Source organism: Lepidochelys kempii, chromosome 13 (assembly GCF_965140285.1).
Source record: "Lepidochelys kempii isolate rLepKem1 chromosome 13, rLepKem1.hap1, whole genome shotgun sequence".
Lineage (NCBI taxonomy): Eukaryota > Metazoa > Chordata > Testudines > Cheloniidae > Lepidochelys > Lepidochelys kempii.
In genome coordinates, this window is record NC_136392.1 from 6,326,243 (window position 1) to 6,387,190 (window position 60,948).

Consider the following 60,948-nt stretch of genomic DNA (forward strand, 5'->3'; position numbering starts at 1 on the left):
CTCTCACCACTGGCTCGCTGTGCCACATTAAATTAACACTTCATTTATTTCGAAATATTTAATCATCTGAAAAAAATATCTGAGGGTGACAAAACTTCAGTGCCACTGGAGGCCTTGAGCCTCCGTGGCCCTGGCATGAAATGTCTGAGGCAAGATGTGGCAGGAGGAAAATGCCAGGAGAGCTCAGTTCTGTCTCTCCCACACATAGACAAGTGGCTGCTTTGCAACAGATTAGGCCAAAGTTCTGAAATGAGACCAAGTGGCTGTGTGTGTCCAGTAAAACCAGCCTTTTGCTATAGGATGGCTCCCTTAGGAGATGTTTAAGTGAGGCTACATAGCTTAACAAAAAGCAGGTGAAGGGATGACTTGATTGGAGTCTAAGTATCTATACAAGGGACAAATATTTAAGAACAGGTTCTTCAGTCTAGCACAGAAAGATCTAACACGATCCAATGGGTGGAAGTTGAAACTGGACAAATTCAGACAGGAAAGAAGGTATAAATTTGTAACAGTGGGAGTAATGAACCAGTGGAGCAGTTTACAAAGAGGCATGGTAGATTCTCCATCACTGACAGTTTTTAAAACGAGATTGGATGTTTTTTCTAAAAGCTCTGCCCTAGGAATTATTTTGGGGCAGATTTATGGGCTGTGTTATACAGGAGGTCAGACCAGATGACCACAATGGTCCCTTCTGGCATTAGAATCTCTGAACACCCGGTGGGTGCAATAGATTGTAAAAGGCATTCCCTACCCTCATTGGCTGTGTAGCAGATGGGTGCGATTTGAGGCAGGCTGGAAAGTTAAACAAAGTATCTTTTAGGGTTGGTGGTGAAGAGCTGTATGGGAGGTAAGTGCTGCTGTGTGTCATCTCTGGCTGCCTCCTGCCTTCAGTTAACCCTCATGTGGCCATACATTGTTGTAACTGTTTATTTGTGGTAGCACCCCTTATGGGCCAGGTGCTTTCCGAACACTCAGGAAGGAGGATCCTTGCTACACAATCAAGGGACAAATAGATACACAATTAAGCAGATTTTGGGGGGAAAGGAACAGGAACACTCAACACCAGAAGCTCAGGATTAAGCTCCTCCCACTGCACCACCCAATCATTAACTGCCCTCCTTTTGAGAAAAATGTATTTGTATATCTCACTGATCAACTCATATCCCTAAAGGAAGTGGAGCATTTAAAGACCATCGCACCCCTTCATATATTCACTGACCAACTCTGGATAAGATGGTTCTCTCTCAAGGTCGCTGTTGTGGACTGAGTTGCTGGCACTCAGACTGATTCCATTGCCATCCGAATTAGCTGCTCTTGTTGCTGAGATGGCACAAACCAGTCTGTCCCGTGCAGGGTGGTGCTGGCTTTTTCCTTGTTGTATGGTGTACTCGTAAGCACTGGTTCATCTTCCTGTACCCACGGACTCCCTCCTGTAAACGGTGACTTGATCTTGGTACATACCATTCTCAACTCTTCCCTTCCCGGCTTGCTTTTTCCCCTTCACGCTGATCAGAGTGTGAGAGAGAAAATATGAAACAGGCTGCTGTGCTGATAGCACAGATAAAAGTGGCTTAATGTCATCAGGGTCTGATGAAGTGAGCTGTAGCTCACGAAAGCTTATGCTCAAATAAATTGGTTGGTCTCCAAGGTGCCACTAGTACCCCTTTTCTTTTTGCGAATACAGACTAACACGGCTGCTACTCTGAAACCTTTAACCAGGAAACTCACCTTCCCTATTCTCACTTGCCGTATATTCCTTTATTTCAAAAGGACTCCAGCCCCTTTGCAGTGTGAGGCCTCAGGGTCATTTAAATGGATAAATAAAGAGAAAAGTGTAGAAGTATGAGCCAAGCATTCTATCTATGCCATGCAGCACAAGTTAGCTTCAGATGTTCAGCTAACCTCCACTGCTGCATCTACAAAATGTGTGGCTGGTTAAGTTTTGCACCCCTGCACCTATTTGACAATGCAAAAAGTTCTGTGCATGAACATTGGATTGTTAGATGAATAATTACCCAACTCTCATGTGCATATATCCATTGGTCTGTATAAAAACATGGTTGTGTATACAAACAGGTGTGCCCAGATATTGTAGGGCCTGTTTTAGCAATGGATTTAGGCACATGCTTCACTCCATCCCTGGGCCCAGATCCTGTGAAGACTTATTCATGTGCTTCACTTTATGCACTGTGGGTCCATTGAGCCAATGGGAGTTTTGCCATTGATTTCAAGGGCACTGGGATTTGAGCATTTGAGTAGCTCCATTGAGATCAGTAGCGTTACTCACAGTATGTAAAGTTAGGCACATGCGTAAATCTTTGCACAATCATGGCTCTATTCAGCAAATCATTTAATCTCTTGCTTAACTTTAATCATGCACTAAGATCTCCGTGACCTCACAGTCAATGCTTGAATGCGTTGCTGAATGGGGGCCTGGAAGCACAGCCCACAGCATTGCTAGGCTCTGTTGTAGCCTTTATTGTTGCCTTTTTATCCTGCACAAAATTATAATCAATTTCTCTGCTTTCAGGCAACTCTGTTAATCAACTTTTTATGATGATGATATTTTACGTGTTTTCATTATGCCATCATTTATTTATTGTTTGGCTGCTTTAGCTTGCTACCCCTGCACGGGCAGAGTTTTACATCCACAGAACTTGTATCCACATATATCAATTGCAGGAACGGATATAGCTACATCTTGTCTAGCTGGCTGATTTATTTTTTTCTTTCCTCCTGTAATACAACCTTGACCAAGAAGATTTTCGACTTGCAAATTCTCGATGGTGAGCAGTTTCCAAATAGACAGCAGGGATTATTGATCTTGCTCAACATAAACTGTACAGTTTGCTGCAGCACATAAATTAATTAGCTACCCTATGACTGTGCTGAACTGCTTCCGCTGGACCTCCACGAGAAATAATTAAAGGTCGCGTAAGCCCTGCTGCCAACAATGGTCTTTTTGTACAGCTTGCTTGTCTGCTTGTAATTCTTTGTGGAGACAGCTCAGGGAGTCACTTTTCCTTTCTCTCCTGGTGCATGACGCCTGCACTTTGCAGGATGTGTGGAGTTCAATTGCTGATGCTCATGGTGGTGATGGTGGTTTTAAAACAAGAAATAGAGGCGGTAAAGGGTACAGTATAGTGCATTTGTTGGCCTCCAGCCTTTGGGGACAGTATACAAAATAGAGTATACAAATGGCATTATGTTCTAAGGCAGTGGTGGGCAACCTGTGGCCCATCAGGGTAATCCGCTGGCGGGGAGTGAGACAGTTTGTTTACATTGACCATGCACGGGCACGGCCGCCCGCAGCTCCCAGTGACAGCAGTTCACCATTTCCAGCCCATGGGAGCTGCGGGAAGTGGCGGCCAGCACATCCCTGAGGCCCGTGCTGCTTCCCACAGCTCCCATTGGCCGGGAATGGTGAACCGCAGCCACTGGGAGCTGTGGGCGGCCATGCCTGCCGACAGTCAATGTAAAGAAACTATCTTGCGGCCCGCCAGTGGATTACCCTGACAGGCTGCAGGTTGTCCACCACTGTTCCAAGGGCTTGTCTACACTTGAAACTCTACAGCTGTAGTGCTTCAGTGTAGACACTACCTATGCCAACATGAGTCGCCATGAACTGAGAGAAGAAAAGGAAAGAGAGAGAGAAAAGACTTTTAAAAGCAGGCTCGTGTCTCCGGCTTTTCATCCAGAAACTAAGGGGCATCTGTGACATACTGTACCTTGGGGGAGTGTCTTGTAACCCCCATATTCCTCATCCCTATATAACTGTGATATTGCATATAAAGCATGCCATGCGAGGTTTCAGGGAAAAGGTTATGATCTGCTGAAAGTCATTTTTTATCCATATATGTGTATCATTAATGCACATGAAGTTATGAGAATTGTGTTGCATGGTTGTCACTAAAACATGCTGTAAGTTGGGGAATCAGCCAGATATTAGCTCCCCAGAGACAACAGCAAGGAAAGTAACCAAAACCCGGGTGGGGTGTCAAACAACCATCAACAGCCATTGTCCAGCAAAGGAGTTACAATTCAATGACTCACCTGCATAAGGCCACACCAGGGGAATTGCTCAATCTTGCCTGGGGACTCAGCAATGTCTAGCAGACATGCCTGGACTTGTGTATAAATGGACTAAGGGTATAAAACCGGACACAGGGGGGCCAATGCTTGACCTTTCTCCTGCCCCCACCTATGCTGCAAGCAACAAGGACACTGAGAAGACTTAAGACTCCAACAGAGGAGACTGGCCCAGATTTCAAGAGTAAAATCTGCGTACTATGAACTGCAATATCCAGTGTGGTGAGAAAAACTGCTTAATCTAGATGTTGTCCAGTCTAATAGGGTTGAGAGTTTAGACTGCATGCTTATATTTTCTTTAATTTTGGTAACTAACTCTGACTTTTTGCCTATCACTTATAATCATTTAAAATCTATCTTTTGTAGTCAATAAATTTGTTTAACTGTTTATCTTTACCAGTGAGTTTGCCTAAAGTGTTTGGTAAGGATGCTTGCTCAGGTTTGCAAAGGCTGGTGTATATCCACTTTCCATTGATGAAGTGGTGAACCAATTAATAAATTTGCATGGCTCATCTTGAGCACTGCAAAACAGTATATTCCTGAGGTACAGTGCTGGGAGCTGGGGGGATTCAGCTGCTGTCTTTCTCTGTGTGATTCATGAGTGGCTCTGGGAGCATTCATGCACTCTAGCTGGGTGTGGGGCTCCACATGCAGTTGTACTGAGTGATAACAGCACCTGGAGGGGTTTACTGCTGGTCTCTGGCAAAGCATTGCAAGAGACAGCCCAGGCTGGAGAGTTAAGGGGGGCACTGTGGTCCCACAGTCCCAGGCTGCACTGCAGGAATCCTGTCACAGCGTCCTTTTGGGAGAAAGCTGTCTGTGACACCCTGAATCACCTACAGTTAGGGGGTGTGCTGGGAAGCTGTTCAAAGCCAAGAGGTGACTTGGCTGAGAAAAGAGATTTTTATCTAATATGGAAGTGTAAAGCCTGAGCTGGTGACTTTATGTTAATTTACTGTGTAAGTTGTGTGTGTTTGCTCTCCCATACTGCTTTATCTTTGAGGCTGTGCTTTTTCTGCGAAATAAGCCTTTGGTTTATTTTTACCCCGAACCGGGCTCAGTCGTGCAAACTGTGTCGCATATGAGGGCAAAAGTGAGTTGAGAGCTGGAGGGCTCGTTTCATGTGTTACGGGGTTATGAACCAGAGGGGAAAAGTCCGACTGGCTGAACTCAGGGAGGACGGATATGAGGCGACTTGGGCCTGAAAGGGCTGCTAATGTCACCCTGCAAGAAATAACTAGGTTGCTGGAAGCCAGGATGAGACCTTGTGTTTGTGGGCTGGCTGCTTGTGTGAGGGTGAGGGATCCGAGCCATAGCAGCACCACATTAAGGCACCCCAAGGCTACAGGGCAGGTGGCGACAGAACCCTTGACTGGTCTGGGTGATCCCCAAAATATCACAGCATGGCTCAGTAGTGATCGTTCTTCTTGATTAATGGGGCAGTAGTGTCAGGCTCTAAACGGAAAACCCCACACTCCTAAGGGGAGCATGGTCCAAGCCCAAAAGGCCTTGTGGGTTTGGAGCTAAAACTAAGCAGGGGAAAATGGTTTAGAGAGGCTGCCTTGGGGAACATCATCAGCTTGTGGAACACCTTATGATATCAGTCAATCAAAGACACCTTTCTTTCAACCAGGGCCTGATCCAACACTGGGGTGAGTTGGGACCCTCTCTTATGCCAAAGAAAGAAAGAAAACTTGAATCAAAGTGAAATACATCAATGTGTCTACACGCTATTTCTATTCACTATTGTTCATTTAACAGCTCTGGGCCACCATCTTTTCTGTCGCAGCTATAGGGGCACTGGGTGGCCCAGCCTGTGTCAGGGGCCAAATAGAATTGCTCTAACTTGCAGTCCTGTTGCAATCATAGAATCATAGAATATCAGGGTTGGAAGGGACCCCAGAAGGTCATCTAGTCCAACCCCCTGCTCGAAGCAGGACCAATTCCCAGTTAAAACATCCCAGCCAGGGCTTTGTCAAGCCTGACCTTAAAAACCTCTAAGGAAGGAGATTCTACCACCTCCCTAGGTAACGCATTCCAGTGTTTCACCACCCTCTTAGTGAAAAAGTTTTTCCTAATATCCAATCTAAACCTCCCCCACTGCAACTTGAATGTCCGTCCCCTGTGGACCATTTCAACAGTGCAGAATTACAGGGGCACAGAAGTACCTGAGCCATTTCTCCTCCCTTTATAGTGGCTTGTGGGCGCACGTGCATACACACACACACAATTGCCTTTGGTTCTGAACAAATGATAACTGAGTAGTACAATTTAGGAGCCAGGTTCTGATGACGCTGACTCACATTGAATAGTACCTTAATCTGTGAGAAACCTCATTGAAAACAATGCAAGTAAACGTACCAGAATTTGGTCCTGAGTATGGACCTATGTATTCAGAATGTGGAGAAAGTTTCCTCTGAAGGCATGAGGAAAGTTGGGATTTTTAGGGGGAGATTTTCAAAGCAGAAAGGGCAGTTTCAGAAGCCAATGGGAATTAGGTACTTAATCATTTGTATTTTTGAAATTCTCCCCCTTAATCAAAGACCTTGAGATTCAGAATGCTGTGGGAGGAACAGATGGGAGATGGTTCTTCCTATGGGGCACTAAAATAACAGAAGCATATGTATGAATCAACAGGAAGCTGATTTAAGATCAAAGGTGTCAATAACACAAGTTATGTATACAGACAAACACACAAAGGGGAACCAGCTGCCAGCCTTCTTTTCTGTCAATAGATTTTCTTCTCCACTGCTTGAAAATTGGGAGTGAGGGAAAATAGTGCATTGGAATCAAATAAGAAGGTGATCTTGAGGTTTCTGCACTGGGATTTGCGAAGCAAAGATCATAGCATCTACAAGCTATAAAATCAAGGCAGTAAGCTGTTTGGTATTGGCAAATGAAAGCCACAGGTGTCTGCAGAAGAACTTTTGCCCCATTGTGGGTAAGATTTCTGAGGATTCAGAGGGTGAGAAGAATTTCTACTTTCCATATATAAACTTGTCAAGTCTACAGAAAAATGAAGCTTTCTATTTATTTATTTATTTTTAGTTCCATTATTAGCAATGGGCACATCAATTCACAATACGAACGGAGCCAAACTCAAAACTTTAACCCATGCCTAAGTTTATTTCCGGCTTGTGACAGCTCAGATAAGTCGATCACATCTTTTTCATGGTCATGCACATGAGCCCTTCTAAACTGCTGCATGGAACAGGGACCAACGTTCTAAAATCCTGTGAGAAAGTCTCTTCTTCTGGTATTTCCCACTCACTGGAAACAAGACTTGTCAGCCATCACCAGGCTTTGTTCTCCTGCCATTTCTGCCCCACATTTGTGTCTGGAGAGCTGCAGAAAAGCTTTGGGAAAATCAGACTTTCAGGGGTTTATTTAGACCAAGCCTCTGAATCCTGCATTTTGGAATTGACTGCCAGAGGCAAATGAGCTGCTAAAAAGTATCATTGTTTGTTGCTCAAGTAATATAGGAACCCAGTGTCAAAGACGGCCAGCCACTTGCCACCCTACTGCAGTAAAGGTTTGACACTCAGAAGTTTCTAGCTGTTTAGCCAAGCAAAGTACTTCTGGTCATATTTTGAGCCCTGGCCTCTAATTCTTTTTTAGTTGATGTTTGCACTGATTGCACCCTCTAAAGCCCATGTGAAATGGAGGTGTTTAGGGTACGTCAACACAGCCCGCAGCAGCAAGCCTCCCTGCTCTGGTCAACAGACTCGGGCTTGCAGGGCTCACATCAGTGCTCTCAAATAGCTGTGTAGACACTGCTTTGATGTTGCGGCTCGGGCTGGAGCTCCGGCTCTGAAGCTTAGGGAGGGGAGTCAAGCTGGGCTGGGAGGTTTGCTACCACGGACGGTGTAGACCAGGGATCCGCAACCTTTGGCATGTGGCCCATCAGGGAAAGCCGCTGGTGGGCCGGGATGGTTTGTTTACCTGCAGCGTCCACAGCTTCGGCCGATTGCAGCTCCCACTGGCCGTGATTCTTTTTGACCGGGTTTGATAAGGCAGTAAAACCATATCAGAGAGCTGGTTTGCATCATACTTGTCCCCTATCCTGGTTATAAAAGACTACATTGTAGCATAATCATAACTTAACCACGTTGATGGGCGATAGTGAAGACTAGTGGTTAGGGCATTTGAAATGGGAGTCAGGGGTCCTCTGTTCTACTCCTGGTTCGGCCATTGACCTGCCCATGGGCAGGCCACTCTTCCTCCTCGTGCTGCTGTTCCCCTCCCAGTCCCCCAGTCCCCCCCCCGTTGAGACGGTGAGCTCATCAGATCAGGGATTCCCTCTCACTATGTGTAAATAGACGAGCTGGGCAGGGAACGCTCAGTGCATCCCATGGAAGATTTGGAAATTTGTTTTTTTGTTCTGATTTGGAATGAAAATGACCATTGTGATAGCCTCGGCAAAATGGACCCAGGAGCTGGGAACCCTGGGAGCTCCAGCTGTTGAGGCGCTGCAGGCCCGGACTCACGCCCTGCCTTGTTTCCAGTGGAATTTCACTGCAATTGACGTGTCTTTGTGGAACGCTGCAATTTCAACTAATTGGCAGATTTCAACAACAACAAAATGTTCAGACCAGCTCTAGAAAGTATAGAACCGAGCGTGACCAGATGTCCAATATTAGGGGGTTTATCTTCTATGGGGCCCTATTATTCCTTACCCCCATCCTGATTTTTCACCCTTGCTATCTTGTCACCCTAATAGCACCCAGCACGATGGTGGCTGGGCCCTTTGGGCCTACTGGAATACAAATAATGTTTCATATACGTGCTTAAGACTTGGGCTTTAACTTAGTTATGCAATATCGTTAAAGAACTGCCTACACTACAATTTGCCGTCAGGCTCCCTGGCAAGATTGTATTTGTAGTGTAGATGGAGCCTGTGGCTAAGTACTGATTACCAGGGAGTGAAGATGATGGACTGTGTCAATCCATCAACTCCAGATTTCATCAGTGAATAAATTGGGCAGCATTTGCCCTTCGGTTGGGAAGGACACGCAATTTAGATCTACAAAGCCGAGCAATGAAACCAAAGATATCCTTGGAGAACAAACTTGTCTAGAGAGTTTCTGTTCTCTAATTTAAAATCCGTCAGCTTAGATCCCAGGGGAAGATAAAGCTGCCTCCCTTGTTCTCTCCCCCCCCCTTTATAATAATATCTGGCATTTACAAATAAGACTTTGAGGTTTGTCTCATTTGTTATATTAAGCTTCTCGTAGCCTTAAAGATGGTTTGTGCCGTGTTGTGTAAAGTGGCTGCCGTGCCGGGAGGCATTCCGTCTCCTCCCACTTCCTGGTGGCACTTGACCCCTGGAGAGCTGTAAATACAATGTGCCGATCTCAGAACTTTATTACAGGGCCTAATCCTGCAAGGTGCTGAGCACCCTTAATAATTTACCAGATTGTAAGGCAGAACAATAGGCGAATGCACTAGGGCCCCCACACTTAGATTCGAATCCTAATCAGCTCACGGACAGAGGGAGAGTTAGTGATCTTGCCCTAGTGTGGCCTGTATATTTATTCTCTCCACACATCTGTCACATATTTCATAATCGTTCACATGCTCCCAGGACTGGGACTGCACGGGCTGCTGTAGGTCAGGACTGTGGCGCAGTGGCAGAGCTGCCTGGAAGAAGCCGGCGAGGACACCCGCTTGCACTGGGCATGGCTGAGAGCCTTCACTAAGAGATGGTCAGTTTCACAAGCGCTGAAAGCATTATGTTAATCACATGATCATTGCAATGAAAACTGTACTGATAAGAAATAAAGAGAGGGGCAAATCATTTAGTGTGGCTATAACCTTGTCACAAGCACTCACACAAACACAAGCACAGAGATTAACTCCTCTACATTTTAAGACCCATGTCAATCCTTTTGTTCCTTTCCCCGAACTATCAGCCCTTCCCTTTCTTGCTGCAACAGGTGTCAATCTCTTGCTTGACGGCTGAGTGCTGTCCCGCTACCCCAGTCACTTAGCTGCAAACATCCTCCCTGGTGTTTGTCCCTAAAAAGAGAGCAAGGTACAAAATATTTCAATCGTACTTTAACAAGCGGGAAAGGGCAGTGAAAACTAGACCTTTAGCCGGAGGATAAATGATCTTTATCTTGACTGCTGCTGCTGGATCAGCTGAAAATTCTCCCTGCATCTTTCATAGCTGGCATGATGCTGGAGCGAACGCAGCTTTGGAAGAAATTCAGTTCACACTCTTTGTGATCTCAAAGGGCACTGGCAGCTTCTTCTGGAAGCCAAGAATGAGATGGGCATAATTACAGCAATTATTAAAGGGAAATAATACGATGGAGCTCTATGGGCATGATGAGAATATGACGACGATATATATAAAAAGCTTCAGTGCATATACAGTGGCATCCTATGAATGATATCAGATGGAATTGGTGCCAGGCCGTCCTATTGCTGGATCGCTGACTATTATTCACCAATGAAAACTTGGTTTCTCAAAGCAGACACTGAAATCTGTTGTTTTACAGCTGTGTTGCTGTCATTGGCCTTAGACACTGATCCTTGTAATGAAAATGTTTCAGTATATAATAAGGGATAAAAATGAAATGGATGAAATTCCAGCCACTCAGGGAAAAAAAAAATCACCATTCCTTGAAAAATCACCATTCCTCGTGAATATTATGCATTCTGAGTGGCTTAATCACATGTCATGTGAGTTTTCTAAGCCAGTGGTTTTCAAACTTTTTTTCATTTGCAGACCTCTAACAAGTTTGAATGGCGGTGCAGACCCCTTGGAAATCTTAGACGTCGTCTGTGAACCCTAGGGCTCCGTGGACCAAAGGTTGAAAACCACTGTTCTAAGCCAGAACTACAGACAACGCATTACTGATGCAAGGCTACATGATAAGAAGACACTTGCTCAAACCCACAGCATCCTCCCCCAATTGTTAATATTTGCTTAGGGCACAGCCATAATCTCCTCATCCCTCCCACATGAGGTCAGTTCCCACTGGGGGTTAGCTACATCTGCCCCCTTCCTGGGAACCCGTGGACCAACTCTCTTCGGGGTTGTGCTGCATGGGTAGTCATGGGCCTCAGGCTGAGTCAGGTCAGGGTAGGTTGGGGGTGGAGCTGGAAGGACCCACATGATCCCTTTCTTCCTCACCCACCCCTGCACACCAGGGACTGCCATGAACGTGCTCCGTGACCTTTGCTGCAGGAAAACACCCCCATCTATGGACCAGCACAGCCAGGGAAGGCACTGGTAGTGTGATGCCATTGGCACGGCACTGTCAGGGAGCCCTAGGGCTCCTACCTCCTGGGACTCACAGGGTTCAGGGCTAACCCCCAGCCCCACTCCCCCATCCCTTACAGAATGATGTGGGGGATGCTCCACAAGGGACTCCTCCCAGAGGTCTTCTGCTCCTCCCAGATCCCCTCCCCTGGGTATTTCCACAGGCCAAGGTGATCTGGCTCTTTGATTGTTCTCAGTTCTGGGTCAGGGAGCCCTCTCTGAAGTCAATGGCAGTTCTTCTGGGTAAGGGCGGAGTGAAAACTGAGGAAGACAGTTAGGCTCTGGGCTCCACACTGGTGTTTCACCTTCCACTGGGGACAAATACCCAGCTGTTCTGGAGTAATAGAAATAAAGCCAAGTCATTTCAACACAGCTATTTTTACTTCTATACAAAAGCCTCTTCTGCTGGGAGCCCATCACCCTGGGACGATGTTTGATTCTATTGGGAATATCCTTCAAGATCCACCAATACCTTGTGGCCACACAGAGAAATACTGAGCCAGATTCTCAGCTGGTGTAAATCAACGGCACTCTAGTGAGGTCAACAGTACGCTTCTGATTGTCACCCAGATGAGGAGTGGCACCCACTCTGCTTAGAAACCATTCTGCACCCACAGTCCACTCCCCTCATCACTTACGTCTCCGCACATTTGCATTGAACGAGGATCTCCATCCCTTAAGTGTTGGTTTTGTTTCCTGCTGCTTATTCCTCACCTGAAATCAGAATCCTTTGCTGGTGACAAAGCAGTCAGTTGCTGTGGAAGATAAATCTTTGTCAGGAAAGAATGAAGGGAGCAAAAGAAAGAAAACCGGCTCTTTAGGGAAAAAGGCTTTGAACTCCAGGAGAATGTTTTCCAAACTTCCCTTGTGCGAAGTCCAAGTAAACAGACTTTGCATAGAGGGAATATTATTACTTGTGTAACACCAAAGATATGCACAATGCTTTACTAAATAGATACAGATGGAGGCCTTGCCCTGGAGAGCTCACAATGCAGGCTGAGATGAGAGCAGGAAACAACAGCAAAGCAGGGAACAGAAAAGCAGACACAATCAAATTGTGCAGTCCCTTGAGGGTTACATCGGAAGCCTGTGTGCATGTGTTTTGTTACTACATGAGATTATTGGGGCAGGGGGTTAAGCACCCGACCCTCCTAGACTTTCAGTGGGAGTGGGGAGCCTCTGCCCTTGGTGGCTTTGAAAATCCACCCCATAGCTGAGAAACTGCCTTCAAAAAGGAGGCTTGGAGAAGGGATTAGAAGAAGGAACCTGAGCAGGAGTATTCTGGGTTCTAAGCGCAAGTGGTTGTGTGGCATGGGGATATGCCTCTGAGAGAAATGGGGAGCAGCTAGCAGCTTGGCCTGGGAGAATTCCCCCGCCAACTCTCTGAAACAGAACTGCAGCTCTTCCTTTTTGTTTGGTGTCTTCTGCCCCTCCAGGCCTGTAGGATCTCTCCCTAAGTAGCCACAGCTACAGTGCTCATTGTTCTTGTAGGTGTTCTTTGTAGAGCGCTCACATGGTGCTTTCCAAGAGGAAAGCTGTACTGAAGGAGAACAACGATTGCAGGGCAACACAGTGCAGAAATGGAGTGACAAGTGGTCTTTATAACTAGACTTCATCTTCATCATAGAACAGGGTGGGCTGAAAGGGGCTTTCTGAAGGAGAAGTGTGAGGGAGCCTTGCCCATGCTAACATTGCTCCAGGCATGATGAAGGGCATGGAGCATGGCACAAAGGCAAGAGAGAGCAAGAGAGACACAGGGGCTCCCTCAATGAGAGGGTGTTTAGTGGAGACAGAGGGCAGAGATCCATAGATTCCAAGGCCAGGTCAGTTATGATCCTCTAGTCTGACCTCCCATATAACAGACCACAGAACTATCCCAAAATAATTCTGAGAGCAGATCTTTTAGAAAAAACATCCAATCTTCATTTAAAAATTGTCAGTGATGGAGAATCCACCATGACCCTTGGTAAATTGTTCCAATGGTTAATTACTCTCACGATTAAAATTAATACCTTATTTCCAGCTAGAATTTGTCTAGCTTCAACTTCTAGCCATTGGATCGTGTTATTCCTTTCTCTGCTAGGTTGAAGAGTAAATATTTGTTCTCCATATAGATTCATACAGACTGTATCAATGACAGTGGGGGGCTGAAGACGTGAATGTAGACCAGGTCAAAAATTGCCATCAAAACTGTTTTTTAAAAAAATGGCATTTTTGACCCAAATGAAAATTTTCGTAAACATTTTCTATTTTGATTGCTATTTTCTAGTGTTTCAATGAAAAGCCAGAAAACAAACCCCAGAAAATTAGGGGAATTTTTTTTTCTTTTTCTGTGAAATTCTTTTTTCTGAGGAAATTTTCATTTTCCAGTTTCATTTTCAGTAAATTTCTGAGGGTTTTTAAAAAAGAACAGGAGGACCTGTGGCACCTCACAGACTAACAAATTTATTTGAGCATAAGCTTTCGTGAGCTGCAGCTCACTTCATCGGATGCATTGAGCCGTAGCTCACGAAAGCTTATGCGCAAATAATTTGTTAGTCTCTAAGGTGCCACAAGTCCTCCTGTTCTTTTTGCGAATACAGACTAACACGGCTGCTACTCTGAAACCTGAGGGTTTTTATTTTCTGAAAATGGAACATTTTTACAGACAACCAGTGTTTAAATAAGAAAGCATTTTAGAGAAACTGGACATTTTTCACTTTTGGTCTCTGATATTTGATGACAACCTGATATTATATTTTTATGGGGAATTTCAAGAAAAATACTATTTTTTTTTCAAAATGTCCCATGAAAAGTAATTCACTTTTTCCAGCCAGCTCTGTTCAAATGTGTAATATTGATTTGGAAGAGTAATAGTTCAGGAAAAGGGATCCTAGTCAAACTGATGGGAGAAGAAAATTACATTGGCAGTTGCATTTTGGGTGGAGTGAAGAACAGGAGGGCAGGAAGGGCGAGTTTTCAGTAAAAGAGGTAGGAAATAACCAGGGTAACACCTAGTATTGTGGCAGCTGGCTGCTGAAGAAGGGACACGTTTCAGAAACATTGTATAGGAAAAACTGGGCAAGATGAGACCCTGGACATGGAAGGAGAAGGAGAAAGAGGGAGGGAGAAGTTGAAGATGAATGAGCAATCACTCACAGCCAGGAATCCAGCAGCAGTAGGTACCCACATGCCTGAGCTTCAGATGAAGTGAGCTGTAGCTCACGAAAGTTTATGCTCAAATAAATTTGTTAGTCCCTAAGGTGCCACAAGTGCTCCTTTTCTTTTTACAAGGCCAAGTGTCAATGTTCTTCTAACTCCCTGAGAAATCTGGGTAGCCAGGATGCTTGTACTTGCTAAGATTTCTCCCCCCGTCCCCCTGCATCATAGATACTTTTTTGAAGGCCAAGCGATGAGAGTAAATCAAATCTCATGCTTCAGAGTGAAATGATCAGCTGCAGAGAGCAGGAAATATGTTTTTTCTCCCCACGTAGCGTTATACAATTTGCTAAGTGCTAATGTTTGGCCACTATTGAGTGGGGCAAGGTACCAGACTAATTTCGACCAGATCAGTGGTCTAATGAAGTATGGCACATCCCATGTTCTTATAATAGGATCTGCCCACGCAAAGAACAGGCATGTTCAGAGTAGATACATTCCGTTTTTGAAATTAATGAGTCCTAAAGATTAAATACATCCTTGTTATTCAATACATTCTAGTAAATCAACAAAGACATTACGGTTTGGCTGCTTGTATATCACTTGTGCCACCCAGCTCACAGCTCAAGTCTGAGATTATTAAAATCTAGGGGGAAAATGCTGTTTCAATTACCTTTGGCAAGGCTCCTAACCCCAAATAGCTTCAGTGTCAGTCCAGCTGGCCGTACATGTGGGAGGCCCAGATGATCTGCATGATGGTCTAAATTCTTTTCAAACAAATAAAGATATTAATAACATCAGTCTCAGTCTCACATCCTTGGATTAGACTAGAATCAGGCCGTAGGTGGGATCTTTACCATTTTTCAATTGAAATTCATTTAAAACCATTATTTTAAAGGTGCATAGTTTGTCCCAGGTATGCTGAGTTTCTTGTACATGTTCCAGCAGAAAACTTTGTCTTTCAAATACATACCGGAGCTTATGGAAATTTTGTTATGGCCCAATGAGGCAGAAAGGAATTGGCGGTGAGATTAAATAAGGTCACTTCAAAGTGCAGAAATATTTGTAAAATATACTCCCTCCCCCACATCATATAAAAACAGGGCGGGAGAGAAGGGGAATAAACCCTTCACTTATAGGAAATGATGAGGTGTGATTGATCTCTGCAAGACGGAAATCCATTTTTAATCAAAATTATTTATAGGGTTAACCCAAAGGCTGTACTTGCTAGCTTGCTCCATAGCTAAGCAGCGTGGACTGTGACATGTTGGAGATGGATGGAGTATTTCTACAGTAGTTTGAATCAGCTTCAAAGTCCTGTCGCCAAGGAGACTATCACTTATGGACAAGATTTTCAGAAGTGACTTGTGAATTAGATGCCTCGAGTTCTCAGTGTCCAACTCCTGCCTCTCACCAATATAATCTCATTGCTTCCTTGTACCTTCTCTCTGTCTTCATCTGTGGTCTCTTGTCTCATACTTAGATTGTAAGCTCCTTGGGGCAGGGACCATCTTTTCGTTCTGCTCTTATATAGCAGCTAGCACAATGGGGACTTGGTCAATGATTTGGGCTCACCCGCACTGCAGTAATACAAATAAATACATAATAAATATTCATATTAATAATACCACCAACAACTTAAACAGCATGATTTTCTGATAGTGGTAAGTACCCAACTTCTAAAAATCTGGCCTCTTTTAAAAATCTTGGCCTACACCTCTAGTGTCCCATTTTTCCCTCACATGGGAATTTGAAGAGACCTGTAGTATTTGGTATCTGCTGGTTGAAACTCTAAACCTATTGAAATCAATGACTTCCCTGTTTACTTGTGTGTATGAACCTTGCACACCCAGACGCAACAAGAATTTCAATTTAAAGCCACATGTGAAAGGAAATTGCAGTGAAACCTGCACAGATCTCTTCAGATTCAAAAGACTCATGTGATACAAGGAAGTCTGGTCTCCTGGTTAATGCACAGAACTGGGACTCAGGAGACCTGAGATCAGTGCTTGCCTCTACCACAAACTTCTACGTGACCCTGGACAAATCACTGACATTTCTTTGTGCCTCCACTCCCCATCTATGAAATGGAGATAATATTTCCTTGTCTCACAAATGTGTTGTGGAGATAAATTCAATAATGTTTCTAAGCTGCTCAGATAATATGGGTATGGGGCCCAGATAGGTATCTAGGTGATAGAAAGAAAATAAACTTTTACCTAGGTATGGGATTAAGATCTACCCACCCTTTCCCCTAGACACTAGAGGAAAGCATGATGCGATTTCCGGGTAAAATAAAGGAGTTTTGAATTTCTCCAAAGGGATAAATGACTGTGTCTGATTGTCTGGAGGAATTTACAAGGAAACAGTGGAGTGCTCAGAATCAGGTGTCAATATTATAGACACTTGTTGACTTTCTCTAATGTGGGCAACTTAGTCCAGAAGGAGATGTTGGGGAATTACGGCTGCTTCATAGACTAATGACTACATTTCCATTAAGGAGGGCACCGGCTGGCTAAGGGCGCATGTCACAGAGTTTTCTTGGCTTTCTCAAGGTCTGATCCTGTGAGGGTGTGGTCATTCATTTCTGTGGCTGCCAATGGGGAAGACTGGTGCTTAGTGCTCCAAAACACTGGACATTCAGGAAGTATCATGCGTAGCAAGCCAGAATCTTTGGCCAGGTTCTTTGAGTATTAACCTGATCCTGGAGAAGTAATAATAAGTAATGTACAATGCAGTGTTGGAACATTCCATTCTGTAATTTTCTCTCACTTCTTTCTTTGCATATATTATTGCCAGAGGAGGCACATGGAATTAGCCCCCGTCTGAAGAAACACATAGTGTTCGGATGCCCCAGTGTGATGGGCGAAGTATAAAAGAGAAGAGAAGAGAAGTTTGGCACTGCACATTGATTTTACTCATGCTTTTAGAGTAGATTTAATGTCTTGGGTTGCTTTAAACCTACCTGTTGTCAGTCACATAATCCAATGCTATAAAAGACCTAGATATTATTTTTGTTATGTATTTCATTAAAAAGCACCTGAGATGCTTTGGGAGAAAGGAAACTATATTATAGATATATATATATAAACTATGGATTTATGATTAGAACAGACTTTGATTAACTTTACAGCATGGAAGTAATTACTACACTTGCAAGTACAATCCATTTCCTATCCTTGTGGAAGTAATCATAACATCATAGCAGGGGCAAGCTTTAAAGTGAAACAGAAAGGACGCAGTTCTGCATTCTGGTGTACACCACTGAAATCATTAGAAGTCGTGAGTTGGTTTAGGGCAAGATTGCAACTCCTTTACTCACAGCAGATAATCCATTACTCCATAAGTAGCACCATTGACTTCAGCAGGACAGTTTGCAGCATAAAGTTGTATTCAAGTGAGCCCCTTACACACAGTCTTGATTAGGATGTTGTCTGGGATAGGGACTGTCTTTTTTAACTGAATGTTTGTGCAGCATCTAGCACAATGGGTCTCTTGCTGAACAATGATAATAATATAACTATGCAAGGAATAAAAGTCCAGGCCAAAAATGTCCACAGTCACTTTACTTTCCCTATTGCTTTCAAAATAAATAGAGTGTAAAGAACTTCTGATGAAAATTTAATTTTAATGGGATAATGAATAATAATTAACTGGAGATCTGGGGCCTGCTCCATTCAGATCTATATTGGGGTTCAGGCACCATAAAGACTGCAGTTGAACCAAATTCCCTTCCAGTCTGGAGCCCTGGCCTTTGAGACTCACCCCCCATTCTAAAAGTCTTCCTTTCCTGCAGCCTGTTTGCTGAAGTACACGGATTCTCTCCTCCCCCTTCTTTAGACAGGAGGTGGGCAGGTCCAAGTGGATTAAATATGCAAACATACTGTACTATCTCCCTCTGTTCTGCCAAGGGCTTTCACTGGCTTGCATGGACCATCAGCAGCGACCAATCTGAGCAAAGAAAAAACAAAGGGGGGAAACTGCAGGAGCTCTGCTATGAAAATCGGGCAGCAAACAAACGAAGCAAGCAAACCAACCCCTGTCCTCCAGAGAAAGGGAGGAGGAGAAAACCAAAGGCGGCTGTCTCGTTAAAAATAGAGCTCGCAGCAGCACCTGTGAACCCCTTCAAGTATCTGCGCGGATTTGCGTCCTAGGAAAGAGACAGACTCACAAAAGAAAGTGCTGGAAATTGCTGTGAGCAAAAGGAGGCAAATAAACCGACCATCCCCTCCAAGAAACTGGTGTGGGGGGGGGGGGGGGGAGGAGTCTGAGGGAATGACGCTGGAAGATCCAGAGACTCAGAGAAGAAAAGTTGATGCCAAGGGAGACTTTGCAGTCTAGAAACTGAGCTCCGCTCCGCGATGGGCTTCCTAGTTTCTAAAGAAAACCTTCTCCTCTTCCTTTGGGCGAACGTCTTCCCTGGTAAGTTTCAGAGCAGGTTTCCCTGCGACCTTGGTCAATTTCCTCACCCCAGCCAGCATCCCCAGCTCTGGCTGGAGATTGTCCTATTGCAAGCAAGGAATACACCCCCCCCCCAAAAAAAAACCACCTGCTCCTTTCCATTAGATCCCTCGAGGACCCACCCCCGGCCCTCACACACACACACACACACACTTGCATGATCCTGTCTTGCTTTGTGTTGATTTTCTGCTTCTTGGGTGGGAAAGGGTTAACCCCCACTAGGGATTTAAACGCCCGAGTCCTGCTCTCCCCCACACCCCATTCTCCCCAGATCCTCCCCCTGCGTCCCGCGCCTTTGTGCGCATTCAGCAGGGAGCAGAGACGTTTCCTGGCAGCTGCCCCCCGCGATGCTGGGCTTTAATTTTTAATAACCAACAGCGACTCCCGAGTGAACGGGGAACTACTCTCTGCAGCCTCCAGCCTTTCCCGTCATGCGTGAGGGGGACTGTGCTCTTGAGCTAATTCCCCGCCCCAGACCCTGTTCGCCTTTTGTTTCTGCACAGCTGTTGTCGCCAAGAGTGACCCCGGAGTTACTGGACCAGGAAATTCTTGCTTTGCTCAGGGGGTTGACATTTGGTCTGATGGTGGTCATTTTTGATGTTTAATCTCCATAATCACAGACTCTCTCTCTCTTTCACACACACACACCCGATCTGATGTCCTGGTCCTATTTCCCCCCTGAAAACCTCTTCTTGTCCTGTCCAGAGCAAGTGGCCCTTTCACTCCATGGTTCAAAGCCTGAAGCTTGCTAATATTCTCCCAGCTGTTCAAGCAGGGGGCTGCTTGGCATCCTCAAAGAGGCAGAAACAATTTAACAGGAGGACAGGACAGGCAGTCTATTTCAAATGCTTTTTAACAATCTCCACCTCCCACAAGACAGTTCCTAGATGCTGTTCCATGCTACATTATGAACTAACCATGCCATTGTACATGCTGAAAGGTGGTGTCCTGTCACTGGTATGTCATTGCCATGTCATGCCCACCTATATTCCTTTCCTCCTCTACCTGTCTGCATTTTTAATGTGTCCATCACCATGGTATCTAGGTGCTGTACATATATAAGTAAGACTTGCATCATAGTCTGTCTGCCAAAGAACAGAAGGGCTAGGGCCTATTCAAGGAGAGAAGAAGATGAAGCACTTCCCCCCCTCTCTCTCCTCCCCAAATATCTCTGCTCTGGTCTTCCTAACTTACAGACATTTCACACTTTCATGTCTCACACTTTCCCTGCAGTGTGCAGCCATGTGGAAACCCGAGCCCATGCAGAGGAGAGACTCCTGAAGAAACTCTTCTCGGGCTATAACAAGTGGTCCCGACCTGTAGCCAACATTTCGGACGTGGTCCTCGTCCATTTCGGATTGTCCATCGCGCAACTCATTGACGTGGTAAGTGAAACTATAAGCAGTGGAGATTTTAGGGGTCATGGGGGAGGAGCGATTCCAGATACAAGCCAGCCTGTGCAGTTTTTGCTGACTTATTTCATGATCAGAATATGAATATCTTACTGACGCTGAAGAACAGTTATCCATATGAACTGTTCTATTAAAAGTAATGGGAGAACTCATGCGAATAACTGCTCATCAAGGTGTGCAGTGTGGTGGTCTTGTATTGTTTATTTATGAATTATAGTAAAAAATGGGATGCTGTTTCTGAAACCAAAGGAAAGCCCAGGGTATAAAATCCAAAGATATATCTATTAAGCTCAAGGGGAGTTTTGAGGGAATGAATTTTGGCTGAGTAACAAACAAGTAATGTGTTTAGAATTTGATCTATAATTAGTATTCATAATACATAATTCTCACAAATAATAGTTTACACCTCTATTATTTATCTTATCCAAGGATCCCAAAGTTCTTTCTTCACATGGAAAGTCCTTTGGCTGCTTTGAGGCATAGTGGCCGAGACAAAATGTTCCTGCATGTTTTCTCAAAGGGAATCTACATGTATACAACATATAGATGACATACAAAATGGATTGATTTTTATTATGAGTCAGGCGTATGCATTGGCATGGTATTTAAAGGACATGATTTTATGGCACTTGGAGCTCAATTTTCAAAGAAGAAAACAGGTGCATGATTCCACACCCACACAAATCAGCATTTTACTGTTCTAGCATGAGTGTATGCACAAGTACCAATTTGCACATGGAACTCAGATACTAATTTTGCATGCCAGCGTGTGTGTCTGTGCCCATGCATACCTGTTTTGAACACTGAATTTTTGGAAGCTGTGTGAATTATTTCTTAAATAGAAACCTATATGTACACTATGTTCTTATGTATGTGACAGAGAGAGAAGAAAGATAATACAGGATGGTATAGTACACAAGAATGATTGGCATGAGTTAGTGCTTATACGCAAACAGTAAAGCTATAAATGAACTTTACAGGTCATTCCAGATGAGTGCTTATTAACCCTTTATAGCATACCACACCATCATGTACTCTCTATATGTCACCTATGTAACAGAATCACTATTTTTGAAATGGATTAGAGAGAAAGAAATATTAGTGCCAAATTTCATATTCCTCCTTCTGAGAAGCTAGGCTACAACTATGTGACTCAGATAAATATTCCAGCTATTATAATTTACAGACCTCTTAAAAGACCTGTAATAATTTTTCCACCCATAATGTTACCATGATCCCTATGGTTCTTCCACTCAGAGAGTGCTGAGTTCTGTTGGGAAGAATAGACAGTCCCTTTTCCAGTGGTAGGAAGGTCCAATTTCCAGCCTTCATAAGTCATGAGATCTCAGGCTTTAAACTTGTCCCTGGTTGAATATTGTCCATATTGGGCCTCATGCCATTGTAATTTTGAGGGGTAAATTCTACTTTTGGGTAGAAATTAGAAAATGGCTCTGTGGTGGGAGGTTTAAAAGAAGGGTGTTTTTTTGAAGCTGCATTCATGTTTGGGATGTTAGAGGTAGTCACAGGTAGACTAGATTGGTGGTCAGAGTACAGGAGAGAGGACTGTAGATTAGTGATAGATGCACATGGTTCCGCAATTTATCACATTTATAACCACGTTATATGCAGCATAAAGATATCTGTGCAATATACAATTTAATATAGGTAGTTGAGAAATGAATGGCATATGTGCATGAGGGGTTGTGTATCTTTTTAAAAATAAGCCTTTGCTCAAACAACTTCAAAAAACAGAGTTGATTATTTTATTATTATCATTGTGATAGCAGCTAGGAGCCCTAGTCATGGACCGGGACCCCATTGTGCAAGGCACTGTACACACACAGAACAAAAAGGCTGAGGAGCCCACATCTGTCACTGATGGTATTTAGGTTGTATGCATTTCATCTGAATAATTGATAAGATTAAAGATGGTACATCAACGATTGTGGTGGCATAAGAGATACTTTCTATTATGCAACTGCCCAGTCATGGATGGTGAGATCGATACTTGTTCTTTGAAGTGCTTTTCTTGTCTTACCTAGGAAGAATAAACTCTGTAAAAGTCATAATCCGGTGTTTAAAACTGCAGTCAATAGGCAGGGCTGTAAAGCAGCTGAGGTTTAGTTTATTATTCCCCATCTCCTTCAGTAAGGTTCTCTCTGTTCCTGTATAACCCTTTCCCTGATACAATTCCTGTATCATGTTCCCAGTCCAGCTGAGTGTCTGTTTAACGATCCCCCTTCTTACCACTGCAGCATTTCTTAAGAAAACTTAGCATGATTGTCAGACATGGTGTTAAAAGCACAGCCTTCCCTTTTCAATGGAGTTTGCGTCTCCTCAGGACACGTGTCAGTGGCAGAAAGTCAAAAAAAGCAAAAACAGGATCAATATTCAAATTCTGACTCGGACCGAAAAAAGCCAGAAAACTCAATATCAAATCCACTGTCCTGCTGTGTCCTTACTTCACCCTGTTATGCTGACCTCAGTTTGGTGCTGGACTAACTGGCTATGAGACTAAGACATGGGTTCAAGAACAGACTAGATAGACCCCGTTTACCTCCTATGCCCCTCTCCGCTGGGTAGCATGGAGTGCAGTGTATTCACCTTGGGAAAAGAGACGATGCAGTTAAATTCCATCCAGGGCTACCACAACCCTTCTGTTCCTCTGTTAATAGCGAGCTCAGAAAAACACTGCCATCTGAGCTCTTTTGAAGCCAGGCCAATAAGGAGACGGAACAAACATCATTAGTTTTGCTGCAGCACCTTAACCTGGGAGAACTGAACGGAGTCCAAAGCACTTTTCTTTGGTTATTTACACAGAAGCTGTAATTAGCATGCAAGCAAACTAGTAAACATTAAACAGTTCAATTAAATTGTATTAGTAATAGCTGAGCAATTTGCCTGCCACGCATTGGATTTCATTTATTTGTACATATTTATATTTTGTAGCTTAACACTCCATTCATGTTTAGCACAGGAAAGAGCCTATTACCCCAAAACACACAAAGAGCTGTGTAGATGATCGGAGCTATCATCAGATTGTGTGTTTGCAGAGTGACTCGCATATTTTTGGTCACTAAAGCAAATTTGTAGTGTTTTAAGTTAACATATTTTGTAGAAACGTAAATACTACAGATGCCCAAGTTTTCAGAACTGCACAGACAAAATGCACATTAAAGCTGCTTGACTGCACACTAAGACCTGGTAACTGTGCAGACAAAGGACTCACTGCACATGCAGCTGGCCACGTACACAAGCTTACTGCATTTGTGTGTGCAACCGTGGTAAATGCACACAGAAATGATCAAATATACATCTAACCAGCTATGTACTTATGTGTTTACTGCAACCGAGTATCTGTCATGTTTATACAAGGAAATATTTCCCGAAGTGCCTAAGGTGGTGATTCTCAAAGGCACAAATGACAGTTAAGCGCCTAACTCCCCTTGACATTTCTGAGGCACTTTTGAAAATCTCAACCCCGGTGATTTAGGAGTGTAAGTTCCTTTCGGTGGGACTTACGCTCTTAAATAGAGCTGGGTGAATAGTTGGTTTTTCAGTTCACTGGCAGTTCTGAAAAATTAAAATAATAATTTCAGGTCAAACCAAAAAGGAAATGTTTATACCCTTTTGGCAAATTGAAAAGTTGAAAAAAAATTGTTTTGGGTCAAATGAAATGTTTCATTGTGGCTTAGAGCATTTTAAAACATTTATCTTTTTTTTAAAAAAAAAACTAAAGAAAATATCTAAATGAAAATCCATTTTGAATTGAAAAATCAAACCATTTCATTAAAAAATGTCAAAATGAAATGCAGATATTTTCAGAATTTGGGGTTTGTTTTTTTGGAATGAACAATTCAGCGAAATGGACATGAATTTGTGAAACATTTTGGAATCACGGAATCTACTTTTTCTGCCAAAAAAATGTTTTGGTTGAAAAGTTTTGGCCAGCTCTGCTCCTGAATCCCTCAGGCACTTTTGAAATTTTTACCTATAGTCCCTATTATACTGGAATCTAACCAATGACCAACCTGGTACTTACATGCCCAAAGTAGATGCACAAAATGCATGGGTTTTTCTGAGAATTTGAGCCTTAATTCACTCTAGGTATAAAGAAATGCAAGACAGATTTTTTTTTAAAAAAAGAATGAAACCGTGTTGCACTCAGAAACAGGTCTTGGAGGAGTGAATTACTCAAGAGACTGGAGGATATAAAGCCTTTAATTTCTTCTTGACCAGTTCAAATCCAGCCCAAGTTGGTAACAATCAAAAGTTGTCACCTCCTGATGGCTTTTCAGTGACCTATATGAAAGGTCCCCATGGACAGATGTCCAATTTGCAAATGCTGTTCTCACTGGTGGCACCTTTATTGGCAGTTCCATAAGAAAAGCTAAGAGACTGAGCCATCATCTCTTTAGATGGTCCCTGCAGGTTAGATCGGGCAGGACACTGAGGGGAAGATTTCACTGTCATTGTCTCTCTTGTGGATATAAAGAGGGTTTCAGTCTCCAACAGTCTGCCAATTTAGCTGGTACTTTTTATCAGTGCTAAATTCATTTTTTATAAATGAGAGAGAGAGAGAAAAGCAGGAGTTAGGAAAATAAGAATTGTTTTCTAAAGAACACTTTAAATTAAATGGCAATGCTTGTGTGAGCAATCATTGCAGCTGAGAGATATCCCCTAACTCAGGGAAAGCATATAGTTTAGAAGTAAACAAATAGCTAGTAGAAAAGCTTTAGACTCTACACTTTCAGAGCAAAGTGTCAAGATATGAATACAGGTAAACCAACCCACCAGTTCTCACTACAAGTCTATCTGAAAGCTGCCAATTTGCAACAGGAATTTCCTTATATTCTGTGATGTGTGAAAACCAGTGTGCTCTGGAGGAATGAGGCAAGGGCTAAGGGCCAGGGGGGCCTTGGTTTTAACCTTAACCACCTGAGCTTCCTTCCTAGCACAGTACTATAGTGTGTTCTCTGTAGAACACACTTTGGAGAGAAGAGATGCATGTTGGAGCTAAAGGCAGAGAGCCATCGATAATGGCCTTAAACTCAAGAAGGGTAAGTGCAGATCAGGCATAAAGCATCACTTCCAAGCAGTCAGAACAATTCAGGAAAGGAAGTACTGGGGAACTGTCTGTGGACATGTTCGAAGGTAAATCGTGCAGGGGCCATATCCAGATACCCCCACCCAGCCCACGTCTGTAGCCAGACTGGTATTCTGCCCTGCCAAGGGAGAAGTTGCAAGGGGTATGTGGTTAGTTCTCAATAGGACAGCTTCCCTGGAAATCCCTGTGAAGCTGTGTTCAGCGGGCAACTGGGGGAGGAGTGATGGACTAATGTAACAATCCTACCCCCATTGTGGTGGGGGTGTATTAGAGCTGTGGATTCTTCTCCTCCTCCTTCCCCCTCCCCATGGTACTGTGCTGAGCTCATCTTGGCTGGGCCTTATAATATCCTTCAGAACGAAAAAGTCTTCTTAGTACACACATTTCTCAGAAAATCTGTCAAACAAATCCAAGTTGATCATCTGCTGAGACTGCCTAGTCTTAGCCTCTGGTGTTTGGTGGTATCAGACAGGTGCGTTCTGTCCCATGCTAAACTCCAGGAACATCAGCTTTTTTAGCTGAAAAAAATATATTTATTGCTGAGATTATTTCTGATTACAAAAATGGACTACACTAAACATGCCTCTGCTTTCTGAGCTTGTGGCTTTTCCTTTTCAGGATGAGAAGAATCAAATGATGACCACAAACATGTGGGTGAAGCAGGTGGGTGAGCCCAAAAGGTGTTTTCTTGTATTGGTTTTCCGTGTATATTTCAATTCTAACTCCTCCCAGTCCCTGGTAATGGATGTGTTTTTCCCAGGAGTGGTATGACTACAAGTTACGCTGGGATCCTCTGGAATATGAGAACGTTACATCCATCCGCATCCCTTCAGAACTCATCTGGAGGCCGGATATTGTTCTCTACAACAAGTGAGTCTGAGCTCCATCGCTGGAAGGCGACTATTCCTTTAAAAAGCTGCTCCGCTCTCTGCACTGGGGAGATTATCGTAATTTTCTCTCCCTATTCTATTTGATACTATTCTAGAATATCGAGCTTCTTATGCCACCCTCATGGCCGTAGGATCTGAGCACCTTCAAGGCATACGCTAAGCAACATGACTAACCTCTGTCACATTTGGTTTGTTCTCCCTCTCTTCTTGCTCTTCCTCTCCCTAGGGGAAGAACTGTGCACGCAGTGGAATGTTTTGTTTGGGAAGGGTTTTGGTTTTGTTTTAAAGGCACCATCCCTACGGTGACAAAGCTACTGGAACCTTCCAGCTCTATTGAGTCCCATTCTAATAACCGTCCACCAAAGCTCTCTTTGCTCCCCCACCATCAGTTCTAACAACGAATGTCTGAAGAGGGCGTCAAAATGGGGATAAACTGGGAGAAAGTCATGAGCACCCTCTGTCCAATGTAGGCTGAAAAAGGACCCTAACGTTGTCTGGTTCTAAGTGCTAATGGGTTATGGTCTCGGTTTCACTTGAGAACCTTTCCTACCTGGGCAACAGTGTAATATCCACTACCTTATACCTGAGCGGTTCTCTGTAGAAAGTGATAGGAGGAAGGGAGGAGTGTTTCTGCAAAATTGTTTGCAAACTTACCTGCAGCTTCTTGGGCTGGATACTGTTTAGGGATCATTATGCAGGTTCTGGGATTGGTCCAAGGAACCGCTAGTGTTGTTTGTAAATAAACTGTTGTAGCTGGATCTGCGTGTGTGAGATCTGGGTGTCACATGGACACATATGGCAGGAGAAGGTGGTTGCTTTCTTTACTTGATACCTTTGGACAGTAGTGGCCAAATTTGGTTCTCAGTGAGCCCTATGCAAGCTCAGTGTCAGGCTTTGCAAAGCCAGAATCCAAAGGAGGAGTAGCAAGGGCATTTTAGTTGAGAGATGAGATATCAGCACCGTTCAAAAGTATGCTACCTGGGTGATGGAAATATCAGCATTTGACTTTCACACATTCCTGATTGCAAGGGAATGTTGGTCAAATCTACCAAAGTAATTTACAAATATTTTTGTGAATAAAAACATTGAGTTTGTTTGGCCGTGAACTGTGCGATCCTGTTATGCATTGTTGGTGCCGATTCAGATTGCTGCCTAGTACTGATGACAATCCTCATGATTCCTAAAAGCATCACAAGTTTTAACATGAATTATTATTTCTCCAAAAAATTCCCACAGGAAAGTGTGTCATGCATGGTTGGATATTCACTATTAAATCATTCTCTTCTTCTAAAAGTTTCCGTTGCCCAATGAGGGATTAGAAACAATGCCATGTGACTGGGGGCGGGGAGGGAACAAACAAACAGCAGGGATATGAATAGTCAATGGGCTACATCCTCAAATGAACCATAATTGACCTGTAGCATATCTGGGGCAGGAGGGAGCCATGGTAAAAGTAACTCTTAGCAGCCTTTTTGCTCCCCCTATTCCGTAGCTGACCAGAAACAGCCCTTGGCATAACTTTATACCCTACTGAAAATTATACCAGCTGGAGCACCTGGCCCTACCTTCTCACATCCTTGGCATGCCCCCTATATATTTGAGGCAGGGACACATCGGGGTGGAATGAGGCAGAGTGACCTGTGCAGTGCTCTGTCCAGTTCTTTGCCGGTGGAACAGTCCCTATGAGATAATAGCATTGATTGGATACACAGATTAGGCATGTAATCGCACATCTAACTTCTTAGACAACCTGTACACGTTAGTGCTAATGAAAGCGCAGAAGAAGCAGCTGTGTTACAAGCTGCAAAAAAAAAAAAAGCTTTATCTGAAGCACAGAATCTTCTATTCTTCCCAAGCTGGTTTAAACAGGACTGCTTCTCCCTGAGTTCTTCCCTTTTTGTCTTGGCTGCTTTCATTGTAACGAAGCCACTTGTCATTGGCTGAGGTCTTAAAGGCTTAGCAAGGGCTCTGAGCGGCTTCACTTATTGTACTTCAATATCCAGGCTCTGGTCGTTGGTGCACACACCGCCGTGCTTGGCAACCCTGGCAGAATGTGTGTTAAGTGCCCCTGGAACAGCAAACAGAAATGGCTTTTTAAACAGGTAACACTTTGTGACTGAGTTTGGACAATGGAACGGTCTTCGTTTTTAATTAACAGTTGCATGGTTCCAATTCAGTACGTCTCTAAGAAATGATTGAGGTAAATATATATCTAGAGGGTTTGCAGCTTTAGAGACTATTGAAACGATCTTTTCCATTCTCCAGGAGCCTGATCCTGACCAGTGCTGAGCTTGCAGCTCTGGCTGAAATCATCAGGGGTGGTGTGTGCTCAGCACCTCTGAAGATAAGCCCTATGTAATTATTAATTCATGGGCACTCAGACCTTCTTATCCTAAAAGCAGTCACAAGCTGAACACTAATATATGATCAGTGGCTTAGACTGCAGCCCAGGAAATGTGCGCATAATTTTCTGCAACCTTAACATGCACGTGGGAGTCCCTGTTTCTGCACCAACCAGACACAGAAAAATACAATAGCCACGTTCAAATCTTTTTCAGGTAGCCCCTGAAAAAGCAGCAAACCCAGCTACCAATGGAATGGGATTAGAGCCTGAAAATGTTAGCAATGGAATAAGAAATAATGACCCTGCTTCTCCTTTATGCTAAAGACCAATTTATGATTAATAAGAATTAATCATTGGAATTGCAGTCACACCAGTCATGGCATTGTGGTAGGCACTGTAGAGACACAGAGCAAATAGACAGACTCTGCCCCAAAGAGTTCACAATCGACATGTAAGGCAAGAGACTACAGAAGGATACAACAAACTAACAGGAGGGATACAAAAAGATGCAACTGCGTTGTAATGGCAGTGATCACTGCACACCAGCTGCCTGACCATGCTGGGTTTTTTAAGGCACCTTGGCAGAGAAGTTTTAAGAAGGGATTTGCAGGACCGTGAGCTTGCCTGGAGGATGATTATAGGGATCTCCTCCCATGCGTTATATCTTTCTGGCAGTATAAAGGGACCTTAAAGTAGGTGCAAATACTTTATGGTTACTATAAGGCCCCTTTATACTGCCAGGGGGGGTTTGGTGGAACTTTTTGCGGAAAAGGCCCAATGGTCTTATTTCAGTGTTTAACCATTTCAATGTGACTCATTTTGGAAGGCCCCACTGTGCTTACAAAAAGAGTTCTGATATTCTTCTTTTGGATGAGATGCTTGGGGGGGAAAGCTTCTGTCTATGACTCTACACAGAAGTCTTCCTGGTTTTTAACCTCTGGGAATAGATAGAAATGATGCAACTGCAATTAATTTGAGATTTGAATCTTCAAGGAAATCATACCCCATGTTGTCAGTGATTCTCTTATCTGAGCTCATTATTCTCTAAAGCTTCCATTTATGCACTCTAGGGCCCCAAATTAAGTCAGTAAATTTGGCCAGTTTGGCCTATAGAGTTGTCAACATTCATAAGGAATCTAAAACCAAACTAATATCCCAGGGGGAAATTAATATGCTGTTGGATTTTGCAAGCTTGATAAAATAAGCTCTAATACTGTAAATTGTCTCTATTGGACATGACAAAGCATATGTAAAACAGAGGAATATGATTTCATAGTGAAAAGACAAAACCTCATTTCCTTTATTTTCTTTCCAAAGAAGGCTAGATGTTCCATAATTGAAGTTTTAATGGTTGTCAAGGTAGCTTCCCCAAGGCTCCATAAAGATGAGCAAATCATTTGTAGTGAATAAATTTGACATGTTTATTGTCCATGAGCATTTTGCAATTTCCCTGAATTTATTTGCTATTCAAATTATTTCTCAAACAGTTTCAGAGAATAATTCATGGGTTCTGATTTTCTACTGCTTTGCCACCATGTGTAGCCATTTGACCTGTGTGTAAGGCATGCAACATGCTATCATCTGTGACTGTGAGTGGAGAATTCTGAACACTAGCCTTACATAGATTTGTCAGATCAATGGAGGACTGTGCCCTTGGATCAGCAGATTGAGCAGTTCATTGAGAATATTTGAAATTCAAGCTTTTTGCGATGGTTTTAATTGGACACATGATAGCATTCTGTTCTTTAATTGGATGAGTATAACACTTGGAAAGGAAGTTGCTGGCATGAATATTTGCATTTAGGAGTTCAAAATTCACTCTCTGAATACTAATATTCACCTAAAGTTAGTTATTTCTATAAAAATTCCTATCAGTTAAAAGCACTTGGTAAAATAGTTGGAGAAAATGAACACAAAGGAAATGATCACATGTGAAAGAGTTCAAATATTTATTAAAATGAATATTAGCAGGAAATGTTTTGAAGAATTCACCCAGTTGTAATATAGACACAAAGGACTTCTGTACATAGTTATAAGATGATCTGGTAGATGGCTTAATAGAAATCAAGAGAAAGTTGATAGTTTCTTTTGAAAACTTTTTTATTGATGAGGCTCATGCTATAAGACTGAGATCCTGACTCACCTGAAGGGCATTTGGAACAGAAATTATTGTCCCTAAAATTATTGGAAACACTCTTGACTACTGGAGCAATAAGGTATTTTTTCCCATATCATTGGCAGTTGAATATCTCCGAATGATATAGACTATGTTTACCAGTCTGTTAAAGAAGGGGGTAGAAGATGCAACCAGTTCATTATTTATTGGTCCTCAAATTGCTGAAATTGAGATAACATGTAGAATAAAGAATAAAAAAAGACAAAATCTTCACACAAATTAGACATGCAAATACATACATATATATGTATCATCAGTGATTTATATAATGGCATAGAGAATACACGTATAAAGTTTGTGGGTGATACCAAACTGGGAGGGGTTGCAAATGCTTTGGAGGATAGGATTAAAATTCAAAATGATCTGGACAAACTGGAGAAATGGTCTGAAGTAAACAGGATGAAATGCAATAAGGACAAATGCAAGTACTCCACTTAGGAAGGAACAATCAGTGGCACACATACAAAATGGGAAACAACTGCCTCGGAAGGAGTACGGCGGAAAGGGATCTGGGGGTCAGACTGGATCACAAGCTGAATATGAATCAACAATTTAACACTGTTGCAGAAAAAGCGAACATCATTCTGGGATGTATTAACAGAAGTGTTGTAAGCAAGACACAAGAAGTAATTCTTCTGCTCTGCATGCTGATTAGGCTTCAACTGGAGTATTGTGTCCAGTTCTGTGTGCGACATTTCAGGAAAGATGTGGACAAATTGGAGGAAGTCCAGAAAAGAGCAACAAAAATGATTAAAAGTCTAGAAAACATGACCTATGAGGGAAGATTGAAAATTTTGGGTTTGTTTAGTCTGGAAAAGAGAAGACTGAGAGGGGACATGATAACAGTTTTCAAGTACATAAAAGGTTGTTACAAGGAGGAGGGAGAAAAATTGTTCTCCTTAACCTCTGAGGATAGGGCAAGAAGCAATGGGCTTAAATTGCAAGAAGGGCAGTTGGACATTAAGAAAAGCTTCCTAACTGTCCAGGTGGTTAAGCACTGGAATAAATTGCTTAAGGAAGTTGTGGAATCTCCCTCACTGGAAATTTTTAAGAGCAGGTTTGACAAACATTTCTCAGGGATGGTCTAGAGAATACTTAGTCCTGCCATGAGTGCAGGGGACTGGACTAGATGACCTCTCGAGGTCCCTTCCAGTCCTACGATTCTGTGATTCTATGTATAATAAATTATAATTTATTATACGTTTAGCTGAATGGTTTTTTACCTGTACTGCTATACAATGTACAGCTATCACTGCCACTTGGTTGGACTTCCTTGTTTTGAGGTGTGTGTGTGTGTGTGTGTGTGTGTGTGTGTGTGTGTGTGTGTGTAAAATAACTCTTCCAAATAGAAGAGATCTGGTCATTTGTCAGGTGTTTACAGAGGACAGAGGACAATTGCTGTAACAAGCCACAATTCTCTTCTGCCAATATTGATATAGTTTTTGATAGAAGAAATAAGACTTCGGGGAGTTATTACTGACAGATATTTAGGCCTTTCTGGCCTGAACAAGTAAGAGATCTTGACTTCATTGTTTGTCTTGAAAATGCTCTTGTTTTGATACTAACTAGTATTTCTGGATGATTTTCACCTTTCCGGCTATAAAACTATATTGCAGCTTAATTGTCTTCATTGAACGAGACGATAATATGGTTCTAATCTGAGAAATGACTATATAAAAATGGCACCTTCTTACTGAACACATTGTCCCCAATTATGTAGTCAGAGTCAGACCTGCTAACTTGACCGACTGAGTCTAATTTAAAATCCACTGAAGCCAATGCAATAGCTTCAGACCCCAATTAGCCTCACACAGCGAAGACAGCTCTAGGGAAAAGGGGCTGGATTCAGTTCCAGTTAGCGACTCCTCAGCCGAATTGTTAACTAAATTCCAACTGCAGAACTCACTCCACTCTTCCTTGCACACAAGAAATCCCACCGAGAGCAGAATTAGGCCTCGCAGCCCTTTGGTTCCTGGTGATAATGAGTGAGCCAGAACAGACCCTGCCCGACTTTTGGATCCAAGGCTGAGTTTGCAAGCTAGGCAGTTTAAAAAGATCCTTCTTTCTCATTGTCGAAGAAAACAGAAACAGTGTAGAAATCATTGAGAGACGATATCTATAGAACCAAACAGTGCTACTGTTACAGAGACAAGGTGGGGGACTATTGAACTTCCACAGAGCTCTTCTTCAAGATCAGAAGAAGAGCCCTGTCCAGGCTCAAAAGCTTGTCTCTCTCGTCAACAGAAATTGGTCCAATAAAAGATATCTCGCCCACCTTGTTTCTCTAATATCCTGGGACCAACATGGCGGCCACAACATTACAAACTACTTCTCGAGTCACTTCTCAAGATGGAATCGAACTCTAGTAACAAAAAGGTCTGAAAATAATTAGTCTATAATATGTAGACTGGTAAACTGCCACTAAGAGTTGGTGTCTGAATGAAACTCCATGGCTTTACGTAACTCCTAGGAGGGAAATGTAGATGAGCAAATATTATTCTCAGATGTATGTTTAATAAAGACTATGGGCTGGAACTTCAGCTGGGGAAAATCACCATTGTTCCATTTCTCCTGGCAAAGTATCTGGCCAATTTTTTCTGTTCAGTTGTCTCCCCTCTGCATTCACCAGCATAATGCTCAGCCCAATATCCAGTGAGAGAGTTTGGTGCTTTTACTCTGTTATGAAGAAATTAAGGCAGGGATCGGGGAACAGAGAGATAAAGCAATGTCCTCTTGTCTCTTCCCCTCTCTGTCTTTTCTCCCCAGCTTCTGGCTTGTAAATTCATATAAACCTAGCAATGGGTGAATCCCAGAAGATTTGGAGGCTTGGGTCAGTTAGGAGAAGCATGTTAGAGTCTTGGGACCTGCTATATCTTCTTTGGTAGCCATAAGATGTCCAGAGAAGCCAAGCTGCTCTCTCCTTCCCTTTGCCAGCAGCAAGGACTCCAGAGGAGCATGTCTCCTCCATCACAGGCATATCTGTGGGCTGTGAAGCTCCTCCCACTCAGAGGAAAGAGAGGTAGGCTGGGGAACCTCCTGGTAGAGGCAGCAGTCTTGGCATTAGGGCTCTAGCCACCGCCTCTGCTCCATCGCCACTGTCTCTTAAATGCAGCGCTGCTCTTGGGCTTCCTTTGAACTGTGCCCCAGTGTGCAATCAGCAGAGATATTCAGGATGCCTCCCTCCTTCCCCTGGAACCCTTAATCTTTGTTAGGGTGAAAGGATTTGCGTGCTCTTCTCTCCAACATTTTCAGGGTCTAAATTTCCACTCAACCCTCCCTAAAATGCAGTGAGGTGTGTTTGTGCAATGAAGAATGTTACAACTGTGAGCTGCCCGAGGCTTTGGATCCTAATGGAGCATAAGGTTTGCCTTTCCAGGGCAGGCCATCTAGCCTGGTAACCTGGCTCTGGTATTAACGAATACCTGATACTGCAATAGTGCACCTAGCCAATTGAATGATGCTGTACATGGGAGGGGACCATTATCATCATAATCACTCTCCTGTGACGTGAGTCCAATTATAAACATGCTGTTCCATTAATGAATGACTTACTCATGCCTCAAAGATCTCATTAAATGCTGAATGAGATTCCAGTTTCTTATCAAACTTTAAAGGACAACAACAACAGTAGTATGTATGGAAGTGTCACACACAGTGAATGTTTCATTGCTCAGCCTGGTTTTACAGGAAGGTAAAATCAGGCAGAAAGATTTGTTCTAGCCAGGAAACTGGAAAGAAAATGCCCAGGCAAAGAGCGGCATTCATGTCATTGAACATCAGCATTGCATTTTTCAATCATAGGAGACTAAAATGCAGTAGTGGCTTTGCCTGATTTCATTAATTTTTTGGGAGCTATTGAAGATAGACTGGCATGGAAAAAACAAACCCTGAAAATTTTCAAACAACACTCCCAAAAACTTAGTTTTTGGCCAAATACTGAACATTTTAGGGCTTTGGCCCAAAAATTCAGTGGTCGGATATTTATATTTTCAATGGCTGTCAAGAGATTAAAAAAATTAATTGTGTGATTAATTACACTATTAAACAATAATAGACTACTATTTATTTAAATATTTTTGGGTGTTTTCTACATTTTCAGATATATTGATTTCAATTACAACACAGAATACAAAGGGTACAGTCCCCACTTTATTTTTGATTACAAATATTTGCACAGTAAAAAAACAAAAGAAATAGTATTTTTCAATCCACTTAATACAAGTACTGTAATGCAATCTCTTTATTGTGGAAGTTGAACTTACCAATGTAGAATTATGTACAAAAAAACTGCATTCAAAAATAAAAATGTAAAATTTTAGAGCCTGCAAGTCCACTCAGTCCTGCTTCTTTTTCAGCCAATTGCTCAGACAAACAAGTTTGTTTACATCTACAGGAAATAATGCTGCCCGCTTCTTGTTTACAATGTCACCTGAAAGTGAGAATAGGTGTTCTCATGGCACTGTTGTAGCCGTTGTCCCAAGATATTTACCTGCCAGATGTGCTAAAGATTGATATGTCCCTTCATGCTTCAACCACCATTCCTGGGGACATGCGTCCATGCTGATGACAGTTTCTGCTCGATAACAATCCAAAGCAGTGTGGGCCGACGCATGTTCATTTTCATTTTCTGAGTCAGCTGCCACCAGCAGAAAGTTGATTTCTTTTTTGGTGGTTCGGATTCTGTAGTTTCTGCATCGGAATGTTGCTCTTTTCAGACTTCTGAAAGCATGCTCCACACCTCGTCCCTCCCAGATTTTGGAAGGCGTTTCTGATTCTTAAACCTTGGGTTGAGTGCTGTAGCTATCTTTAGAAATCTCACATTGCTACCTTCATTGCCTTTTGTCAAATCTGCAGTGAAAGTGTTCTTAAAATGAACAACATGTGCTGGGTCAGCATCCGAGACTGCTATAACATGAAATATATGGCAGAAAGTGGGTAAAACAGAGCAGGAGACATACAATTCTCCCGCAAGGAGTTCAGTCACAAATTTAATTAATGAGCATTGTCAGCATGGAAGCATGTCCTCTGGAATGGTGGCTGAAGCATGAAGTGGCATACGAATGTTTAGCATATCTGGCATGTAAATACCTTGCAATGCCGGCTACAAAAGTGCCATGCAAATGCCTGTTCTCACTTTCTGGTGACAATGTAAATAAGAAGCGGGCAGCATTATGTCCCATAAATGTAAACAAACAAGTTTGTCTTAGCGATTGTCTGAACAAGAAGTAGGACTGAGTGGACTTGTAGACTCTGAAGTTTTACATTGTTTTGTTTTTGAGTGCAGTTATATAACAAAAAAATCTACATTTGTAAGTTTCACTTTCACGACAAAGAGATTGCATTACAGTACTTGTAGCAGGTGAATTTTGTTTATCATTTTTACAGTGCAAATACTTGTAATAAAAATATACAGTTTTATTTCAATTACAACTCAGGACAGAATATATATGAAAATATAGAAAAACATCCAAAATATTTAATACATTTGAAGGGTATTCTATTGTTTAGCAGTGCAGTTAAAACTATGATTAATCAGAAAGGAATGTGCTAATTAATAACACCAATTACCATAGCAGGCACTTAATGCCATGCATTACTCTGACATCCAAAAGCTCTCCTTACTTATTCTATTTGACTCTGTGTGTATGTGTGTGTGTGGACTGCTTGGGATTACTTTTAGCAGCATTCAATGAAATGTGCAGGGCCAAATTGGCAAAGTCACTCTCTAAAATTGACCTTGTTATGTTGCAGGTGTCCTTATTTACAGGCTCAAAAACCCTGCATATGTTTGAACAAATAACGGCTTCTAAGGGGGCCAGAATTTCACAGAGGAAAAACATGTACAGATTTGTGCAACTAACTTGTATGTACAGTTACAATGAGTGTGCATGCTAAGAGGGTGATTGTGCACTCGAATCCCAGAATTATGATTGCACTTGAAAATTGCAATTATTTACCTACACTTTAAAGAAATATTTCCCTCAGTTCCTCAGTGTGTGTGTGTGTGTGTGTAACAGAGGGATGCTGAGGCAATATTATATATAACTAACATTCCCCTTCTTTTTGCACCTCAGCTTAACTCTGGTTCAGCACAGTCCAGAGTTCTGTCTTTTCAGAAAGCATGACACAGTTAAATCTCAGGTCTCTTTTATTTGTACCCTGATACGTAGGTGTTAATAGATCCCGCCCAACTTCAAAGCGAGTACTCCACACTTTCTTAGGCCTGGTCTACACTACAGAGTGAGGTCAACGCGAGGCAGCTTACATCGCACTAACTCTGTAAACAGCTACACTAAAATGTCACTCCCGCCAATGTAACTTGCTCGCTACGCCAACTTAATAAATCCACCTCCGCGAGAGGCATAGTGCTTAGGTCAATGCAGTGTCAGTATGGAAATGGTGTTGCTTACTTCGACAGTTGCTGACTTTCAGAAGCCATCCCACACTGACAGTTCAATCAGTGCAAGCGCTCCTGGTGAGGACACACGCCACCGACAGAAGGAGTATAGTGCAGACACGCAGAAGTGATTTAATTACTGCTCTGGTTGTATGCCAACATAACTTAGGTCGACATAATTTTGTAGTGTAGACAAACCCTTAGTAAAACAAATGTTTAATGCACTCAGAAAACATTGTAAATAGTATTTTGAATAACTTTTAAACAAGACTGGCCGATTTTTTTTTAATGCCCCCTAAAAATAGCAGGTGGAAATTCAGAAGCTCAAGTGTTTGAATATGTGATCTTGCTATTAGATAGTAGTAAAAAAAAAAAAAAAAAAAGTCAGCAGTGAAACCAATGAGGGAAACAGTGACACTCTGACAGAGATCAGGTTTGGGCATTGGTATATCTGCTTGTGGCTGGATACCAAGGAAGAAACTTCATATGATGCAAACCAGTAGCAAGCAACAGAGCTAATAAAACAAACAAATAAAAAACCAAGAGGAGAAATCTTCTGCTAAAAACTGGAAATACATTAAACCTGGTATAGAGAGAAACCGTTTTTTCTCCAGCCAACGTGTCCCCAGCTGGAGCTGATCCAGGATAGGGATCCCTCAGTCCTGCTCTCCTGCTTCAGTGCTCAGATGAGATGTGACAGCAGTGGCTCTATAGGCCAGTGTGCCAGGATTAGATCTCTTTTGTTTAGCTTTAGTAGAGAGAAAGAAGTGGCACAGGGATGACTCTTTGGGGCTTAGTTCTGACTGCTGGGGGTGCAGCTGGAAGATTAGAGAGAGAGAGATGGCGAATCTGAAATGCTTGAACAATTTAAGAAATGGTTTGACCCACATCTTTGTAAGCCCATCCCCCCCAGCCAGGGAAACAGGGCTCTCAAACTAAACTCAGCGGGAGTCACAGCACTGAGATGAGCAGCGACAACCCATGCTACAGCACATTACGTTCTGCCGCAGCATGAAAGAAAAGGTTGGTGAAAAGGTAACTTCTTTAAAAACCATTGTCGCACGCACAATGCTGAACATGGGACATTGTACAGTATGACGTATGTGCATTGTTCCAAGGGCTTGATTACACAGATTAGCAACATCTGCATTTGACTCAATTTATTCTGTAGTTTTCTCGCTTATTTGGAAAACGACCTTCCCAAATAAAATATCCTTATTACGTGTTGTGCTAAAGTCTACAGGCCCCATTGTGCTAGGCCCTGTACAAACTTATAGTAAGAGACAGTCACTGCCTAAAGACCTGACAGTATAAATAGGCAAGACAGAACAAAGGTGGGAGGGAAAAAAAGATTAGCCCTTTGGGTATGTCTACACTGCAATAAAACACCTGTGGCTGACCCATGGAAGCTGACTCGGGCTCACGGGGCTCAGACTGTGGGGCTATAAAACTGCAATGTAAGTGTTCGGGCTTGGGCTGGAGTCTGAGCTCTGGGACCCTGAAAGTGAAGAGGCTCCCAGAACCTGGGCTTGAGTCTGAATGTCTGCGCTGCAATTTTATAGCCCTGAGGCCGAGTCAGCTGACATGGGCCGACAATGCGTGGTTTAGTGAAGCGTAGCCACGCCCAGATGTTAAGTGTCTCCCCCCACAATAAATCTGTGTCTGAGATGGGCATAGAACAGATACTCTGGGTTTAGCTGTGACAGAAATAGTTACATTAGAGAGTGTCCAGAGGAGAGCAACAAAAATGAGAAGGGGCTTAGAAACCATGACCTATGAGGAAAGGTAAAAAGAATTGTGCCTGTTTCATCAAGAGTCAAGAAGGCTCAGAGAGGACCTGATAACAGTCTGCGGAATCAAGAGTTTCATTTCTATTATTATTAATCAGATATTCTCCCTAGGTTTCCATATAGCAACCTTCACAATTAATCCCATTCTGCATAGTCTGCAGCCATGAAACCTGATGGCATGATGCTACCAGCACTGTAGGATTTACAAGCTACCTACAAGCTCAGGCCTGGTCAGTAGTTAGATGGAAGAGCATCAAGGAAAATCTAGGTACAGCAGGAGGTGTTGTAACTGACTTAAAAGTGGGCACAGTTCCCTGTGTCTGGTTTGAACCAATGCCACAGCTGTTCTAGGATGTGCTGTAAAGCAAAAGCCCTGGTCAGTTCTGAATTTAAGTGCTTGATTTGTTTAAGGTGGGGCCTGACATTTGCCTGCCTAAGCTGGCACCTGCAAATCAAACAGTTGTGTATACAAATAGGTTTCACAACCCACTTGCTATACTTCACATACCCAATTTTCATGCACCATTATAGCTCTCGTATGTGCCAATGCAAAACAAGTGCCTTGGAACTCACTAAATATCCCATTGCACATTTGGCAAGAGTTGGGGGGTTAACAACATCCCAGACATTTTGAAAACATAAGCCATATTGTGCAAGGTCTGTGAACTAATTTTAAAGCAGTGGATTCTAATTTCCTCTTTATCTTATTTTCCCCTTAGTGCAGATGGGGACTTTGCAGTCACCCACCTGACCAAAGCCCACCTTTTTTATGATGGAAGAATCAAGTGGATGCCCCCTGCTATCTACAAAAGCTCCTGTAGCATTGATGTCACCTTCTTCCCCTTTGACCAGCAAAACTGCACCATGAAGTTTGGCTCCTGGACCTATGACAAAGCCAAGATAGACTTAGTGAGCATGCACAGCCATGTGGACCAACTGGACTACTGGGAGAGTGGAGAATGGGTCATCATCAATGCCGTGGGGAATTACAACATCAAGAAATATGAGTGCTGCACAGAGATCTACCCTGATATCACCTACTTCTTTATTATCAGGAGGCTGCCCTTATTCTACACAATTAATCTGATCATCCCCTGCCTCCTTATCTCCTTCCTGACTGTCTTAGTCTTCTACCTGCCTTCAGAGTGTGGTGAGAAGATCACCCTTTGTATCTCAGTGCTGCTGTCACTGACTGTGTTCCTGCTGCTCATTACGGAGATCATCCCTTCCACCTCCTTGGTCATCCCCTTGATTGGAGAATATCTGCTTTTCACCATGATATTTGTCACTTTGTCCATCATCATCACTGTCTTTGTGCTCAACGTGCACCACCGCTCCCCCCGCACCCACACCATGCCTGACTGGGTGAAGCGGATCTTTCTCGATGTTGTCCCACGCCTCCTTTTCATGCAACGGCCCGCAGCGGTGAAGGACAATTGCAAGAAGCTGATCGAGTCCATGCACAAAATAGCCTCCTCTCCGCAGCTTCGGTCTGAGACCAAAGTGGAGCCTAAGTTTACTACCTCCTCTTCAAACAGCCCTCAGAGCAAAGAACCATCACCCACCTCTTCCTTCTGTGGCCATCTTGAGGAGCAAGCCAAACCCCAGACTGTTGGCAAGTCACCTTCTCTCCAATACTCTGTGCTACACCAAGAGCCGGCACAGGCTAGCTGCTCCTCACTCCAGCCCCCCTGCCATCTGCTGAGTGACACCCAGTCCATGTCCATCCCCAAGAGCAGATCATTAAGCATCCAGCAGATGTACAGCCCAAACAAAGTAGAGGATGGGAGCATCCGCTGCAGATCCAGGAGCATCCAGTACTGCTACCTGCAAGAGGAGTCCTCCCAGACCAACGGCCAGACCAGTGGCTCTCCGGCATCTCAGCGGTATCATCTAAATGAAAAGCAGCCCCAAAGCAAAGCCTCCCAGTGTAAATGCAAGTGTAAAAAGAATGTGGCAACCAGCTCTTCAGAGCAAGGAACCAAAACTCTCAGCACCAAAGAGCAACACGTGTTGCTGATGTCCCCTGCCTTGAAGCTGGCAGTGGAAGGGGTCCATTACATCGCAGACCACTTGAGAGCCGAGGATGCAGATTTCTCAGTAAGTACAATTGGCTGCCTGCCACCCATTGTGACTGTCAAACAAAACTCATGTAACTCATGAAAAGCAGGTCAAACAATCTCTTCCACCCCTTTGTAGCATCCACATTTTCATGGAAAAGTTTTCAAATTTTGAAACATCTCAACCAGCTTTAGTTATACCCTTGGCTGGGATCCAGTCAATGAGCATTGAGGGCCCTCAGTGTCTTGCAGGGTTGGGGCTCAGGTTAGCAGTGCTTCTCTGTTGCTGCTGCCTATTTCATGATCTACCCGTACAGGAGAAGATTGTCCTTGTTGTTGAGTACCACATCTGTCATTGCTCTTTTAACCTTGACAGCCACCACATAGCTTTCAACAGATTGGCTTTGCTTAGGAATGCCCTGTGCTATTCCTCTGGCACTGGGTCTTGTTAAAATAACCATTGGTTCTAAGCTTAGCACACTGCAGCTCAGAGTTGTAGCTTCACTTGCCTATAAATAAGAGATCTGGACACCATTTTATAATGATACAGCAAAGAACCAGAACACTTGGTGAAAGCAAATCATACCAGACGGAGCTCAGCTGAGCTCTACACACCTGACCTATGGTGCTGCAAGTTGTTAAACACCTCCCATGAGATGCTGAGCACCACAAGTGAAGGTTTGATAGGAGAGTTATAAAATCATGACGAGTGCGGAGAAAGTGAATAGGGAAGTGTTATTTACCCCTTCACATAACACAAGATCTAGGAGGTCACCTGCTGAAATAAATAGGTGGCAGGTTAAGAACAAACATAAGATAGCACTTCTTCATACAAACCACAGTCACTTATGGAATTCATTGCCAGAGAATGTTGAGAGAGTCAAAAGTATAGCTGGATTGAGAAGAGAATTAGATAAGTTCATGGAAGGCAGGTCCATCAATGACGACTAGCCAAGATGGTCAGGAACACAACCCCATGCTCTGGTGTCCCTAAACCTCTGACTGCCAGAAACTGGGATGGGACAACAGAGGATGGATCACTTGGAATTGCCCTGTTCTGTTCATCCTCTCTGAAACATCTGGCACTGGCCACTGTCAGAAGGCAAGCTACTGGGTTAGATGGACCATTGTTCTGACCCATTATGGCCATGTGTTCAGATGTAAATTACATTGACTTCAGTGGGAGCTGAAGGTGCTCAGCACCTCACAGGAACAGGACCCAGCTGTTGCAGAACATAACCCACCCCTAAAGCTATGATCTGGGAAGGGAAAGCTTGTACCACTGCAAGCATTAGATAAAAAGCAAAAAGGAGAATTCAAAGGCAGTCTCTGCTGCTCATTTGTTGGGAACTTGACCACATTTTACTTTACAGATGAGCCTCTGGACCATCTCTTTTCTCTTCTGGACCACAGCTGTGTCACAATGAGTTAAAACTATATGAGTCAAATCCTGCTTTTATGTATTCCAGTGTGAATCAGAAGTATTTCCACTGACATCAATAGAATTTGGCCCATATATTCCCATGATTTAATAAAAGAGCATCATTTCCCCCCTCTGAATCAAAACAAAGGTACCTTCCAGTTCATGTAAATCTCTTTATAAGTGTGTCAATATAAATATAGTATTGAATAAATGACTATTGGATTCTTTGTAATCCATACTTTTCATTTGCATTATAGACAATGTGTGATGAAAACCACTAGTGCGTGCCTTCTCCTCTGATGCCATGTGACACTTTCCCCTTGTGAAATGGTCCAATATCTTAAGGGGAGAGCTGCCCCCATCATGACTGTCAATGTACAAGAGAAAAGAACAGCTTTGTCTTCTGTAAATGAACATTCCACCACACCAGTCTAATGGGTTAGTGGTTTAAAAATATTCAGCATGAGAACACATAAACACATTGGAAAACTATGGTCCTAGGGACCATTGATTCTTTAGATTGCTCTGGGAATAGATGCCAAATCTAGTAAGTTAAGTTGCTTTATTTTTTTCTCTATTCACTGCTACATAAATAAGCTTGTTTCACCAGAGTTTAGCACTGTAGCGACTCTTGCAATTCCCTCAGAAAAAAGAAGAGAAAGGACTAGAGGAGAAGACCTGTACCCCAGTGTTTTTTGTAGGGCGGAGCACTTGAGGTATTCTCCACTGACTTTCTACCCTTCCCCAATAGATTTTGTGGTTTGCTCTTGTTCTGAATCCAGAAAGGAAATAGCAGAAAGAAATATTACAAATGTGAACTGAAGATTAATTCTTAGGAGTAAGTAAGCTGACGGAAAAATGGGGATTCTATAGGAACGTCCAATATTTCAATGGTTACTTTCCTCCTGACTTGGGATGAAAAATCAAAAGCATTGAAATTTGTCATGGAGTGAACATTTCCAGAACATTGCACCAGCTGCCCCAACCCTACCTACAACTTCAGAGACACTGAACCTATGCTGCTGTTGGAGTATTTTCAGAGACCTACATAGAATTGCAAGGGAGACAAAGTTTCTCTTGAAGCTCCCGACTGTTGGGGTTTTTTTTAGTATCATCGCCACAAGGGACATATTTCTAAATGAAAAGTAAATAGTTCATTTAATTAAGTTTTTCAATCAAAATAAAAATGGGAAATCAGGAAACAGCAGTCTGTTACAAAACATGTCTGCATGCAAATCCAGGCACATAGTCACGCTTAGGGAAATGACTAAAAATTGAATACCTCCAGTATATCATAGAAATGCCATCAGAGATTTCTTACAGACTGTGATGAGCAAGACAAGCTGTATGTCAAACCTGAGCTAGAATAACCAGGTTGCCTTTTCATTACCACCTATGCATTAACAGCATGGTCTGGAAACACAGACACTCATGTTATCACAGTGATATCCATTTATGCTTGAGAAATACACTATTTCCTCTGAACAAATGAAGGTTTTACAGTAATTAGTACCCCAAAATGGTGTGCTGCTGGTAGCCTGCATTACTTGCTCTTTGCCTACTATTTAGGATGCTTGATTCAGGAACAAATGTTCCAAGTGTCTTGGAAGGTAGCATTATACTGTGACAGGAAAATCATCCTCTGCATTATAGTAAAATAAAAACAGTCAGATAAAGAACCTTCATGTTCAAACCACCAGATCTTTCCATTGGCTGAAGATTCTAATACTGTTCCTATTCTTTGGAAATGATAAGTTGGTTTGTCGGCAACATGGAATAGTTAATGGTCCAGTCCATTTAAATATTCAGAACCTTTCCCCCAATCCAAATAAATGTATACTATTGCTTTAAAGAAATATAAAGGCTAAGGAGGTGACTTTTCAGTTGGAAATGAGTGACTAATTTGTAACCAAAACTGTAGTCATCACATTTTGCACCTTCCTTTGTTCATAAAGGCCATGATCCAGCAAGGTAGTTAAACTCATCATGACTAACTCTACGCATGAATATTCCCACTGAAGTCAATAGGAACACTCACATGCTTATAATCCATTACCTAGCTGAATCAGGGCTACATTGTCTGCAGAAACCCTTCTTTTTCTCAAAAAGTATTAATCATGTAGAATTACTTGCCCATTAAAGTCTCCAGTAGTTCTTGATCTACAGATTTTCCACAGCTCTTCATTGTAAGGATTCAATACACTACGTTTGAGCTGTTCTGAGTGACTTGTAAGTCCCATGGTATTGTTCGTGTTCCCGCATCCTAACTGGGTGATCCTGACTCTTAGAATCAGAATTCCTGCACAAATACTCACACTTCTGAATTGGGTATTTGCTTCCTGCATATGTTCTGCAATATTTGCTTAAAAGTCACTATTTTGGCAACATTGCCAGGAATCTCATTTCTAGCTTAATGGTGGAAAGCAAATTCAAGGGAGGTGTGATATGAAGTGATTTAAAAATAAAATTTGAATGATTATTTGATGCGGGAGAGGGTTGCAGAATTTCCCCCAGCTTTATTTCTAACAGCATAGAGCAGACACTCTTGGGGCTGCTCTAACTTATACCACAGGCAATGGCCCATCTGCCAGATAGGGATCCCTGGTGCACATCAGCATTCCAGCCATCCTGCCTCCCCACGCCAATCCCATATGCCAGGGGCTGAATGGCTCTGGCATAGGAAGTGGCTAGATAGGTTCACCTGCGAACTCACTGTTACCTGGAGGGAGTCTTAGTAGGGGAGATCTGGCTACTTTATAGCCCCATATCCTTTCCCTCAAACAATCTTGGGTGAGCCTCTTAAAGCTAGGTAAAATACATATCAGTGGTTGTGTGCCAGGTATTGACATCTGTATGCAAGTTGCTGGTGATGTCTCTATAGATTGCACTGCATGGAGATTGCAGTATGGAGGGCAGTCTGAAGGAGAATTTCAGTCAGAGGGAAAGACTATAGCACAGTTAAAACATCTTTCTTCCTAGTCTTTTTTTGTTTCCACTCATCCTTTCTCGTTTCTCTCTTCTGTGCTCTGTCTGTGGTCTTGAATGCCAAATGATCAACATTTGATGCAAATCCATCTTCGAGAAGAGCTGAGTATTCAGTGAAGATACAATCAAATTTAGAAGCAAATTTCAATTAGACTGCTTACAGCCCTCTCATGTTTCCTTTCCTGGACCAAATCAAGCACCTAACGCTTTACTAGCACAAATACATCAAGCTCATTTTTACCTTGGGTGCTGGAATATTTGCTAAAAGTAATTTTCCAGTTGTGCATTGGATGGTGAAGTTCAAAATCTGTGCTTTGTTGGTTACATACCTAAGACATCAAATTGTGAAACAGAAACAATCCCGCAGAACTTATCTAGCTCTCCCATGCAGTACAGATGTTGAATGTCAAACTATGAGAATCACAATCCAATTCAAAGTCCAGCACTGGCTCTCATCAAGTGATGAATAAATCAGAGAATCTCATTAGTTGCTCATGGACAACTGATGAACAGTGGGGAGGAAATGAAATTCATAGTCTAAATTGCCTGCTCTGAATTATCATCCTGATCCCAAACTCAGTGGGAATTTTGCCCTGGCTTCCAATAGTTGCAGGATCAAGACTTATTCACTCTATTTTGTATTTGAAAGTGATTCTGAGCATTAAACAGCCATCATACCGCCATTAAGAGATCAATTGTGCAAGGTGCTGAGCAGTTTGGCCCCAGGCCAACAAAGCATTTAAGCACGTTTAGCTTAAATCATATGACTACTGCCATTGATGTGAATGGGACAGCTCCCATACTTAAGAGGTTTTGCTGAATCAGAGCCAGACCGCTCAATACCTGGCAGGACTGAGCCCCAAATGGGCCTGTTTAATGGCAGGGATGAAGCCGGGGGACTAGGTATTGCTATGTTGACACCCATTGACGAGTAGAAGGGTATAATTAGTTACAACCATTCCTCTGATGAACAATTTGACCAAATTCAGTTGTGCTTGGCCCCTTTACTTCTGCATCCTTCTCCCTTACGTATCACTGGTATGTCACTTTAAACCAGCACGTCCCTCAGCCCATGCCACTTCCCCCAGTCCCCATTGGCTGCGATAGGCCCAGCCTGCGGACGTGGCAGGTAAACAAACCATCCCAGCCCGCCAGCGGGTTTCCCTGATGGGCCACATGCCAGAGGTTGCCGATCCCTGTTTTAAACAGACCTACCACAGCAGTGGGTAGAGCATACCAGCCAATCACGTTCATTTGTGAGCACAGCGTCGGAGGTACTTGTCTGATGGTAGCAGATGACAGAACGAGGAGTAATGGTCTCAAGTTGCAGTGGGGGAGGTTTAGATTGGATATTAGGAAAAACTTTTTCACTATGAGGGTGGTGAAACACTGGAATGTGTTACCTAGGGAGGTGGTAGAATCTCCTTCCTTAGAGGTTTTTAAGGTCAGGCTTGACAAAGCCCTGGCTGGGATGATTTAACTGGGAATTGGTCCTGCTTCGAGCAGGGGGTTGGACTAGATGACCTTCTGGGGTCCCTTCCAACCCTGATATTCTATGATTCTATGATTCTACTGGGCACAAGCAGCAGTAGGAGAGTTCTATCGCTTTAGAGACCCCATCTCCTCTCAGTAATCATCTCTTCTTGCGGTTACACTCTGTAATCTGCCTCTAGTCAGGGCAGGAGCGTAGCCTTGGCCCACCCACTTATCATCCAGGCCCACGCTTACCTGAGAAGGGTTTAGTGCTGCTACAGTGCCCCGGAGTGTCACTCGGGCACCTGAAATCCAGGACAGAGCTCTGCGCCCACCCTTCAGACAGCTACACTCCAGCAGCTCTGCCTTGCCATTTTCTGAGCCGCCCATGCCTGTGCCCAGCTCGGCAGGTGAAGCCCTGTGCCTGGGGGCACCAGGGCTAGCAACATGGTGTGGTCTCAGGGGAGAAGCTGAACTAACACAGTGTCATTGCCCGTCTACCCGAAAGTTGGAGCCCACCCACATTTCCACTCCTAGCTACGCCACTGAATCAGATTCTCATTAGTCTGGGCTGGGCTTAAAACCGGCCTATATAACGTATGGACTAGGTTCAGAGCGCTCTGCCTCATGAAATGTAAATATTTTGTTTTCTCCCCTTTGAGCTGATTTCAGTAGTGAGTATGAGCAAGGATTTTAATTGCCCAATGGAGTTTATTCACAGTCTGCTTGATATCAATGGAATGGGACTCCTGGGGAATTAAAATATATATAGTCATGGAAATATATGTTCGATTTTACATGCACAGGTTTTTACTCCTTTGAAGGGATCTGAGATCTATGGAAGTGTAGGCAGTGCTGATACAAGTTATTTGTGTGTGTTTTGTTGCAGTGGATGGATCATCAGTAACATGCACTCAACTGTACACCTCTAGCACTTGGTTTTGAACCTGTATTTTGGCTAATTTTAAAGAGGGCCACTCAAAGTTGTTTGAGGCAGATGGTACATCACAAGGAAACAAAAGAGCTCCTCTCAAATGACTCAAGTTGGAGCATTACATGCCATGAGCACACTGCAGAGTTGTACCATCTGATGTCACAAAATATTGGAACTGAGCAAAGAGGATACAAAGTCATTTATGAGCATGTTTGTGAATAAATGTGATGAGGTCTATCTGGTGTTAACAATGGGATGAAATTAACCATTGTTTGAAAATATTACAGTGACCGTTTGTGAGACTGTTTATGAATCCCTGAAGTTTCATGAATCTTAGTACAAAGAACAATGTAAGAGACGTGTGTTATTTCTTATTCACTTCTCATCATTTGTTATTCTCCTATATAAAAAGCTGGTTGTCCATTCAGATAGCAGAAGCAATATTGGACGACTTGAGCAACAAAAGCAAGTAATAGGAATAGCAAATAATCAAAGATGTGAACAGTTTACGAGTGTGCCATAGGCTGAAATTTGTTTGCATAAGCCATTCAGTGAACATTTATTAATGGCAAACACACCTGAAGATTCATGATTAGTTTGCAAAGGATTTGTGAGCCAACAAAAGAGCTAAACGCAGGCAACTTATTTAAAATGAATAATTCTACCAGCTCTACAAACATTGCAGTGTATTACACACAGAATTTAAACTTTCATTCAGTCTCTGACATGTCATGATTTCTCTGCAAACTTCATGACTTATGTCAAGCTCAAACTCTGTTGTGAAACCATGACTAATGTAGAAAGAAAAGACCAGAGAGATGTTTTAAGAGTGATTCCATTGCATTCATGGGAGCTGTTTTGTTTGACTGTATGTCAGATCATAACATTGTGTTAGATGGTAACTAGAATGATGCCACTAAAACTGTAAAACCATGATCCTTGCTCAGCTGAAATGACTGATTCGTTGACACTTGAATAGCTTCCTTTACCTTCAACCTGTTTAAGAGGTTTTCCAGCAAATTTAGGAGTCCCTTAACATTGAGCAACCTCGTTTAAGGTCTCCTACCAATCACTTTTTGTTTCAATTGTACTAATTGCTCACAGCAACTTGCAAAAGCATTTATTTTAAAACAGTGTCATGTACATAGGATTGTTACTGATTAACCTTGGGTTAAAACCACAGCTATTTTCACCACAGTTTAGTTCCATGAAGTAGTAAAAACTGAAGTTAAAGCAAGATCTCCTGTCCCCTTCACAGGATCATGAGGATATCTGTTATGCCTCTTGCCTGGCATGAGGCCCTGACTAGCTGGATAAAGCACTGATAATCCAAGGGAGGAATTTTCCAAAGCACTCAGCTCTGCCTTAACTCGGTTCCCCTTTTTTAAATAATGCTTCAATATCATTTTAACTCTTCAAAGATTTAGGACAGTGGAGAGGGGTGACTGCTGGGACTTAGGACAATTGGGTTCTATTCCTATCTCTGCCAATGACTTGCTTCATTCCTTTCAGCAGATCACTTAACCTCAATAGGCCTCAGTTTCTGTATCCATGAAAGGGCATAGCTACACCTACCCACTTTTGCAAAGTGCTTTGAGATCTATGGATGAGAAGCAGTGCAGTGTTAATGTCTTATTCATGGTTGAGCCGGTCACCAGCACTGTCAGCTGCGATGTGTTGAGAATATCAAACACCAGGCAGAACCTTATAGGAAATGTTAATGGGCACATCCGTATAAATCAAGACTTTGGTCTGTTCAGACCTCTTTTTGGGGGGAAAAATCATGGCTGCAGTATAGTAGACAAGATTGTGGGTCTTTATTCCAAGAAATGTTCATCGAGGAACATTAAATCCCCCTCTGCTGTACAGAAATCGATTTGGCCTTGCCAGAGAGAAGATTTTGGGTAAATCCTTCCATAGCAATGTGAGAGTGGGGCAAACGGGAACAGGCATGATCATTTCTCTTACTTGCTGGCTCATTTTCACTTATGACTCAGCAAAGGCTTCCTGGAATGGGTTAGGGTGTGTTAACTCCTCAGTGAAGATGTTTAAGCACGGGGGAGAAAGAAACCTTTCCTCCCCAATTTGAACCTCTGCCTAATTTGAGCCTACAGTTGTGGCCCATGGAAAATGGGTTATTGCATATGCAAATAAGCCTAATGAGCTATTTGCATATGCTGTGTGTGTACAATTGTTGTAATTAAATGTGCAAATTAGGCGTATCAGAACTGTCTGAAAATCCATCCCTTTTTCATATTTAATAGAATTCATTCCTGCCATTGCACAAGGTGCTTGAATGTAAAACAGATGCTCTCTCTGGCTAGGTAAAAGAAAGACATTGTCCTTTCACCATAAGAGCCCTGGTAACATCCCTTGCCTCTGTGTTCTCAGGTGAAGGAAGACTGGAAGTATGTTGCAATGGTGATCGACAGAATCTTCCTTTGGATGTTCATCATAGTCTGCTTACTGGGCACCGTTGGTCTCTTTCTTCCCCCTTGGCTGGCAGGAATGATCTAAGAATAGCTGTGGAAAGAACAACGTGCATCCCATTCTATGGATTTTAGTCCACCTGGAAGGAGACAAGAGGAGAGAGCTGGAGACAGTCTCTATGAATAATTTACTATGTATCTGCACATGAATTGTTCAGAGCACGCTGGGGACTCCTTCCAAGTTTACATTATTTGGCAAGCCATCTTCATCTTCTATATCTATTTTAAGGGGGAAATTGTTATTAAAATTCATACATAGCATGGTGGCATTCATTGACACATACGCTACAATGTAAGAGTGCAGGCGTGGTCCTTAAAGCAGTACTACCCGAAGCATTATTTACAGACCGGCCCCTGGCAAATTAGGCCCATTAGTCTTGAGGGGTTTCAGTGTGTCCTGTGTAATAGGGTCACGCTGTCAGGATGGAACAGTTCAGGACTCTGTGTCCCTGTGAGAGCTGTTTAATAAATAAAGTATCAAATTTGGATTCCTGGGCAAGAGACTGTCTGTGCGTCGCGGGGGGTCCAGCTGTAGTCACATATGGCCAGACCACAAAGGGTTTGAGCCTCTGGAAACAGTTACTCTGACCAAAGTCCCAGCAGCAGCAGCAGCCTTATCAAAGTGTACGGGCCAAGCATTGAAGTCTTTACTGATGCAAAACTGCAAGAGTAAGATTTTGGCTTGAGCAAGGACTGCATGATTTGGCTCAAAGTGTGTTTCGATCCATCCACATTAGCCTTGGTCTTGATTTCCTTTTCTTAATGGAAATCTGCTTGATCACAGACTTCGGCTGCTGCAGAAGGCCTATAAGCTGGACTCTGTCTCTGTGTCTATCAGCAAAGCGTGAGATGCTTGGCACTTATACAGTAAGGCTTTCAGTATTAAATGAGAGAAGGGACCTGTTGTTAAATACAGACACTTGCATAGGATATCTAGATCCCACATATGGAGGCTTGGATTGGAATCACCTTTGTAGAGGAATGGGAGAATTCTCAAAAGCCATTCTGGATGCCCCAATTGAGACATTGGATACCCATAAACATTAGTCACCTCTGACAAGTTTGGCCTATGTGCAGAAGTAAATGTCCATCTGGACAGAGTCAATATTATTGAAGGTCTGTGTTATACAGGAAGGTGACTGGTTCCTCTGTGTATTAAGGTTCTCTTTCTACATGCACTTCACTTTAACAACCTCCAAGACTTGAGAAAATCCAACATGATGGTGTCTTGGATGGTTCAGGGTGTCACCAGGATGCCTGCAAAGTTTCAAGTTGAAGGTAGTTTAAAAATATACCTTTATAGTGCATGCGGGCAATATCAGCAGTTTCAAGTCCTAGTGGGTTATCAGCACTTAAATACAACATTTATTTCAATAGCTGCAATAGAGCATGCATTTGATTGCTTCTGGCACAGACATTAACATTTGATAAGGTTCAAAAGCCACCATTGTTGAATGTCAATTTCAGCAACAGCATCTTCTGAAGATGGATCGATTTACAGTAGTATCAGGCACCGAGACTGGTCAGTGCTATGATCAAACTGTCAGAAGGCCCAGGTCAACCTTCAAAGGCAACATTATTGAGGAGTCATGTTGACTTTCATTGGTGTAAACAGCCAATGGCCTTATTTTTCAGCCAATGGCCTGATCGTTTCTATATTTTGAATGGGTAGGAGGATCAGTGAAGGCTGGATGGATCAGTGATTTGACAGCGAAGCCAGTTAATAAGGTGGATGAGTTGCCACAGTGGTTACCTTTTCACCACTGAAGACCTGGCTCCAACTCTTGCTCATGTCACATTTGAAATGAATGTTGTGGTCTAACACTAGTCCCCGTGATCTAATCACCACTGTGGGGAGCTCCACTTCAGCAGTGGCGAGATGGGGGATGTTATCATTCAGGATGGGTATCCATTGGCAGAGATTGGTGCCGCAGAGTACCTGCCTGAACCTCACCAGGTCCAAGCCAGATCTATAACCCCCTTGCTTTCAATGTACCCCAACACTTTCTGTATGAAAGAGGGAGAGGGAAGGATGAAGTGGAGGTTGCATAGAGAGACTACACTCCAATGGTGACTTCTCCAGAGGGTTCCCAATGTTCCCTAGGACTTTTAGCCAATATTCCTTCATAAAAAAACAAATGATGAAGCTTCCTAAAAGGCCTGAAATAAAATATTTCCACATTCTCTTTGCTTTCTTTCTATCCCTTAGTAAAGTCTGTGAATGGCCAGAGAGAGATGGAACTGGAAAGGTGCAAACATATTCACATCTCAGATAAAAATGGTCACCTCTATGTTTTCCAATTCATTGCTAGGAAGTTTTTAGAATATTCACTACTACAGGGGACGAGGAGCACATTTTGCTGAGAGAAGGTTCACTCTCCTTTCCCTTGGGTTTCTCACTCTATATAAGGTGGTGGGAAAAAAGTGCCCCATGGGTAAGCCTCATTGACAGTGTTAGAACCTAAGCCCTTAAAGTCTTTCAATTCAATAAAAGGATAGACTATTTTTTTGCAGTTTGTACCTCAGAGAAAACTGTACTCAAAGAAAGATGCAGAGGCTGAATGCAGAGACAGCCTTTCATGTTTTTTCCACAAGCAAATCACACTCAACTCAGATGCAAGTCATTCAGTGTGTTCTCAGATCTGTGAGCTGAAAAATTATTTAGAATCATTCAGTAGAAATGAACTGACCAAGAATCACACTTTGCTTCGGCAAGTCCCTAGTTAGTGCTACCAAGAGGTTGAAATTCACTAACGGGCAGAGCCACAATGCATGTCCGATACTTCATTTAGGGTATGTTTACACTGCATACTAAGCTTGGGCTCTGACTCAGGTGTGAGACCAAGCTCTGCTTCCATCCCACATAAATCAGTCTGACTTGGGTCAGCAAGAACTCAGGACCTGGGTCCTAGGATGCTGCGAGGGGTGTGGTTCAGAGCCAGAGTGCTGCAGTTACTCAGGTCCAAGTCCTGGCATTTTGCCGTGTGGATGCAGGTCAAGCCACAGACTTGAGTCAGAAAGTCTGCACAGTGCAGCGTGGAGAGGAGACCAAGGTCCGGCAATTGTAAACCCAGGTTTACAATGCAATGTGGACACTCAAGCACAGGCTTGGAAACACCAAGTCCACAAACCCAGATCCCACTGACTCAATGGGGTTTGAGTGGGACTTAAGTGGTGCACAGGACTCATGTTGGCCATCTCCAATGGGATGAATTTCACCCGGAAGTGGAATATATTGAAACTTAGACAAGGATTTCCAGATCTACAACTACAGATTTCAGCTTCATACGAACCTGCACCACACTTAACTAATACAATTACAAAATAGTAATTCAATGAGACCAAAGAGTTATCGTTTGGAATGTGTTTTCCCTCCTGGTTGCTGCTTAAATTAAAAGGTAGGGCAGCCTATGAAATGGTGGTTGCAGTGGTGACATTCAGCGAGAGATGAAGGGTAGGGTGTCCCCTCGCCGTACAAAAGTGCATAGGGAGTCATTTTGCCTCCCTGGCCCCGCTACAGATGTTCTGTTTGGAATTAGCAGCCCTGCTTCACTGTCACAGTGGGATGGACTGACGTGGGAAAATCCTGGTCGCCTCACATTGACACTAATCTGACCTTTATGCAACAGAAGCCTCAGTGTAAGTATTTGAAATAGAAACATTTTGGGCCAAACTTTCAGCTCTGCATTTAAATGCGCCTCCAGTTTTGCTCCTACAACTCTGAGAGTGCAAACCATATTGCAGGTGCAAATTGGAGTCACTTGGCTGTACACATCTCTGTTTGCAGCCACAAATCAGGGACCAAGTGACCTTAAGGACTTTATCTTAAAGTCACCTTTGCCTCTCTCTGGGCTGCACAATTTGTGCTGAGCATCCTACGGGTTGCAGCGCAGAATCTGACCCCTGATGCTTAATTTTATTTTCATAGCACTTTGCATATGTAAAACACCATAATATATGCTTAAAATTGTGCTGTTTATTATTTATGGAGCCTGATGTCCTTACTCCCCAATCTCCCCTCGCTCTGAAGTCACTGGAATTTCAGAATGTAGCCCATTATTATTTATATTGGGAAGGAATTAAGATCGATTTAGGTTGATTATCAGGAAAGAGTGGAATAACCTGGAATAGTCTCCTAAAAGCAGTGGTGGAGACCAATGCTTCAAAGTAGACTGGAAAAATAAAAGGAAATGTATTTTCAGGATCATTCTTGCACTGGACAAAATGGCTGGCTTCCTCCCTATTTACGGAGACGTATTCAACCCCAGTATGAGTGAGTGTTGCTCCACAGACTTCAATGGAGTTGCACCGTCTTACACCAGGATTGGTTTTTAGCCCTGAGTCCTGACAATTTTGTGCATCAGCCAGCCAATCTACCTTTGCATGGTGGACCTTCTGCAATACATTAGCTGGTAAGATGTGACTAATTGCGAAGTAATTAATTTAGACCTGTAACTTGGACAACACTTCAGTAAGAAAATCACACATTAAAATGTCATCACACTATTCTTTTTGGGAACAAGGTAGGATGGACCTTAAAATTTACTGGAAAAAATTGTTATAACTACGTGATGGCTACTGCTGGGTCTTGAAATGCAATTTCTTGTCTTTGGGGCACAGTTATTAAAAATAAAATAGAGTAAGTGAGCCACTGATGTGGAGGCTCTTCACCACCATTTAAACTTTTTGACTACTTACCAGTCTTCTGTAACTTGCCAGACTTGCTAGCAGGGGCCAGATTCTTAGCTGTGGAGAAGACTGCCCAAAATTGAGCTGGTTAGGACTCCCTGATGTTGGCCGAAGCTCTGAGTCAGTCCCAACATAATTTATTTCAAACCTCCTGGCTTTTTGAGGGCTCAATCCAGCGCCTACTGTATTCACTTGGAATCTTTCATGCACGCCAAGAGGTGGTAGATTAGGCCGTAGGTAAAATGCAGGTGTACAAAACACTGAGTTGATTGATATGTGCCATTCTGCGAAGCACTGCGCTTTGGAGACGGAAGTTCTTAGAATGCTCTTCCAGCATTGCTGTTTGCAGCACCAAGGAACAGGCAGACATTGTGGAAGGGACCAATGGTCTCTTAGGTATTTTCATCATTTAGCTAGTCTCATAAGGAAACCTACTGCTACACAATCTGGCTTGGAAGAACGCCCACTGGTTTTCATACCAGAAATGCTGAGACAGGACTTTTAAGTTCTGCTCAGGCTTCTCAGGGAAATAATAAATATACCAGCCTTGAATAAGCCATGTAGGTGACTTTGTCCTCTGCACCAATGACAGGGCTGCTCCACTGTAACCACACACAAAACTTTTTATATTTGCTTTTTAGAATGGGTGCCAGGGGCTTGTGAATCTGAAGTAGTGGTCCAAGCAGAGGCCTGGGAACAAGGAGCCCTTCATTCCTAATGCGACCTTAACACTGATGCCTACTGTTGACTTGGGGAAGCTGTCAACTTAGGGACGTCAAACACTCTTTACTTTGGTATCACATCTGCTCTTTTGTAACTCACTGGGGTCCTGTGAGAATAAATTAGTTAAGTCAGTAGGGTCACTTGCACCTTCCTCTGAATCAGCTGGTGCCGGCTCCAGTTGGAGACAACATACTAGCTAGCAGGGCCACGGGGCTGTTCCAGTTTGGCAAGTCCCACATTCCTTTGTCAATGCTTGGAAGATGAAATAAGCTCTGTAAGTGCCAAGTGCTGTGACTCTGCCAGTTATGGGTTGGGTTCTTTATGCTCATAGCATCCCTACAGCAGCTCCTTGTATATTTGGCCTCACTTTAGTTAGCAGGACAGTTACTTTGAATAACAATTTTCTCCATAACTTGTGTCAGCCTGAGCCAATGCCAGTGAGGCAATGAAATTGTCCCCTGGCTGCACTACGCCGACTGCAGTTTATGGGGAATGCATAACGCAGGAATCCTTGGTGAGTTGCTGCTGGCCTCTCCTTGGAGTTTGTTGTCCCTTTGGATAAACCAGGAGTCAGATTTACCATCCTCTCCGTTTGTCAAGCAAGTGATGCTGCTCTTTGAGGGTGGAGGAGTGGCAGTGGGGGGTGGAGACGTGAATGTGTGTTAGCACAGGGGCTCACATACACTGCAATTTCAAGGGAAAACCCTTGGATCCCTCAATCTGGACCCAGAGTTAGGAGAGCACCCGGGGACAGACCATACACACTCCTTTCCTTGCTGTGAGGTGGGGTTCATCTGCACAGAGGTTTATGAATCAGCTACTACCTCTGAGCTTACTGAGCTGGTCCTTTAACTCAAGCAGTAGTGACTGATTCTTTTAGGTCCAAAAGGCCTTGTTATGTTCACAAAATACACACAGAGAAGTTAGACAGAAGTCACTGGATGGTTACAACATAACACTGCTTCATTTTTTAAAATCTAGAACCCTAGCACACAAAAAACAAAACAAAACCAGAGAGAGTCAAAGCAGGCTGCTCCATAAGGCAGTGTGGCACAATTCATGCCACCTTGCTGTAGGCTGGCTCTGTGCAGACTGACTGCTGAAGACTCAGGTCGCATGTTCCCTACAGAGACCCTTAGCTTGCAAGCAGGTGCAGGAAACCCCTTAAGCTTAAAGTGACAGTTTTCTAGTTCAATCCCCACAGATAAATCACCTAGAAGCACTGTTGTTACGATGTCAAAGTGTGAGCCTACACTGTTGTAAGACCTCGGACCATTAACTCAGAGGCAGTAATAAACTCAAAAATCTCTAGATGTAATCCAGCCACGAGACTCAAACTGTTTGCCTGGGTTACCCGTAGAAGCGGTTTATTTTCCCCATGTGGGGACTAGTGGCCATGTCCTTCTCAGGGATGTAGGCAGTTGCTGACAGGACAGCTAATTCAGAATGAAATCGGGTAAGAATGGAGGGTGGGGGTTAAGGACTGGCCTCATTCTCCTTCTGTACTCTTCTCACATTCCCATACAATGGTCCAATGCATCACCTTCCTTTGTTAGAATATCCAGCAATTGTAAATGTTGACAGTATTCTTCAGCCCTGCTGGTGCCCAGTAGATGCTTCTAATGTACCTGCCAACACAGCCAGGGCTTTGGGAGAAGTATTTCCAAGCTGCGATGCATGCGTCCTCTCACTGCATGGCAGAAAGCGTGGCATCAAATGGAGCTGCTTCAGTCAGGCACCTGAAAACAGCAGAGACCTTGCTGGTGAGAGGCTTCTGGTGAGGGTCCTTAGTGAATCTGGATGATGCATCAGGGGAGAGGCGGCCTTGAACACGGTCCAACTCCCGACTAATGCCAGAGCACTCAAACCCGCTTCAGCAGCTGGGCATTGCTGGGGTTTAGGAAGCTCTGGACACCGCCCTTTTCTGCAGAATCCCCCTCCTCAGCTGCATTAGAGTCACCTTGAGAGCGTCCTCTACTGGCCAGTTAAGCTGGTGTTACTGCTATTTTGCATCACCGGCATAGGGTAGAGGACATGGCCCGGTAATTAATTCCCCGCTCATGAGTGGGTGCATCACCACATCTCTACCCAGTGCCTTTATTCACCATTCTGGCCTAGATCACATGGAGCCAGGTGGTTACAGCATCGCATCACTCAGGCCAGGTTTCGCCCTCTGCCTTTACCAGAGAACTTCACTGCACACAGTTCCCGTAGCGTGCGAGCGAAGGAGACAATCTAAAAATACGGGAGGCTTCCGGGACCTGGCGAGATTACCTGAGTAAAATATCAGCCTGGCAGCCAGACAGCTTCCGGACTTGATCCAGCAGCCCCTACCTCGCAGCCAGCATCAGCACAGACAGTTTCTGTTTGCAGACTGCCACTATCAAGCCCATCGGCAAGCGTCACCACGGGCAAAGCTTCAGAAAACACACAGTAGGGGACCACAGGCAGGTGGCTGGATTCCATCAAGGAAAATGCTTATGGAATTCAATAGAGATTAAACCAGGAGGACCATACAGAATTTTCATATGGTTCCATAGTAATTACTCTAAAAACAAGTAGCATCTGAAGGAGAATGGGATCCTTTCTTTCAGTTTTTTTGGATCGTCCTAGAGAGGGGATATAATTCTCAATTATTTTTAGGCTGGTCATTAGCATTTTGTATTAGGGCTTTCCCCACAAAGGGTTAGATTTGCCAAGAAGCCATATTTTTTATCCCCTCCATCATCTGTTTTGCACAATTCACAGGCTACAGCTTCAGTAAAAGGCAAGTAATGCCTTAGCCATGCAGCTCCCTGATCGTTGCACACAAATTTTACTGAGCAAGTTGGGGCCAGACACTTTTTTTAGGGGCACTGTCAGTTGCATGTCCAAAACTGTATGGACAAAATCAGAGGTCATACTGAAGGTGGTTGAGAATTTAAATCCTTCGATCTCTTTCCTCTCTGAGTTCAATGAATCTTTAATCCTATGATATGTGGTGATTTTAAAGTCATATGTTTCACATCATAAACCTGTAATAGACTACTGCACCCACCCACTCTGCTTCCATAAACCCTGCAGGAAAACAGATGCAATATGTTGCTACCTCTGCTAATAATTTCCCCGTATCTAATTAGCCAGTCAGAGAGTTGCTTCAGGCAGACTCTGCATAGAAAACTACCCACGAGACCATTCACACAGGTGCACCTCCATTCAAGGCAATGTAGCATAATGCAAAGGTTTAAGAACAGCACTGGTTGTTGTAAGTACATCTGTGTACATTTCCCTCTCCCCAGAAATGTATATTCCTCTAGTTTTCCAGAGGGCAAGGGAAGGAAACGCCTGACAGTCAATCACAAGCCTAGCTTTGCCCGTGGAGTCCCAGACTTCAGGCTTATTCTAGGCAGCAGAGGTAGCATGGCCTGGGAGCAGTTTTATCAGCTGACATCATCATCCCTATGTGAGTATTTCCTCCAAGGAATATTAACTCACTCCAAAATTCACAGCCATTTCAAGGGGCTTTCACATTTCTCCTAGGAGTAGTGTGCTTCAGGCTTGCTGGTAGGAATGATGATGTATTTGTGTTGCAGAAGTGACTAGGGATTCCGATCAAGGCTCCATTCTACTCGGTGCTGAGGTGCCAGGCAACAAAGATGACGGCCCCTGCCCCAGACAGCATACAGACTAGGTGTCAGACAGGATGCAACAGGTGGACAAACCAGACAAATGGGGTTGGGCAGGTAACAGAAGGAGCGCAGCAGAAAAATAGAAGGCACGGCTTGTCACTTTTTCAACCGAAGCCAGGCTGGAGTGAGTCGTAGGGATCACATTGGAGGTAGCTTTAAAGGAGGGATTTAAAAAAGGATAAAGGTGGCACCTTTTGAATTTCAACGGGGAGGATCATGGGCCTTTGCTGGCATGCATGAGCTCCAATCCTGTCCGTTCAGCCTAGGAGGCCAGGGTACCATACCAGACCATGGACCCTCCCAAACGGAACAATAGTCCAGTTACAGACAAGAGGATCACTGCAAAGATTCAGGAACTAATGCCTCTGAGCTTTGGGGTCCCTTTGCTCACCAGGTGGGAATTCCCAAACTCTCAGCTCTCCTAGACTATCATTTGGTTAAGTGCACTTCGAAAGTGGCCGATAGTGTGACTTAGCCTAGTGCACACAGCTGAAATCCTGGTGTCTCATGGGGATCATGCCGCTATTACAGCGAATTGAATTGGGAGTGACTGGCAGGAACACAAAACTGCAATTAACCTCATTCACAGAAATGCCCTGCAGTGCAGAGTAAAACAAACATTTTGACTCACATCAATGCTTCAGCCAGTGCTACTAGGACATCTTAGTACCCTTTAGGAATCAGCACTTTAGGCTCAAGAAGGTGGCAAAAAAAAAAAAAAGTGGAAAATGAAACAGCTAAAAACTTGTCACAAACATGTTCCTTATATTTTGGAAGAAATTCAGGTGCCTTTGAAGACACTCCAGAGGTTTTGTATACGCAGGTCACGGTCTCTCCCCATCTTGCTGGTTTCATAAGACTCTTCAGGTAGTGGTAACTCCATTTCTTTACACAGTGCATAAATTCCTAAGGATTGTGGTCACATCTTTGCTGGAACTAAGAATAACATGATTCTATCAAGCCCTGCAGAGTGCCTATGGGGAATGCATTTCACACAGATGCCTTTCTCCATCCCACCTCTAAGCTTTGTAATTGACATTATCTGCTTCAGGCAATTTATTGAAAATGTAGGCTACTTTGTATCAAAGTTTTTAGTGCAGGGAGAGGGGAAAATCCTGAGTCTGTACATCCTTCCCCAGAAATCCTGAAGATCAAAAAATCATTGACTCGTGCTGATACGTGTCCTGGTAAAACCAAAGACATAGCTAGTAAGATTTAATTCCAACCACTGGATTTCCTGTGTACCTCATCACACTGCATAGGTTGCTATGGTTTGCTCGCTTTATCCAGAGCAGTAACGAGAGACATTCAGAACTTTCCTAAAGAGTTTGACCATAATAAAATTGGGACATCAGCCAGAATATAACTATAGAATAATGAGTTATTCTAACCCCTCTGCCTAGTAATGGATGAGATGAAATATGAAGAGA

The 60,948-nt window shown here is 43.2% G+C and overlaps 1 protein-coding gene across 3 annotated transcripts; it reads left to right on the forward strand.

Annotated features, from left to right (window-relative positions):
• The first annotated feature begins 18,401 nt into the window (after positions 1 to 18,401).
• On the forward strand, positions 18,402 to 50,926 carry CHRNA4 (cholinergic receptor nicotinic alpha 4 subunit). 3 transcript variants are annotated; one of them, XM_073309051.2, is made up of 6 exons: positions 18,402 to 18,919; positions 20,192 to 20,343; positions 26,096 to 26,140; positions 26,238 to 26,347; positions 39,794 to 41,174; positions 50,341 to 50,926. In XM_073309051.2, exons 1-6 carry the CDS (start codon positions 18,859 to 18,861, stop codon positions 50,464 to 50,466), a joined length of 1,875 nt encoding a protein of 624 aa, XP_073165152.1. In that variant the 5' UTR covers positions 18,402 to 18,858; the 3' UTR covers positions 50,467 to 50,926. The 3 variants fall into 3 exon arrangements, with proteins under 3 accessions (XP_073165152.1, XP_073165153.1, XP_073165154.1); XM_073309052.2 differs by lacking the exon at positions 26,096 to 26,140; XM_073309053.1 differs by lacking the exons at positions 18,402 to 18,919; positions 26,096 to 26,140; positions 26,238 to 26,347 and having other exon boundaries at positions 20,273 to 20,343.
• The last annotated feature ends 10,022 nt before the right edge of the window (positions 50,927 to 60,948 follow it).

Excerpts from the sequence above, each read along its gene's own strand:
- CHRNA4 (XM_073309051.2), top strand. The coding sequence starts at position 18,859 with ATGGGCTTCCTAGTTTCTAAAGAAAACCTTCTCCTCTTCCTTTGGGCG. Across the intron at positions 18,920-20,191 it reads TTGGGCGAACGTCTTCCCTG|TGTGCAGCCATGTGGAAACC; the intron begins GTAAGTTTCAGA and ends CTTTCCCTGCAG. Across the intron at positions 26,141-26,237 it reads CAAACATGTGGGTGAAGCAG|GAGTGGTATGACTACAAGTT; the intron begins GTGGGTGAGCCC and ends TGTTTTTCCCAG.